At 43.5% G+C, this 68,653-nt stretch overlaps 1 protein-coding gene, 1 long non-coding RNA gene and 1 pseudogene across 2 annotated transcripts; all 3 read right to left on the bottom strand.

The window, feature by feature from the left end:
* Positions 1–40,878: 40,878 nt before the first annotated feature.
* On the bottom strand, positions 40,879–48,406 carry LOC129066379 (zinc finger protein 300-like). The gene is made up of 4 exons (XM_054567916.1): positions 48,360–48,406; positions 44,257–44,383; positions 43,925–44,020; positions 40,879–42,482 (listed from the first exon to the last, which is right to left on the bottom strand). Exons 1-4 carry the CDS (start codon positions 48,372–48,374, stop codon positions 40,924–40,926), a joined length of 1,797 nt encoding a protein of 598 aa, XP_054423891.1. The 5' UTR covers positions 48,375–48,406; the 3' UTR covers positions 40,879–40,923.
* An 8,626-nt stretch (positions 48,407–57,032) lies between these two features.
* Positions 57,033–61,399, bottom strand: LOC129066762 (zinc finger protein 300-like; annotated as a pseudogene).
* A 1,473-nt stretch (positions 61,400–62,872) lies between these two features.
* On the bottom strand, positions 62,873–64,107 carry LOC129066540 (uncharacterized). Its single transcript, XR_008528706.1, has 3 exons — positions 63,986–64,107; positions 63,289–63,406; positions 62,873–63,037 (listed from the first exon to the last, which is right to left on the bottom strand). It is a non-coding gene; the product is annotated as an uncharacterized LOC129066540 (long non-coding RNA).
* Between the last annotated feature and the right edge of the window lie 4,546 nt (positions 64,108–68,653).

Raw genomic sequence — 68,653 nt, 5'->3', positions numbered from 1 at the left:
CTTACAGGTCTGTAAGGAGGGAGCAGGTATCTCAGCCAGGACGTGTCCATGAGTGGAACAAGATGGCTCACCCCACACAAGATATGCTTTTAACTCAAAACGGTAATAATCTTAAGGTCCTTGAACCTTAGCTGTGAAAGCATTTTGGAAGTGCAATTGACTTCAAAGAATATCTACTCCAACTTCCTTCTTTCACTTTTGGGATCAAAAGACCTAGGGAGGAGGAAGGCCACGTGGCAAACTAGTGATAGAGCCAGGACAAGAAGCCACGGTTTAATGCTATTTGGTGCCAGCTTAGGGCCCTTTACATTGTCCCATGGCGCACCCACTCCTCTCTGTCTCTGCAGACCTCCACCTTTTCAAAAGAATCCTCTGCCACGTCTCTCTGCTTGTATACCTCCGTGTTAGGGAGGTCCCGACATCTAGGAAGGTCCACCCTCTTCCATTTTCTGGCAGCTCTCTTCAATGGTTTTTTAGAGCAAACTAAGACCTGCTTCTTCTCAACTGACACTCTGGTTCTAGATCGGCCTTCCACTTGGCTCCCTCTGCCCAAGAACATACCTCAGAGGTTTGCTTAGAGTCCCCACGGCTACCATGACTCCCCCCTCCCCCCCAATCTCTAGACCAAACAGCTTGGTTTCCTGCAATTCTGTCTTTTTCAGTCAGTTTCCGAAGCCGAGAGGATGTTTTTTTCATCTAGACCGACAATCACCTAGTTAAGGTTCTCTTCAGACTGCAGTGGCCAGGAGGGAACACAACTGTGACAGTTAATTTTATGTGTCAATTTGGCTGGGCCTTGGAACCCAGATACAAACATATCTTGGTGTTGCTGTGACGCTGCTTTTTAGATAAGACTGACATTTGAATAAGTAGACTTTGAGTAAAAGAGATTACTCTCTGTGTCGCTCCGCCTATCAGTTGAAGGCCTTAAGAGAAAAAGACGGACCACCCCTGAAGAGGTGGGAATTCTGCCAGCAGATGGCCTTGGGACTCAAGCGGCAATATCAACTGTTCCTGGGCCTCCTGCCTGCTGGCCTGTTTTGCAGATTTTGGAGTTGTCAGCCTCCATAATCGCGGGAGCCACTTCCTTAACGTCAATCTATCTCATCCTCAGTCTCTCTTTCACACACACTCCCAATCACACACACACATATACACATGGGCAATTGGTTGTGTTTCTTTGGAGAACCATGGCTAATACAGTAAGTTTCCAAGCCTACAACTGTCATTATGCACAACCTGAGAGCTCGAAAGAAAAGCCTTGGTTAACTTCTCATCTCCCTCTGAGCACTCATTCAACCTATGGAGCACTTCGTTTGTGCCAAGTGCTAGTGATAGAAAGGAGAATACTGTAACCAGATTTCTGAAATTTAGGCCTTGAAAAAAAATCAGACTCTGCCCGAAATCGTTAGTGCAGAGCAGCTAGAATTTTAGGCTCTGTAACCAGACAGTCCTACTCTGGCTTTGACAATTGCCAGCTGGTGACCTTGAGACGTCGCTCAACCTTCCGGGGCCTCAGTTTAGTTTTCCCATCTATAAAAGTAGGCGTTGGGATTAGATGATCTTTAATTCTCCCTTTTATTTTGGACGTGCTCAAGGCCTGAGCTCCTGCTTTTCAGAAGAGTAAGATTGAAGACGGCTTGACTACTGAATTGAAAGTCTGTGGGTGTCAAGATGGGACCTGCAGTCCTGGTCACTGGATCGCATGAGTGGGCAGGGGCTGACCGAGTTGGCTTTGTCCTGTGTGGAGGCTGGGTCAGGCCTGGCGGGGCACGGCAGGCCTCTCCGAGGCTAAGCTTTAACGGGCCGTTCCTCACCTTGCATTGGGCTGTTTCACTGGTGTCAGAAAATAAACAGGATGCTCAGAGGCATGTTACAGCAGACAACGAACCAGCTTCAAGCTGGTCCTCTAAGTCAGCGGTTTTCAACCAGCGTGCAGCAAGGATTTTTAAAACATGAAATACCTGACTACTTAGTCAGGGATACTGACATCTTTCCCCTTAGATGGTCAAATGAACAAATGACAACAGCCAACACAACAATAGCCATCCTGTGTGAATCGATCAAAATTATATATATTTTTTGTCACATTGGCAAGAAATATATATGTTTTTGCTGTGCCACAGAATTTTAGCAATTAGGTTATGTGTGCCATGAGATGAAAAAGGTTGAAAATCGCTGCTCTAAGTCAATCCTCACAACAGGGCTGGGAGGCAGGTGTCGGCATCCTCACTTTACAGAGACTGAAAGTCAACAAGGCAAAAAAGTCTTTTGTTAAGGATCCTACATTCAGTAAGTACATTGCAAAGCAGGAGCTCAGAACCGGGATCCTCCATCCAAACCCAGCTATGTAGACTACAGCTGGAAAGGCTCCTGGAGGACACGTTTTGGGTCGGCCCTCTCGGTTTACGACACAGAACGCGGAGCCCCCCGCCCCATGGGCGAAGTGACTATTCAGAGCCTTACCGCAAGAGCGAGATAAGGCTGCGAGGGGAACCCGAGACTCCTCGGTCTCGGCTCCCCCTTGCTAGCTCATTTCTCACCCGCAGCCGCGGGGAGCTGGGGGAGGAGCTGAGCCGGGCGGCGTCGGCCGGCCCGGGCTTTCTGGGGGCGGTCCCTGGCGGCCTTGAATTCCTGAGCCACCGGGTCGGAGCGCCCGGTTCCCAGCCGCACGTCCCAGCCGCTGCTGCGCGCTCCCGCCTCCCGGGGCTCTGAGGACCCGGGCGCGTTCTAGGCCGAAGATTCCAGGACTGGGGGCCGCTTCCCGCTCCGGGGACCCGAAGAAGCGCTCGAACCGTCCCTGTCCCAGAAACTTTCCGCAGACCTGGAGCGATACAGCTGCAGCGAGGGCCGTGCGTTTTAAAAGCAGCGGCGCGGGATCACGGTGAGTGGAGCCATCGGGTGTCGTGCGGGGGCCTCGGGTCTTGTGTTGCCCGCTCTCCTAGGAGGGTGCCCTGCCAACTCTCCTCTTTTATCCCTTCTTCTCCCTCTTTTCCCCGCTTCATCACTTTTGCACTTCCCATTTTTTGTTCCAGCAGCCCGTAAGTTTCAACCGCCGTCTACACACGCTCTTGGGCCTCGGGAGAGGCTGGAGCTCGGCTGGGGGAGCCCCCGGCCGCACAGGAGGCAGGCTTCTCTGTCCAGTTGTCGGTCCAGATTGTGTCAAAGCCCGGCGTAGAGGGCGCCAGGAGTTTGGAGTCAGGGGTGGTGGTGGTTTGCAGCCCTGGTCTGCCCCTGATCTTTTCGCCGCCCTATCTCCGAGTCCCGTTTTTCCATCTGCGAAATGGAGAGGATAGCCTTTGCATACATACAGAAATCACATGAGAAAGGGGCGTGCAAAGTATCTTGGAGAGAAGCTTTCCTTGTCGGCTCCCTCTTCTCCTCCTCTGCCTCTTTATTGAGGACTTAGTTGTTCCGGTTACGGGTTCTCTTGCACCCCTTCCACAAATTCCTTGAGGGTAGGGACTATCCCTCTAGGATCATCTCTGAGGCATCCTCAGCACTTGGAGCAGTGCCTGGCAAATAGGTGCTCAACACTGTTTGCTGAGTGAAAGAATGAGAGATGGGAACCGTACAAGCCTGTACCGCCATCAGAGGTTCTTATTTTCATTGAGTGGCCAGGCTGGGCTCCTATTCCTGCAGCTCCAGCTTCCTGACCACACTAATCCCATTGGCCCCTGGGGCTCGTGTATCCCCGCTTTGTCTGTAGAGTCTTCAAAGCTCTAGGCTGTAGCTGTGAAAGTTGCTCAGCCATTCAAGGATCTAAGATTCCTTTCACACCTGCTACAATCTGTGCCACCGCAGCACTACCAGGAAGGGCTGTGAATGCCTGGATGGGGTCAGGGCTCGGTGGAGGGGGAAAGAACGGTTCCCTTGGAGTCAGGAGACTGTGAGTTACTTTGGAGGGGCATTTCCACTGTTCCGACTCCGTCTTCCCATCTGTGAAATGAGGAAGTGGGGGCTAAACAGATGGGTGTGTGTGGTTGAGCACCGTGTGCTCTCTGGGTTATGAAGGCCACTCAGCAATCTTCTGAGCACATTGGAGACAGCCCAGCTCAGTGAGCTCAGGACATCGCACACGGTTGCAGTAAGTGCTTCTCTGCTCCAGCAGGGACCTGCCGTTTCCAGCTGTCCTGGGGCTTTGAATGATGCTGTGGAAGTCATACGTCATGCTCCATCAAATCTCCCAAACAGTGACGTCTTGGGGTGTCAGGACCGCGGGCCCTATTATGTAAATGGTGTGAGGAATTCCCCTTTTCCGTCACAGCCTGAGAATCACTGAGCTGTGTCGAGGTGTTTGAGACACAAACCACACTAGGGACTAGGAGGGGTATGATGTGGCAGGGTCACATTCTGAGCCCAGGGTAACAGACACAGAGGTAGAGAGGCAGTCACAGCCTCAGATATATTCCCAGCCATATTCTGATCCTCCTTTGAAAAAAAAAAAATGCACTTCTATTTCTTCTCTATGGATTAAACATACAAGGGAAATATCTCCAAGGACAGAGGATCTTTATCTGAGTTGCTCTTACACTGCCACTCTTGGCTGTGGTCTTAAAGATAGACACGTGTACTCACACTCACAGTTCGTAGGAGAAAATGTTGGTGTTACCACCAACATTGCAGACCCCCACCGTGACTGGCTATGTAAGATGAACAATGTAAGCATCATTCAACATATATTGAGTGCTATGAGCCAGACGTTATTCTAAGCATTTTATGTGTATTAACTCATTTAGTCTGTGTTAAACCTATGAGGTGAGGACCATCATCATATCCACTTTATAGCTGAGGCAACTGAGGTCCATAGAGTATGTGACTCACCTGTCGTCACCCAGGATCTACGTGGCAGAGCTGAACTTGAGAAACAGGCAATGCGGCTCCAGGGACTATGTTCTGAACTGCATTGGAATTGAGGGCCTCTGGGTTCTGACGTGGCTTCTGTCGCATATTTGCAGGGTAACCTGAGGGAGTTAAATGAGAATTTGACAGCCAGTGCACTAATAAATTACTAGGGACCCTAGTGCCCTTCTAACTCACTGAGGAAACAGACAGTGAATGTCAGGTGAGAACCCTGTATTCCCAGGAGTTAGGTGGCCAGGAAGGGCAACAGGTCAGGTTTATAATTGCCTTACACGTTAGACAACAGCAAACCAGACTCAGTACGACACTGGATAGTTTAAATTGCCTAGTTGTGTATAAGTAGAGCTTCCTTATTTTATTTTTTTTAATTTGTTTTATTGTATTTTTTTCCATGGCCATTTATCCCCCTTAGATCCCTCCTCCCCTCCGCAGTCACCACGCTGTTGTCCGTTGGCTGATTGGGCATGCGAATTGCTGGTGACCCACTATGTAGGGTCACGGGAAATGGAAGAGAGAGAAGGAAAGACAAAGAAAACTAAAGTGTGTTTCAATTGATGACACATAGCTGACACACATGTCCCTATTCCCTACTCCCATGCCTCAGGCAGACATTGCTAGGCAGGACCGTGTCTATAATCTCCACGGGGCCAGGGAATCCTTGCTTAACGCGGTGCTCTACCGGCCATTGACCGGTGGAGCTTTTATCTTGCACTCGCAGACTTCCCACTTCATCCCCCGGGGGCTGTGGTCAAGGAAGTACCAAATGACAAAACAGGAGACCTTTCTAAGTGCTTTGGTGGTAGGAAATGATGCCTAAGGCTTTCCTTGAGGCTTTCTGAAGATTAATCTTCTCTTCCTCTCACTCCTTTCTATTTTTTTTCTTTAATGATTTTCAACTGAAGACCATGCTGGACCTGGGACAGGGCTCCAGGGGAGGTGGGATGTCAGATCAGAGAGCCTTTGAAAGCCGGCCAGACCCTTAGAGATCTCTTTGCCCATCCTTTCCAATTGATTGACAGGAAACACAGACCCAGTTTGAAAGAAGAATTTGTTCAGAATCATCCAGTGTATTGGTTTTCTAATGCTGTCGCAAGTTACCACAAATTTAATGGCTTAAAAAAATTAAATGTATTACTACATTACAGTTCTCTTGGTCAGAAGTCTCTCTAGGATAAATCAAGCCGTCATTAGGCTGTGTTTCTTTCTGGAGTCTTGAAGGGAGCATTGGTTTGCTACTTATCTGAGTTGTTGGCAGAATTCAGCTCCCACGGTTGTAGGACCAACGTCACTGTTTTCTTGCTGGCTGTAAGCTGTGGGCCAGTCTTTGCTTCTCGAGGCCACTGCATTCCTTGGCTTGTAGCCGCCTTCCACCATCGTCCAAGCAAGCAACAGAGAGTCATGTCCTTCTCATGGTGACTCTTGTGCCTTCCTCTTCACATTTTTAAGGACTCGTGATGAGATTACATCCTGAATAATCCAGATCATCTCCCCATCCCAAAGTCCTTGACTTTGATCACATCTGCAAACTTCCTTTTCCTCTGTTCTCATGACTCCACCTTCTGAGTCATGTTTCCTTTTTTATATTCAAGGTTCTGAGGACCAAGACATGGACACCTCTGAGGGGCAATTATTCCTCCTACCGTGCACAGCAAGGCAGGGGATTAGCGCCACTCTGATGCCCTTGCAGCTGTCACTGAGCCCACCTGACAGCCCACCCTGGGGACAGTCTCCTTCGTCAGGCCAGCACGCAGCAAGCACGTAGTCACTGGCAAATCACAATGATGGAGATAGAGGTTTAAACAGGATGCCATCGGTTTGGCCTGGGTTTCTCCTCTGCTGGCTCCCTGTTGGTTCTTAAGACTCTGTGATTGGCTGGGTCAGATGGTACGTGCAGTCTTGAACAGCTCTGGCTGCTTTCTGATCTCTGAAATATCCTGGTGTTTTTCCATTTTCCAGCCACAGAGAAGCAGATAGAAACTCAGACAGAGACCAAGTCTTTAGAGAATTTTGGAGGAGACAAGCCAATTGGGGTAAAATGAAAACAAAATGCTCCTCAGGGACATTGGGTCATCGAAGAAATGCCTCTGATTTGATCCAGTTCACATTGTTGACAGTTGTGTGTCCTTTCCATTCCTTCCTCCAGCCCTTTTCATTGGAACAAAAGTCCCTGGTGAAATGGACTCTGTGCTGGGTTGGTAAATGCTTGAAGCTCACTCTTATATAATGGGAGGGGAACTGTTTTACAGAGTAAATGTGAGCTAGGATGGCCTTTTCACCCTGAACTTGGCATGGGAAATCCCCTTCCCTTTTATCAGACTTGCTGTGCCCTTCTAGGAACAAAGAAAGGGTTATACCCTGGGAAGCAACTCCCACACCTCTACACCCACCTCAACGCCCAGCTGCTGAGCACAGGGAATCAAAACCCAAATCTGAGCTCACTAGCCCAAGCCAATCAGCAAGAGCAGATCCTAGAGGACGTTATCCTGAAAGTCCAGTCCTCTTCTGCCTGGTACGTTCTTTCCCTGTGCTGGGAAAGAAAGAGGTCTCCATAATCCTTCCTGGCTCCACCGAGGGCCCAGAAAATGATCAAATCAAGGATGTTATTTTATTTTAGAGATAGGGTTCTGACTTTTAGGGTCATTGGACTTTCTGCAGGAGTGAGGATCCTTTCTGGACCTCCACCCCCTAAATTCCAGGAATTGAGCTCAAATCTGAAGTTCCCAAGTCTGCCCATATTCAGTCCTTCGCTAGTCTCAAGTTTCTCGGGCACTTACCGTGTGCCAGGACCTGCGATAGGCGCTGAGGGTACAGCAGCAAACAGGAGCCAAGGCTTCTGCTCTCCTTAGGCTCGCATTTGAGCAGGCAAAGACGGCCAATAGAGACAAACAAGCAAAGAAACGAGCTGACTTTATTTATTTTTAAAAAGATTTTATGTATTTATTTTTAGAGAGAGGAGAAGGGAGGGAGAAAGAGAGGGAGAGAAACACTGTGTGAGAGAAACGTTGAACGGTTGCCTCTCGCAGGCTCTCAAGCAAGGACCTGGTCAGCAACCCAGGCACGTGCCCCAATCGGGATTTGAACCCATGACCTTTCAGTTCACAGGCCGGCTCTCAATCCACTGAATCGCACCAGCCAGGGCAACAGGCTAATTTTAGATGCTGAAAAGTAGATGAAGAAAATAAAACAAGGTCTGAGATAGAGAATGGCTGGTGGATGAGGGTGGGTCTGGAAAGATTTTTCCAAAGAGGTGACATTTAGGTTGAGATCATGGACATTGAGGCACTGGATGTTGAAAAGGAAGATCTGGGGGGAAGAGCATTCGAAGAAGGGGGAACATCAAGAACAGCCGTCTCAACGGGGGACCAGCACTTGGGACGCAGGTTGTTAGGTTACCCCGGCTACTAGGTGGTCAGTGGGCCCCATTCTTGGTATGTGAGTTGTCCACTCGCTCTGCCAGCCTCTCTTCTCCCCTGCCAGTCTCACCAGCTCCCGAGGGTAGAGCTCTACAGGGGTCCCGTAAGCTGCGTGAAGCTGGTCAACTCCCAAGTCTACTGCCCTGGGAGCCACCAGCCTCCTTGTCCGCATTCTGCAAGATGCCTGAAGAGACACCCCCAGTATTGGTGACTTGGAGCTGGTCGGAGCTGCCCCTTCGCTGGCCCCTGTGTCTGGTGGGAATGAAGCAGCCACGAGCTCTGGCAGTGACACCTGTAGGAAGCCACCTGCCTCTCTCTGCCTTTTCTCCCACTTTGGGATAATTAAGCTTGCCTACCAGCAGGAAGTCATTTCTTTTATTGCCTTCTTCCTCAGTGAACTCCTTGGTAATAAAACCGGTTGGATAACCACTGGCAAAGCGAACTGTTAGCAGCCGTTCCAATTGTGGAGGGTGTGCATTTCTGATGGAAGATCAAAGCTGGAACAGACGATCAAAGGCTATTTGTTTATGAAACTATTACTGTGGTTTCCTAGTTCAGAGTCAGAGCAGTCACCACACCTAGACAAAGAGTGGGACCTCTGAGCTCTTTAAATTTAGCAGCTAAGTTGTGTTCACTAGCTGAGCTGAACATATATGAAACCCTTACTCTGTACCAGGCATTGTCCTGAGTGCTTTGGGTGCGTTAGCTTTTCAACTTCCCTGGTGTCACAATGAAGTAATTACCGTCCTTAGTTATTATTCCCATTTTACAAGTGAAACTGAGGCTGAAAGAGGTGAGGCTCTTACCAAAGCCACAAGGACCACACGTGCTCCCAACACACCACATAGCTCATCACTTCTGGGCTTCGTTGATGTTGTCTCCTCTGCTTTTCCTGCCTGTCCTCTTATTTCTTCCTTTTGAACTCCTACCTATCTTCAAAGCCCATATTCAAAGGCCCCCTTCTTTGTAAAGCCTTCTATTTTACTTAGACAAAAACAAGGGAGTGAGGATTCATATTTTTTGAGCATCTATTGTGTTATAGGACTGTATATCTTTGCCCCACTTCATCTACACAATAGGATGACACAATGTAGCCCTTTCATTGTCCCTATGTTACAGATCAGAAGACTGAGGTTTGGAGATTTAAAATAACTTGTCCAAAGTCCCACCTCCAATAAGGGTGGAAAGCTGGGTTCACATGAAGATCCTCTTACCCCCGGAGTCCATGTCTTTCTACCTCTTTCCTCTTCTCCAGCAGCATGTGGTTTGTATCTTCAGAGTAGCACTTCTTTGCCTTATATCACAGTTAGCAATTGTGATTAATGTCTTTTTTCCTCCATAAGACAGTGAACTTAAGGACAAACGTTATTTTATTTATCTCTGTCTCTACACCACTCCTTGATTCCCGGTGTTAGTCACAGTGCCGTAAATGTTTTCTGAATTAGATTGAATTGCTACTCTACCAGTTTCATACTTGGACTGAAGGGATAGGTCAGGGAAATCAAGCATGCAGTTGGTTGATTTTTAAAAAATCGTTAATATTGATTAATCATCTATCATCGTTGTTGATAAAGACCTGGTTCAAGTTAGGGATGCTAGCAAACTAGGTGTAGGAGGGGAGGATATTTGCTTAGGTCATTAAGTCCGTACGTAAGGGCAAGAATTATTAATCATAGAACAAACAATCATAGAGCGCTTATTTTGTCTTGGAACACTACTCAGTGCTATGTGTGATTATCCTGAACCCTGTGGGGCAGATACTACTATTGTCCCATTTTTGTTTTTGTTTTCAGCTGAGGAAATGAAAGCATTAGCAAGTTTAAGTAAGTCCTTCGAGGTTGGTCAACTAGAAAGTGGTGGAACCAGATTTAAGTCCAAGGCACCCGGCCTCCAAGCCTGCATTTTTAACACCACCCTGTAGTGTGAATGTGAAGAAAAGATTTCCCTGCCATTTCCCAGGATTCCCTCCGCCCAGAAGAGCGTCCGTTGCCCTCCCAGAATACCGGAGCTTGGGGATTTGTCGAGTAAGAGCTGTTAGTTCAACACCCGTACCACTGGGGACAGGGAAGGCATTTGGTGAGGGGAAGCAAGCTGGGCCGGATGAAGTCAGTGATGGGGCAGAGTGGAACCCAGACGAAGTTACCCATTCCTCTTCCAATCCTTCATCCCGTATTTGTGTGAGCTTTTTTCCCCAATTTGGTGGAATCTCCCACTGCACGTGGGATTCCAGTGTCTCCCTCTCTCTTCTCTGATGATTTTACCCAGAGTGAGGAATAAGTAAGTTACAAAGCTTAGCCTTCCCTTCTTCACTAGATATAATTGCATTTTGGCCTTGAGTCAAAGAGATGGAATGCAGTTCTGACAGCACATTGCCTTGTTTTTGTATTTGTGTATGTGTGTGTTTTCCTGGTAAAGCTGCGTAGGGATCTGGGCCTCAAGGTCCTCAGTAACCTTTTACAAGTAAAAAGGTATAACTAAGAAGCCTGGCTGGCTCTCACTGTTTACGTCAGTTTATTCTCTGCCACCATGTTCTCCAGCCTGACTCCCCATGTTCTCCTCCCCCCTCCCGTCTCAGACAGGGTAGTGATGGAGATGAAAAGAGCACCGAACATCAGGGGGCCTGAGTGCTCCCCTCTGTCCTGCCATTAACTTGCTATGTGACCTTGGGCAAGTCATTGCCTTCAATCCGTAAAATGGGAGGTAGGTTATGCAGTTTAAACTAGATAATGTCTGTTCTGTGTAGATTTCTAGAATACCATTAATTTATAGGAATTTCATCTGTACAGAACAACGCTGGTATTGTAGTATTCGTTTTCTTTTCTTTTTTTTATCTTTTTTAAAAAATATTTTATTTATTTATTTTTAGAGAAAAGGGAAGGGAGGGAGAAAGAGAGGGAGAGAAACATCAATGTGTGGTTGCCTTTCCTGTGCTCCCTACTGGGGACCTGGCCCGCAACCCGGGCATGTGCCCTGACTGGGAATTGAACCAGCAACCCTTTGGTTTGCAGGCCAGCACTCAATCCACTGAGCCACACCAGCCAGGGCTGTAATATTAGTGTTCTATTGCCACAGATGGAGTGGTTTAAAACATAGTTTCATGATATCACGAAATTTCCATTATTTTTATTATTTTATTTTCCAGTTCTAGAATTTCTATTTGGTCCTGAAAAATATCTGGCCCTGGCTGGGTGGCTCAGTTGGTTGGAGTGTCATTCCATACACCAAAAGGTTGCAGGTTTGATTCCCAGTCAGGGCACATGCAGGAATCAACCAATGAATGCATAAATAGGTGGAGCAACAAATCAATGTCTCTCTTCCTCTAAAATCAATAAATATATCCTCAGGTAAGGATTAAATATACATATTTATTTATTTATATGTCTATGTGTGTGTATACATTTATATACACACACCTGTTGTGTTCTTTCTTATAGAAATTCTTCCCAGTTCTCTGTCAAAATTCTTAATCTTGGATTTTTTTTCCTACTTGAACATAGTTGGCAAGGTTATTTAAAGTCTGACAGTCCCAGTGTCCGGAGCTCTATAGATCTTTTTCTATTGTCTATTGTTTCTGATGGTTCTGTTCTTGTCATCCTACTTTTTTTCATTCCTGCTGATTTTTCCTTATGTGCTGAACATCATGTGTGAATTAAAAGGTTTGAAGCCTATTGTGCCATCGACACCCCTAGAGAGGATAGAGGTTTGCTCCTGCCAGGCACCTGCAATCTGGAACAGTCTTAATTCAACTTCTGGGACTGTAATGATTGGAAGCTTCTTGTTTCTCTGGGATTGGTACACTTCTAGTTCATTGAAGTCCACCCTCAAAGTGCGAAGTGCAGTCTGCCGTACTCGGTGCTCCCACTCCGGGTCCCTGTGGATGCCTTGGAGGTGGCTGGAGGTGGTGGTGAAAGCAGGGTCGGCTGACCTGCGTTAAGAAGCCCATTTACTTAGCTTTGTGATCACTAGCCAGTTAGCCTCTCTCAGCTTTAGTCACTACATCTGTACAATAGTATATCCCGCACAGGACTATTGTGCAGTTTGAATAAGGTAACTTATGGGACAAGGACTAGCACAGCACTTAGCACTTGGTCTTTGTTACAGAAATGCTGGCTTGTGTGAGTCCGTGCTCGAGGAAATAAGAGAGAGGGGCACTTAACTTCTCTGTGCTCCTAGGAAGTAAAAGAGCTATGCCTTCTGGGTAAATAATGGTAATTCCTGAAAGAGTATCTTGTGTACAGCAAGTACTTGACGAATGAACGATCGAACAAATATCCTGGGCAGAGTTACTCTTTCTGATAGTGCCCAACCAAAAACAACTTTGCTCTGTCAGAGAGGCAAAAGTTGCTGCTGGGGAATGAGCCTCATAATTAAAAGGTGGATAGATAGCACAGATTAGTCACTTTGAATTCAGTTATTCTAAAATCCAGACTTGTAGGAAATTTTAATTTATGAAATGTATTTTTTTTTTCCAGAACTAGAAAATTTGCCATAGGATGGAATTGGCTGGAACAATGACTTTTCTTTTTTCAAAAGGACTTTCAGTTGCTTAGAAAAAAATGGCCTCAGAATAAAACTTGATGTTGCCCCAAGCAAGCAGCAAGCTCCCCTACCCCCGCCCTGGCTTCCTTCCTGGATTGGACCAAGTACAGTACTTGATAGATGGGATGAATTTTCCCCTTTAGAGAAGGTACAATGTTTTCTTCTTTTGGAGGACTTACAATTGTGTATCCTTACACTTAGTTTTGTTTTGTTAATGGACAAAAAAATACTCATTTTGGGACTATTAACTATTCCATCGAATTGTGTATATTGCTTCAACTCAGGGCTGGTGGCGCAGGGACCTGATGGTATCAGTGACTGATGATACCAGTGGCTTCCTTGCTTGTCTGCTCAGGGTGGTGGTAACGCAGTTTCTTAGACAAACTTATATTGAACATATGTTGAGGTTTATTATTCATTAATGAGGCCAGCAGATAAAGCATGCCAGTTTCAAATGACAGGAGTTTAGGGCTGACTGCTGTTTTACCTGCCATGGTCATAAAAATATCATATTTTTATTTATCAGTGATAAGGTAAAATTTGCAACATGAACGGTTTGAGCTATTTTCTGACATGACCATCGTTCAGAAATAACAAGTAATATATCTGCAAAGCAAACGATAAGCAGATCGATCTTGGGTTATTAATTAAATGTGCCAAGGAGCAGGGTTTTATGCATTCACAGGGAGCCAGCACAGCTGGGTGCCAAGCAGAGGTCAAACAGAAGGCGACTGGCAGCAGCAGCTTAGAGGCCTGCTTTTTCTCAAGCGAATGTTTTGCAGCATGCCATTAAAGATGCTGAACACATGGTTTGCGGAGCTCTTATTTGGGGGACTAAATTTTTCTTTCACAGTGGTGGGAGGTGGAAGTAACTGGAATCCCTATTACGTGGGACGGAACAACCCACTAGAGGACACAAGGTCGAGGACTGGGAGGGTTGAAACAGGGAGAGAGAGCTCCCTGTGCCCTCTGCCTCCTGGCCACGTGGACGGCCAGCCTTGGAGCCCTGGAACCTACGGGCTGAGGGGAAGCTAAACAGCTGAGCTGCACCAGGTGAGCATTTTTGCCTTGTGGTTTAGTAGTATTCTTAGTTTGAGTCGTATATGTGAAGGGGGTGAGCACCCTAATCTCTCGTGCTTGGGGCCTCTAAGGATATTGGTCCAGCCCTGTTGACTGAGCAGGACCCCCCGCACCCCTCCCTTGTCCCTTCTCCGGCCTCTAGAGCAGCTGTGCTTCTATCCATTTTTTGTGATAGGGGTTTTAAACAACTTTATGCACAAAAGAGTAATATTGGTACAGTCGAAAATACATTTTACAGAAAAGCGTTTCATTTCTTCATCTCCTTGTTCTGTTTTCTTTTAGATAGGGGCAGGGACTTGATCATATTTCTGTCTTTGAATGTTTACTCTGGAAGCGGTGGGTTTGAACTGGGGGACCATTGCTCTCTGATTCTGGTTGGGGATGAGTCCTGAAGCCTGAGTTCCTGTAAGTGACAGGTTTTGCTCATGAAAAGCAGCCAAGGAGATTATGTGTTCCTGGCACTTGCAGTCACAGCGACTCATGTTAATGGGCTTACCGGAAAGGGCTTTTGTGGGGCTCCTTTGGCCCAAAGCAAGCTGGCTGTTGATGTAATCAGGAGACCACAAAAAATAAATTTTCCCGCCCCCGTACCTCCGTAGCAGTGTTCTTGAGTCTCCTGTGACTCATGCTTTCGTGGCTTTGAACTTGGAGAACGTGACCACATTTCCAAGGCTGAAGCAGGGCCAGCCTGTGCATCAGCCCCCAGCCTGATACTCCGGCGGCCTTAGGCAGCCCCGTCAGAGGCTTCTCCTTCATCCCAGACTTGCCCAGATCTGGCCAGACTGGCAATGGGGCACCTAGGAATCAATTCTCAAATCACAGGGCTGGGAAGGGTTAGAGATCATTGAGCCCAGGGCCTCCCAGGCCTGGCCACACATTCAAATCACCTGGGAAATGGGGGAGAAAGGCTCTTTCTATCTCCTTGTGGGTCTAATTCACTAAGTCAGAAATAGGACCCAGAAATCAGTGTTTTTTTTTAATACTGTCCAGAGGTGGTTCTCCACACTCTTGCTACACAGCACTTGGTGACTGACCACTAATCTAGCCTCATAGTTGAACATTATTTGACTTAAAAATTATATATTTAAACTAACTATGGGACATTTACACAATGGAATTCTGTTTGGCTGTAAAAAAGATGAAAATTTTACCCTTTGCAACAGTGTGGATGGATCTGGAGAACATGATGCTAAATGAAATAAGCCAATCAGAGAAAAACAAATACCATATGATTTCACTCATATGCGGAAGCTAATGAACAAACTGAACTAATAAGCAAAACAGAGACAGACTCACAGATGACAATTAGTTGAGGGGGAATAGATTAGGGGGTGGAGGGATTGAGCAAAAAAGGCAAAAAGACTCATGGACATGGACAACCGTGTGGTGACTGTGGGGAGAAAGGGATATAAGGAAACTAAATGGTAATGGAAAAAAATATAATAAAGATTAAATTTAAAAAGTATACATGTATGTATTTACTCTTTTTAAAACAGAGAATTATAAAGACCCCCCCACCCCAAGTGCCATTTTCCCCTCAATCCAGTTGATGTAAAAAATTAAAAGTAAAGAAGATATACATATGGCCAACAGGTACATAAAAAGATGCTCAACATCACTAATCAGAAAAATGCAAGTCAAAACCACAGCGAGATAGCATCTCATACCTGTTAGGATGGTGATCGTCAAAAAGAAATAACAAGTGTTGGTGAGGATACAGCGAAAAGGGAACTTTTGTGCACTCTTGGGAATGTAAATTGGTGCAGCCACAGGAGAAAACAGCGTGAAGCTTCCTCAAATATTAAAAAAAAAGAACTGCCATATAACTCAGCAATTCCACTTTTAGGTATTTATTCGAAGAAAATGAAAACACTGGTCTGAAAAGATTTATACACCCCCATGTTCATTGCAGCATTCATTACAATAGCCAGGATGTGGAAACAACCCAAGTGGCCATCAATGGTGAATGGCTAAAGAAAATGTGGTATAGAAATAGTGGAATATTATTCCACCATAATAAATAACAAAATCCTGCCATTTGCTACAATGCGGACAGACCTTTAGAGCATGACGCTAAGTGAAACGAGGCAGAGGAAGAGGAGTACCATATAATCTCACTTATATACAGAATATGACACAAAACAAACAAACAAAAAAAGCCCCACACTCAGGTCCACAGAACAGATTGGTGGTTGCCAGAGGCAAGCGGTAGCAGGTGGGCGAAATGAGTGAAAGGGTCAAAAGGTACAAACTTCCAGTTGGAGAGTAAATAAGGCGTGCGGTTGGAAGGTGCCGCGTGGTGACTGCAGTCCACAGCATTGTAGTGCGTGTTCGAAAGCTGCGAAGAGGGTACATCTTAAAAGTTCTCACCACCACAACAACAAAAAATGTGTAACTGTGTAATGATGTTAACTAGGCTTATTGTGGTGATCATTTTGCCAACATACAAATATCGAATCATTACATTGTACACTTAAAGGTAACATAATGTTACATGTCAAATTATAACTCAATTTTTTTTAAAAAACGAACAAAAAATCCAGAAAAGAAGAAAAGAAAGAAAGAAAATGGGGTTGTTTCCTTGACAGTATTAAATTTTTAGGCCCCAAGGATTCCTCATCTATGCTGCTTCCCGTGAACAGAACACCTGTGCCCATTCCTGTGAATCTGGGAATAGTAAAAGCAATTAGCAGATGTTCTAGAAACACCAATGAAAATAACAACAGCAGTAAGTTTTCATATATGGACAGTAACTTAAAGAAATACATGCTCATGTTTAGAAAATTCAAACACTATAAAGACATGAAGAATGAAAAGCAAAAACTTCCACTCCTAGTCTAACACTCCAAAGGTAGTCACTATTAGCACTCTTGGGAGACCACTCATAAAGGATTTTTCAGGGGAGAGGCAGTAGGGTTGGAGGGGGAACAGGCTGATTAAATAATTGTTTATGCTTCAATTCTATTGTAGGGTGTCTTATGGTATCCATTATGTTCATAAATAAACAAAGAAATATATTGCAAGATGTGGAGGTTATGAATTTGTAAAGAAAATCAGAAATATACACAAATTATACGTAGCGGAATACTTATTAATGCAAAAAAAGATTTTTCATTTTTATACCCTTATTTGTCTATTTACTTAATTCTATAAAATCTGAACCAAGGGAGTTGTCCTATCCATATTATCCTGCCCTTCATTTTTTCCCACATAAAATATTTTGGAGCTCACCACAGATTATCATTCTTTTTGATAACTATTAAATAAGTTACTGTTTGTAATGCATTGGAGCAATGCTTGGTGTGTGACAGGCATTACATATTTGTTAAATGAATGAATGAAAATTGCTATGTGGGATTCCATTCTATGAATATACCCTCCTTTTACCATTTATGGACACTTCTGTTATGCCAGCTGCTATAACAGACAATGCAGAAATGAACATCCTCGTGTACATCTTGGGGACTCGTCTCTGGCAACCAGTACCGGAGTACGGTCATCAGTACCCAGATCAGTACCATCAGTATGGTAATCAGTACCTTACTTAGAATGGCAACAATGGGCATGGGGCCAAAGGGATTAGAAAGAAGAAGTTACTGATTAGGTAAAAGCAGGAAATAGGACTAGAACTGGGAATTTTGCTTAGATCTAGAATCACAGGATTTCAGATCTTAGGTGTAGGAGGAACCTCAGGAGGGAGGCTGTTCTAGTCTCTGGGCAAGGACTGAATTACATCTGTGGTTCTAACATTGTGCACCAAGCCCTGGGCAGCCACAGGGAACTCACTGGAAAAGTGAGTGTGGGGACTGCAGGATCCTTAACATTTTTTAAAAAAATATTTGTATTGATTTTTAGAGAGAGAGGGAGGGAGAGAAAGAAACATCGATGTGAGAGAGAAACTCAGTTGCTCCCCATATGCACCCCAACTGGGGATTGAACCCACAACCTTAGGTATGTGCCCTGAGCAGGAATCAAAACCCCCAACCTTTTGGCGTATGGGTTGACACTCCAACCAACTGAGCCACATTGGCCAGAGCAAGATCTTTCACATTTTTGACAAGAATAGTAATATTTGACATCTCTCAGGCACTGTATAAACTACTGGCTCAAAACCAGTTACAGTTTAACATTAACCTTACTACATTCCTTTTTATGATGTTATAATTTGTGGAGCTGAGTTTTTGGTGGTTACCATGATACCGCAAGCTCTGTGCACCGGCGCAGGTGGCATGGGAAGTGAGCACGACACCGTCCCATCTGACTCTGAAGTTTCAAAAGTCGTACCGCGCCCGATCACTGCACGCATCCCATTTGTCAGTGACTGGTTAGGAATGAAAAACATTTTTCCTTTGACTTTTGTCTATTCTATTTTTCAAATAGCTACTAATTAGGACACAAATGCTTACTAAGTTGTTTGAACCTAGCTATGTAATAAATGGAACTGCTAGGTATTTCTTTTGGCCTGGAGTGCTGTCAAGAAATTACTAAGACACGAAGGGTACGATGCATGGAAGGAGTTTGGGAACAACTGAATTATATACTTCATCCATCAGAACTCTTTCAGCTGCAAGTGAGAGAAGCCAGACTGGCCCTGCTTAGGCAAAATCGGATATTATTGGCTTATCATCTGGGACGTCCTGGATTGCAGATGGCGTCAGACTGGGCCCGGTCCAAGTGCCCAAATGAAGTAACAAGGCTCCAGTTCTCTTTGATCTCTAGGACAGGCTCTCCACATATGGGCAGGACAATCCCACACCTGCCTTTTGTAGACTCACGCCCTTCCGTTTAGCATCCCAGCACAAGGAACCATCTTTCCCAGTGGTTTGTGCATAGAAGCCGTGGGAAGACTTTGGTCCATCTAGCCGGGGTGGCTCACCTGTCCCTGAATCGAGGCTACGAAGATTTGTCACAGACAAGCCTAAGTGACATAGCCATCCCTGCACTCAGGAGAGTGCCCTAAGACATGGAGCATGTAGGTTCTTCACAGAAAAGAAGGGGCATTGTTACCAGGAGAATGGGAGAAGGGGTACAGGTGAGCACCCCTTCCTTTTATAGGAAAGGCCATAGATGGTAATATGGTAGTTAGACGTGGAGGCTCTGGAGTCCTACCCACCTGGCTTCACTTCCTTGGGCAGACTCACTACATCCACATCTTTTAAGGCTTTAGAGCCCTCATCTTAAAAATGGGAGTAACTGAAGATAAAGGCCAAGAAATAAAAAAGTCCCCAAAATAGTACCTACCTCCTCGGGCTGGTAGTCGAAGTGAGTTTAGTGCATGTGAGTGCCTGGCACCGCGCCTGCCGCATCGGAAGCCCTCAGTAAGTGAGGCCATTGTTATTATTGATCAAGCGACCTTAAAGGCCACACAGCTGGTAAGTGGCCCAGGCTTCCGACTCCTGGAGCAGGTTTCCTTCCAAAGAGGGAGGCAGGGAGAGGGTACAACACAGTGATTTCCTCTTTCCTGTCTGTTACAGGGTGAAACAGCATGGATGCAGTCAGCCAGGTCCCCATGGAAGTCGAGCTCCCCAAGCACATCCTGGACATCTGGGTCATTGTCCTCATCATCCTGGCCACCATTGTCATCATGACCTCCTTGTTGCTGTGCCCGGCCACTGCCGTCATCATCTACCGCATGCGGGCTCATCCTACCCTCAATGGGGCCGTCTGAGAACTTCCCAAGAGGGGCAGGGGAGGGGGGAGGGCAGCGTCCCCTCCCCCAGACTCTTCCCTTCTCAGAAGAGCAGCGGGAGGGACTTTGGAGGGTAGACTCTGGAGCTTGATATGTGAGGGGAGACCCGAGTCCTGTGTTGGCTCTGCCACTGGCCAGCTGTGTGAGTTCCATCGGCGGACCTAACTCCATGAGCTCCAGGTCCCTCACCTTTCAGATGGGCATTGCGACCCCGCCCCTTCCTACCTCATAGGGTTGTGAGAACCAAGGACTTGGTGGAGGTTAGAGCTCTTTGGGAGCAGCGCAGCCACCACAGATAACCCGGAGGTCATTGCTGAGTGCTGAGAAGCTCCGAAGAGCCAAAGACCCCACCTGCTGGCGCTGGCCTTCAAGGTGGCGAGGGGGCCACTGCGGGCAGGGCAGCCTTTGTCAGCGCCCCTCCGGTCAAACCAAGCAAAGGCACCCTGTCCTCGCCCCCAGGGGCCATCCGCACCCTGGCCCAAAGTTCTTTTCTTTGAGGTGCCACTCCCTCAAGTTCTTTAATGTGGGAGGGAATTGATTATGGCAGGGGGAGGGAGATGGGTGGAACTTTCCCGGACCTTCTCTGTGCCAGAGTCTGCCCCTGGGCAACCTGGAGGAGCGCTGTGCCATTTCTTGGCAGTGCCAAGGGAGCTGGGGCAACTCCTCCTGCTCTGGACTTGCCTAGCTGTGACACTCCAGCAGTGTTGGGAAATGCAGGGTGGCTGGGCTCCCCGGCCAGCTTGCAGGACCTCCAGCCGCCTCCCCTGGTGTGCCCCAGACCAGGGGAGCCCTGTCCCTCTGCCCCAGCTCCTGCTGTAGTTCGCTCCACGGGATCATGTGGACCCCCTTCACTGCCTCCCGCCAGCACTGCGGCCAAGCCGAGGTACAAGCTTACAGCGTAAGGGATGTTCCCAGGGCTTCGGAAACTAACTCAAAATGATGGCTCTTTTAGATGCTATGACTTATATTTACAGAGAGATTTCTGGGCCACTCAAGCTCTTTGACCCAAATCAGGAGCATCCCAGGATCTATTAAATTATATAAAAAGATTGCACAGAAATCAGGGCATCATTGTGTGGAAATGATGCTTTTACTTTGATCTCCTTGCTGTCCACAACCAATTAACAATAAAGTGCTGGAAGAAGCATGTCTGAGGCCTTTCCTTAAAGAGTACAGTACAGAGTTCCTATGGCCAGGAACTCAGGTCATAGGGCTGCACTGAATTGATGGGTCTTAGAGATTCTGTTTGAATGTAGAAGCAGAAAGGGAAAGAGAAGAATCAAATAGACCTCCAGGGTTCTAGCTTCGGCAAGTGGGTGAATAGCTGCGCAATTTACATGGGCACAGAATGCAGGGAGAACAGGTTTTGGAAGCAGAAATGAAGTTAGTATTGGACATGTTGAGTTTTGAGTGCTCGTGATATTCAGGGGGACACTTTCAGGGTGCGGTGGAAACCTGGATCTGTTTGTTGGGAGGTATCTTATGGCTGGAGTTATGTTTTGGGGGGGTCATCTGCGTATGGCAGACGTGGCACAAAAGTGGACAGCGTCAACCAGGCAGAGTGCAAGACTGAGCAGAGTGAGGTGCTAAAAGCAGAATTTGGAGGACACTCAGTAGGAGTGGGAGGGGAAGAGAAGAAAGCAAAGCAGGGAGACTGAGCAGGCCATGTGGTAAGAGGTGCTCTGAGAGGGGAGCAGTCATGCTTTGGGGAGTGAGGGGGGTCTAGGAGGTGGACACAGGGCACCAGGCAACTCCTCCCAGGGATGGGACTGTCATGTGGGGGTGGCAGTTAGAGGAGCGTACCGGGAAGGCGGCCACGGGTAAATACGGAATGTGTGCAGCTGCCGCCGGCCTAATGCGGTGTATACTAAGTTACAGCAAACTTTTTGTTACGAGTAGAGAGTGACTCGAAAGGATCCAGACCCCTCGTCCTCTTCATGGACGCAGCAATTCAACAACACACAGGCCAGTTCCATTTCTGAGAAACCCTAAGGTCAATTCTGAGGCTCTGGTACCCGGTGCAAGCGCAAACCCGGCTGTCCTGGGGCCGGTTGGCACACCTGTGGCAGCCTCTTGCCTTAACCGCTCCCCCAACACATGATCAAAAGGCAACCCCTCAGCTCCCAGCTTCTCCCTGCGGAGGGAGGGAGAGGACTGGACTGTCCGCCCCATGTCTGACTTGCTCAGGGGTCTGCCTGAGGGTCTGGTTTCTGTCTTGCTTGACTCTAAGCACGTACAGAAAAGGACTCCAGGGTGGGAGGTCACTGAGAACTAAAGCACCAGTTTGGATTAATACACACCCATTTTTTGACTAAGCATACATTTTGGCCTTACTTTAATTTTGTTTAATTAAAGTAAGTTCTGAATGCACTGATAACCTTTGCCAGTTTTCCAGCAGTCAGCATGTTTGTATGAAGGAAAAGGGCATCCACATAGCCCAGTGGCCGGCTAATGGGGTGGGTGTAGCTAAAGAACTGCATTGTGTTGTCGTTCTTTGGACAGTTTAACCTTGATTTTTTTTTTTCACACAATAACACAATATAAAAGATCATAAAAGCACCAGAACCAGTAATGGAGACCAGTCAGTTCAGACCTTAAGTCATATTGCTGGTGACACCCAGCAGAGGCACCTGCCTAACATATTGAGAAGCTATGACAGTCTCTGGGAATTAAGATAATGTCACTAGATATGTTTTTAAAAATATAATGCATGTAATTTCTCCAATGTGCATTTTTCAATTGATTTTTAGAGAAAGAGAGGAACATCAAGAACATCAATTTATTGTTCCACCCATCTACACATCCATTGGTTGACTCCTGTATGTGCCCTGATCGGGGATCAAACTTGTAACCTCAGCGTGCGGGGATGATGCTCCAACCAACTGAGCTACCTGGCCAGGGCTATAATGTGCATTTTGCAGGCAATGGTGAAACTGGTCTGTGGTTATTAGTGTACTCTGTTGTTAAGTTCGAAGAGAACTTGTTGAAGTTTATTTATTTAATCTCTTCAGAGTGTCTTGAACTTAAATTTTTTATGACAATGCAAAAAAATAAATAAGTTCTGGAGGGGTCTGCTCTGTGTGGCACTGGAGAGCAGAGCTGGCCAGGGTCACTGGGGGGTACATTTCATTTAAAGAAGAACTCTCAGGTCCACAGCCACCTAACATCTGCATGGTCACCTTCCACAGGGGGTGTTCTGGTGGGCTGGGGTTAAGCATAGTGCGTGATGCACTAAAGGAGGTTCCTGCAAGTCAGGCATGGAAAGGTTGTGAGGAGCCAGAACTAGGGAAGTCCTGAGTTTTGATTCCAGGACTCTCATGCTACACACCTTGATTTACTGAGTTGTAAACCTCTGGGGTGATAGTCTGGAGCAAAAGGTAAAGTGCTTCATTTGACATAAAGAGCCATACCGCCATCTGGTGGTCACAACAATTATTCTTTCTAAAATTTTTTAAAATTTAACCTTCATTATTTTTTCCTTTTTATTGACTATTGGGATGGCACTGGTTAACAAAAGTATACAGACTTCGGGTGCACGCTTCTACAACATATCATCTGTACACTGTAGTGTGTGTTCACCGCCTGCAAGTCAAGCCTCTGTCCTATCATTCTTTTTTATTCATTGGTTTTCAATTACTGGGGGAAAACTCATTAATATCCATCAGTAATTAATAAAAATTAATAGGAGCTCCCTTAACTTGACCTTTTTTTCCCTCCGGTGTATTTTTGCTTTGCAGGATGACACCCAACCAACCGAGCCACAGTGCTCAGGGCTCCTCCACTGTATTTTCTTTGTATCATCCCCTCCTGAAAAAGATCTATTTTGTTCTACTTTTTACTTTGGTAAATAACAAATTTTTGCATCTATATCCCTGTTTGGCTGTCTGATAATTTCTTGGCAATAATTTCCTAAGAAAGAGTCAAAGATTATTGCTTAATTTTAAAGCTTTTGAAATGCATTTTCCGGTTGTCCTTCCAGGGAATAGAAAAAGATGATACCCCCCCCCCCACCTTGTTTTATAAGGGCAGCATAACTGTGATGCCTGAACCTGATGAGGACATTAGAATAAATGAAAATTATAGGGTACCATGTTAGCAGGCAGAATCAATGTCTCTCTGCCTCTCTCTCCATCTATCATTTTATTGGTATATTATATTACAATCATACTAAGTTTATTTTCATAACGCAAGATTCATTAATGTGTAAAAATAAACTGTTGACAACCACCACACCATGAGACACAAAGGAGGAAAAGCATATAACAATCTCAATGGGTGCAGAAAATGCATTTTCAAAGGACTTGGGTGCAAGTGTGTATTTGGAAGATGATCCCAGGAAACACAAGTGAGGAAACCGGGGAAGTGAGACAAAGGTAAAGAAAAGCTAGAAAATGTGTCAATGAGAAATTGGACGAGCTTGCCAGGGACTCTCAATGACTGTGAGAAAAATGCCTTAGAATCACTCTAGCAGATGACAAAGGCGTTGGGCCTTTTTTTTTTTTTTTAATCTAATGATTGTCTCTGCACTTCTGGGTCCTCCTCCTAGCAGCTGCATGAGCTCCCCTGGCGCTTGAGGAGGCAGGCAGGCAAGAGAAAGCCAGGCTCCTGATGTGAAAAGCTGCCGGGAAAATCTCTCTTGTGATCACTGCTGACCAGATGGGCCAAGGGGACACAGGACAGCGCGCCGACAGATGTGCTACAGCGTCCAAGAGGGTAGTTAAAGAGATGAGAAAAAGTCACGCACAAAAGGGTGATAACATTTTTAAGAGCTAGTTCATTTTTCTTTGTCAAAAATAAATACAAATGTTGATCTAAATTATTAGGAAACATTGATACAGAAGGTGGTGGGGGTAGCAGATGCAGCTTCTATTCTTTTTGGTCAGGGTAGCTATGGAAATGCATTAGCTTTAGAAATTATGCTTATTGTTTACTAATGGGTAAGATTCATAGGAAGCATATTATACAATCATTACTATTAAGTGCTTTTCATCATGATTTAAAAAAAAAATTCTCAGAACAACCTATCAGATAGTTATAATAATTGCTAACATTGTCCCATCTGACAGTGAAGAAAATGAAGCTTATAGGGATCCGGGAACATGCCCAGGGTCACGGCTAACATGTAATGAACCAGGAAATGCTCCCACGCAGCCCGACTCCAAAGCCCATGTTTCTCTCCATAGTGCTATACTATGACTTGAGGTGTAAAAAATTAAGTGTAACTACACAACAGATAGGTGACATAGACAATAAATACTAAGATGAGAGAGCTAATCCAACATAAATGCATGTTAATCTGGATGAGTAACAAATTTGTACATCTACATCCCCATGTAGTTGTAAACTGAGTGCAAACAGACTATTCCAATTAAAAGATAAAGATTGTTAGAGTGGGTAAAATACTGAACAACATGCTCCTTATATGAGACACAGCTTAAACATAAAGACAGCTGAGAGCTGAAATGAAAACTGGAAGGAAAGCACTATATAAAATCTACCAAAAGGAAGGCTTGGGTGGCTGTGCTTAATTAGTCAAAGTAGGCATAGCTAGACAGAGGAAGGGTTACACTTCAGTACTGTAAACAGTTAACTTCGCCAGGAATATATAGTAAATATTTTAACCTAAATATCAACAACCAATAATAGTGGCATGTTTCTCATGCCAATACACTATACAATAGTGACAATACACTCATGCTCACTATAGCACACTGTATGTGCTATATGAACACTATAAAGGAGACAAAATAGACCCCCGGATCAGGAAGAGGCCTTTGTGTCTTGAGGTCAAGGCAAGACATTGCACCCTGCGGGCTCTGTTCCCAGCTAAGTTCTCTGGCTCTGTGATTCAGAGTTTCCACAGTGTCTGCGTCCCTGAGTCTAATTCACAACAAGTCAGTTGTTGCGGCAGCTAACGTCATCCCCACTGTCTGGAAATGCCTGTGGCAGGCATGGACTCCTATGGGTCCCAGTGCTGGAGAATTCATCGTTCTAACCGGGTGCCAGGATGACCGAGTGGGGAGAAGAGCATTACCAGCATGTTTCCTCCAGAGCACTGGAATGTCCTGATTTAAGACAAAAGACATTTTTGAGAAGTGTTAGGAGGTCCAAGCATGTCCCTGTGGCTTGACTCAGGAAACATCACAGTAAGGGATGCAATTATGGATGAACCAGATGACGTTAAACGTTGAAGACAGGGCACAGTGACTGTCTTTTTGTTAACCAAATATGATTTTTTTAAAGTCTTGACAAAGATAGCGCTGGTAAACCAATGAAAACTTTACACAGCTCTCTACAGCTCCCCTGGCAGGAAAGACTGCAGTTAGGGCTGGCCGACTTGAAAGATCCAGGGCTTTGGCTGAGCAATGCTGTTTACACTTGAGACCTGGCTCCTTGTGCTGCCCCTTCCTGCCCTCCCAAGCCTCCCTTTTGAGTTCCCTCTGTTTCCCTTCTGCTCCCTTATCTCCCTCTTTCCACTTTTACATCCCTGTCTCTTTACCTCTCTATTCACCCCCCTCTCTCTGCCACTAAGTTTAGGCCAACTTGTAAGGGGACCTGCAGGGAGGCCCCAGGAGGGAGGCCACGGCCAGGAGTTCAGGTCTTGTTGACCCAGCCTGTCCGGCTTCTCCTATAGCCCCGAGTGGGAGGCCTTGAGAGCTTTGCGTCAGGGTGGGAGGCTCTGGCCCTGGCTCTGCCGCTCACTGGCTGTTTGACCATATCACTGAGGAGCCTCATTTCTCCATGTATGGAACCATAAGAAACCTAGACTGGCCAAAGCAATCTTGAAGGAGAACAAAGCTGGAGGCATCATCCCTGATTTCAAACTATATTACAACATCTTCAAAACATTATGCATAAAAATAGACACATTGATTAATGGAAGAGAGTAGAGAGCCCACAAATAAAAACAAAACTGGACCACTATCTCACACCACACACAAAAGTGAATTCAAAATGGATCAAAGAGTTGAATGCTAGACCTGAAACCATAAAACTCCTAGAAGAAAACATAGGTGGTAAGTTCCTTGACATTGGTCTTGGCCATGATTTTTTGGATCTGACACCTAAGCAAAATGCAACAAAAGCAAAAATGAACAAGTGGGATGGCATCAAACTAAAAAGCTCCTGCACAGCATAGGAAACCACCAACAAAGTGAAAAGACAACCAACCCAATGGGAGAAGATATTTGCCAATTATATATCTGATACGGGGTTAAGATCCAATTTTCTCTTTTATCCACAGTTTTTACTGTGACCCTACAGAAACTTTTGTCCACAGCTTCTAGTGTGACCCTACAGAAAATTCTCTTCATGTAATGGTGCATCTAATTTGCATCATAGGAAGGATAATGCAGAGGGAACATAAATTCTGGAGCCACACTGTTCACTCTGGAACACTGTCACTGCCACTAATTGTGTGGCCCCTGTAAGTAATGATCCCTTCTGGGCCTCTGTCCTGGTGGTGGGCAGGCTCTAAGGGGACCCCAGTGATCACTACCACCTACTCTTCAGTCTTATGTAATCCCTTCCTTTGGAGTAACTTGTTCTCAAAATTGTGTGGCTTTTATCTTGCTGGAAAACTCTTTTTCTGGCTTTGATAAAGCAAGTTGACATGTTGAAGAGGCCCATGTGGCAAGTAACCAAGGGTGGCACCCAGCCAACAGCCAACAAGGAATGGAGGCCCACAGCCCAACAGCCCCTGAGAGACTGACTCCCCCGGCTGCACATGTGAACTTGAAAGCAGACCCTTTCCAGTCAAAGCTTCAGATGAGCTTTTGTAATGGGCTGACACTTTGGTGGCCGCCCTGTGAGACACTGTGAGCCAGAGGACATGGGGGAGCCATGCCCAGATTCCTGAGGCCCCAGACCGTGAGATCATGTGTACTGCCTACATCTGGTGAGTTTTTTGGATCACTTGCTACGCAGCCATAGATTGCTAATATATTTCTGTCTTATATGAAAAAGAGAGCAGTAGTTACCTACCTCATAGACTCATTAAGAAGATCAAAGACTATTTTAAAGTGTATAGAACAGTGACTGAAACATACTAAGCATTATATAAGTGCTTTCAAATAAATATTTACAACCAAAAGAGAAAATCAAAATGTAATTTTTCCCCACTCAATTCCATTAACTGCCTGAATTCTATCCACGGACCCCAAGGGCCCTATGGACCCAGGTTACAAATTCATGCCTAGAACACATGGAGACCATTAGGTAAATTCTTCTTCCCTTGTTACCTCCCAATTGTTCCTGCCTGCACAATCCTTGCCTCCCATATCAGAAGAGAACGGTCCTTTTCAGACCTCACTTTCCCTCTGTTCTGGATCCCAGGCTGTCCCACTTCCCTGGGGACTTGGTGCAGGACAGCAGCCCCATTCCTTGTACACAGCTGTGTGGCAAGGCACAGAATCTTTGTCCAGAACAAACACTCATCAGTTTGTATGCCAGCATCATGGGGCCACCGGGACCAAAGGTGAGCAAAGGGGCAATGGCAGGGGTAAACCACCATAACAACGCATGATGCCAAGATGGGCATTGAAAGGAAAACACAGGTGGTCCCAAACCCTGGGAAGCAAAGCCTGAAGCAAGACAACCCATGTGCACACGCAGACGCCTGCTTCTACCCCTGCAAGGGCCTGGGCTGACTCTGCGGGGACAGCGGCAAATAGAAAGGGCGCTGAGTGATGACCATGAGTGACACGCATTGTGCATCACCTATGCGTTCAGAGCCAATCCAGAGCACCAGCAAATAAAATGGTTTAAACTTTGAGGGAAGGCGGGAGGCCCGAGAACAACTGTGGGTAATCACCCAAAGGTAAGCCATCTGAATAAAAGGGGTTGGCATCTGGGTGATGCTTCGGGGTATCACTGGGGGTATCGGACGAGGGTCACTGTAACTTGGGCATTAAGTCCTTCTTTTTCAGCCTTTCTTGCTGTATTTAATGGGGCTGATCACTTCCTCCTACTAGGAACTCCTCCTCAGCACCCACGATAATGTACTCTCCTGGTTTCCGTAGTTCCTTGACTGTTCCTTCTCTTGTTTCCTTCCTGGGGTCCATTTCTTCTCCCCTGTCTCTGGTGAACCCACCCATCTCCTGGTTGACAACTTCCCAACTCTACCACCGCCAACAGCAACTTCTCCGTAGAGCTTCAGGTTCATAGCCAAATGTCTGGACAGTTGGCCACCTTCGGCTGATGACCCTCAGCACCTCCCAATCAACATGTCCTGAACTGAACTCAGGCATTGCCCTACACACCTGCTCTTCCCCACTGTCTGGCTTGATTGGTTGTAATACCATCTCCCAAGAGCCCAAGATCCATACTCACATCACCCCGTCTGATCCATCCTCATGCCTCGTTGATTTAAATCCTTCACGATTCTTGAATATGGCGTCTTTTCTATCTCCCAACAATCACCAACCCACATCAGGTCACACCGTCTCTTGCCCAGACTGTGGCAACGGCCTCCTGGCTGGTCACATTGCACAGGTGTTCCTCTAAATTCATCTCCCAAGATGCTACTGAAACCCTTTCTGTAAAACCTAAATGTCATTTGTCACCACCTTGCTTTAAACCTCTTGCCTCTAAAAGTCCTCTCTGGCTTGACACCTACTGACTCCACTCTCAGCCTGCGTAGCATGGTTGTTTCTAGCAACATTACACAACTTCAGCCTCCTGCTCATAGCCCCAGGGTTGCGAGGGTTCCCCACCCCCTCAGGCCCCCAGCTGTGTGCACACGCCCACCAACCCTGAACTTACTGAGAGGTGACTGGCAATAGGCCTGCTTCTTGTGGCAGGCTTGAACGTTGAAGGGGGCACACTTTGGTAGTTCCATTTATACCTACATCCTTTCACAGCCTTGGGAGACTTGCCTTGGGTTCCCATATCCCTCCGCAGGGTCACTGGTTCTGCAGCAGGGCAGTGCTGTGTTGGGGGGGTTGGGGGGAAGACAGCGCCCCTGCCCTGGAGGGAGGCTGTTGGGGGATGAGGACAAAGAAGTGGTTGATCTGGCAGGTCCCAATGGGCTGGAGCGGATTAAAAGCAGCCAGTTGGCAGGGCTTAAGCACAGGTGGAGGCCCCTGAGCTGAGCAGTTGCAAGAATGCAGTCAGCTGTCACATTGCAGCGTCAAAGGCAGAGGCTGCAGGGTCCTGGTGTGTCAGGCTCCAGAAGGCCCCTCTGGACCACGATGGACTTCTCCACGCACTCCACGGGAAAGGCCTTGGTACCAGGCCATCTCAGGGACCTGGGGCTGAGCGGCTGGCAATCGGTGACTCCGCCCCATCCCCTGTTGTTCTGGGCCTGTCCCTCCCTCCTAGGGTTCTGAGGCAAAAAGGGGCCTATAGAGGACGGCCAGTGCCCCCCTGTTAGCAGGGGATGGGACACCCAGTGAGGTGTGTCTAGAAAGGTGCTCAGGAGCCAGGAGGTGAATGCAAAACAGGTGGCGTGGAAGGACCCGACTCAGACAGGGAGGAGTGGAACGGTGTGGGGGGTGGGGGAGTTCCCGCTCCCTGTGCCCCTGGGGTGGATCCAGGGACACTCAGGGACCTCTGGGGAGACTGGGGATATATAGTGGGCCTGGCATGAGTGAGTGAGGAAGGGATTTGATGTACCTCTTTGGGTAGGCGGGAGGGGGCCATTAAAGACTTTTGAACTGAGGCACAATGAAATCACTGATGCACTTTATCAATACGAATTAGGGGCAGGACCTGTCAAGAAAAGGGGGTGGATGTGAGACGCGAGGTCAGATGCACAGCTCTCGGTAAGTCTTTTAACAGAGGGGGTGGAATGCAGGTAGGCCAAGGGTCTACCAGCCCTTTTCCTTCATATTTCTTTCCACCTAACCACCCACTCCTAGCTAGACTCCCTGCAGGCTGCTGCCCTTGAACTTAAGATAACAATCCTTAGTTATGGAAAAGCATCTCCATCGGAAGCTTGCTGCTTTTTACCTTCAGCGGTGTTCCTTTAGGCGCTAGATGTTTCTGTTTATTGGATAAACCCCATTCCCCCTCCCCCTGCCGAAGACCAGCAGGGGAGAGTTCCAGTGGTGCTCTGACTGTCCCAGCTGGGACAGAATGAACAAGAACTCTACTTGATCTTTGAGGCAGAGGACAAACAGAGTCCAGAGGGAAGACCTATCAGAAATACCAAAAAAAGGGGCCAGGTGTTTTGGCGGCGTCTGCAAAGCAGTTAGTGCCCTGAGGCTCACTGGAAAATGAAGTGCATTCGGAGGGGCTCAGGGCTAAAAGGGCCACCACTGGGAGGCCTTGCCTCAAGGAGGAGGTTCCCAGGGCTCCCGGAGTGCTTCCTGTGGGTGATTTCGGAGATTTCTTAGGTGCCAGCTCATCCTAACGTTGCAAGGCCTTTGAAGGCACCCTGACCATCCCATCTATTTGTGAACACTTATGATCCCAATACAGGCAGTCCGGTCTGCTGTGGAACATTTTTAACGATTAGAAAGGCCTTCCTTTTTCTGAGCCGTGACCTCTCTCCCTAATTTCTGCACACATCACAGGCAGTGCAATACGTTGTGTGCATGTGCGTGATTTGTTAGTAGCTGTCAAAATGTGGAATGTGCCCTCTTCTTGGCAGTACTTTCACTTCTAGGAATCTATTCTGAAGATATATGGACAAAAGGGTGTGAAATAAAGGGTATGAAGTGCGCTCTCTGATGCCGAAACGGGCCAAGCAAAACCTGAACCACCATCATGTAGATGCTACCGAGGGGGTTCCTGCATTAAACAGGAGACTGGACTCAATAACTTTGAAGGGTCTTCCCATTATAAGTTTATGAGCAATTCATCTGGAAGAAGGGGGAAGCAGATCTTTCTGGGCTCACTCTCTTTCTTCTCCATTTGTTTCTTTTTCCCTTGAGCACACGTCATGAACACCCATGGAGAAGGGCATCGAGATGAGGTCAGATTCAGGAGGCTTTACATCATCCCCAGATATTTAAGGTCATCTCTTCTGAGTCTGCCTTGGGGGGATATGGGAGGCGAGGAGGAATCCAACAGTCCTCCCGGTGTGTACTGAAGCGCACCCTCTCGCAACCATGAAAACTAAGGAGTCAGCGTCGGACAAAGGAGCAGCGGTGGGGCGGCAGCAGTAACACTAGAATCAATGGCAGATGCTGAGGACACGGCGACCACCAGGGCTTCATATCAGGAAAGATCCACACAGCCCTGGCAGGAGCAGCCTCCATGGATTTAGGAGGAAGCAGAGCCAGCACGACCAGGGGAGGTGCTTTTGACACATCTCCGCCTACGAGGTGAGGCCTTACCATGTTTGCAGTAAGTGCGGCGAGCATCTCTTTGTCCTTAGAAGACAATTCCACTGTGCCAGAAATTATCTGGGAGCCGCCAGTCTCTCAGCAGAGGAAAGCATGAGTGTGATTCTTGAAGGAACAGAGACGACCTGCAAGCCTGCTCCTGAAACACTCAAGATGCCGCAGCGGGACTCTGCATCGCAGCTTGCAGACTGAAAGGAATGTCTAAACAGGATGGAAGCCAGACGGTCTCCCAGGCAATGCTGCCACCTAGAGGGAGAGAAGGGAAAATGACAGCACTCCTGATAAAAGGCATTGCCATCTCCTTAGCGCTGGAGAGGACAACGCAGCCTAACGTCACTCTGATGGGGGACTCAAAAGTTGGAAAATTGAACTTCAGGAAATTGATAAGCCTAAGTAGTAAATGCATGTGAAAAAGCTGTTGTTTCAGGAGCTGCAGACACCACCCACCCTGACGCAGGAAATCACAGCGATTGATCTTTGCGCTCCTTGAGAGACCGTAAGCAATCAAGGTGATGTTCAGCCATTGTGCTCCAGGGAGAGACAGACGGCCACTTGGGCTAAAGCTAAGGCAACTAAAGACGACCGACCGACAGACAGACTGCCCAGGGCACAGCTGGAGTTGGCCGCGACTTTGTGTTCCAGGGAGGGACAACCGCCCAGGGCGAGAATGCTGCAGCTTTTTTCTTTATCTAATTTTCCCTGAATTCCAACCCCCTCACCACACTTTGTTCTCAGTTATAAAAAGGCTGGCTTGCAAGGAAATGCAGACGGTTTGTTAGGGTACAGACCCGCCGTCCTCTCAGATCGCTGGCCATCTGAATAAAGCACACATAAAGATTCAATCCCTGTCTCTGCTTATTGGGTCTGGTAAGCGCCAGGCAGCCCGAACGCCGGCTTTTCCGGTTTCAATTCTCCTGGTCCTTCGCCTGCCATGGAACCGTTGCGGGTGGAAAAGGAGGTGCCGGCCAGAGCAGCCCAGGAGGCGGGGAACCCAGCTCCTCCTCCCGTGGGAAAAAATAATAATAAATAATGATAATCATCAGACTCAGCTTCACCGCAAAGGTGCGTGGGTGCGCTGGGGGTGGGGGGTCAGATTTCTCTTCCCTCCTTTCTCTTGTGCAAATTAAGTAGTTGGTATGCAGGAGCATTACCCATCCATCTTTGTCTTTGCTTATAGATTAAATGTTGTGCATTGTATTGAGTGCTAAAATTTTTTTGAACAAATTCTGGCTGAAAATTTCCCCAACTTGATGAATGGTACAAACTCATAGATCTATGAAGCTCAGTGAACCCGAAGCATAGGGTCAGGAACAACAGAGAGGGCGGGGGAAACAAATGCTGGCTCCCCAAACACGTTCAGCCTGGGGCCAGGCACGCCCCCTCCAGAGCAGACATTCCCGTCCTCCAAAACTGAGGACAAAGAACGAGGGCAAAGCCAGAGAGGTTTGCCATAAAGGTTCCAGAAATCAAGCTTCGGAAAGATGCAGCAGAATCTATGCTTTGATGCAACAGTGATAAAAGAAATTCTAAAGCAGCCAGGGGACAGAGAAATATTACCTATAGAGGAGCAAAGAGAAGAATCACTGCGAACCTCTTGTTCCAAACTAGCGAGGTCATTAGGAAGACAATTTTAAAGCGTTAAAATGTGAAAAATTTCTACCTAAGTTCTATACCCAGCAAAAACAATGTTGCAAGACACTTAGATACAGTTTTAAATGAATTCTTTCAAGTTCAAACCTTTTTATGATCCAATTGAAAATGGGTACAACCACGCGGAATTGTTTTTTATATTCAAAATCAGCTATCACACACAGGAACGTTTTAGCTTCTTTAATTCCATGAATACAAAAACATTAAACATTTTTTTGACTGTTTGAGTCTCTTTTTTTGGTTAAATATCATAGGTTCCTGGAGTGAAAATATGAATTTTGTGTGCACTACAACTGAAATTTTCTCCATAGGTTTCTTAATTTAGCAAGAATATAGCTTTAACCATAACACCAATATTTTTATTCATATTACCATCCACAAAACATCATTTTATATTCAATGTTAAACTTTTGAACTGAATTTCTACTTCCAACTCTGTCATTTGTTTCATCTTCTACAAAATGAAATTCCAAAATAATTTCTTTTACTATGTGAAATGAATAAAAGAATCAAATTGTTATTAGAATTAACTAATTTTCTGGTAGATACATCTAATGACACTGATACAAACTGGTCTGATTTCAACTCTTGGCAAAGTTTTCCCAAAGAAACAACATAGTGGCACCAGAAACTTGCTCGAGAAAACCTGAAGTACAAAAATGAGCATTCTCTCTTGTAGAAGAGTGACTCGGCCTAAATCAAAGGACGTGTGCCACAAAGTGATAGGCCCCCCCCTTCTGCTGCTGCATAGATGAATGTATCCTGTTTGACCACAGTCTCATTAATATGCTTCCCAACATTTTAAAAATGCAGATGCTTCTTTAGCGAATTCCTATTGTCTCATTTTCATGGGGACAAGTGATATCATTGCTACCCCCAAAGGAGGTGAAAAATATCAACAAACGTGTCCTGTAAAACGGATGTACATAATCAAAACCCTCTTTAAAAGGAACAGAATTAATTATATAATATTAAATGTAAGCTTTTCAGGGTTTGTATTTTTTTGTTTTGTTTTTTGCTCATTGTTGCCAAATGAAAAAAACAATGTTTAAACCATTAACTAGCTGAAGATTTATACCATACATTTAGTAGCAGTTGTTATATCTAGTGCTCAGACTACTCTTCACAACTTTGCACACAGTAGGACCACTTGGCCTCTATTCACCACACCTGTCGCCTTACAATTCACACTTATCAGTGTAATTGCCCACTGCAAGTCAGGAGCAGCCTGAATGCATTGTCAGCTGTACAAAGGCCCAGGCCTGTGCTTCAATCTGACCCCGCTGTGCCAGGCCTTCCCAGCTTCAGAGCTCCACGCGGGAGGGTTCCAGCCTGCCTGCTGCAGCCTCAGCTCTCCCCACTGCCTCCCTGATTACCTTCCTCCTGCACTCCAACATCCACCTCTGAATCTGCCTTCCAGAGAACTTGACCCAAGACCCAAGAGCCTATGTGACCCAGCATGCTACATTTCTTAAAGGCTAAGAAGAAACTGTGCAGGTGAAGGCTTGCCTGAGAGCTGAAAGGATCATCTGGGGGAAGGTGTTCCTGCTGAAGCAGCCACACGGGACCCCCGGGGACAGAGAGAAGCTTGGGCTGGTCAAGGCTGCCGTGACCACAAGGACGCACGGGTGATGGGAGCTCCGAGACGTGGGTACCACAGAGCAGGAGAGGCCTGGGGGCGGTGGAAGGAGTACTTACTTTCCACCCTGACTTCTATTTCAGCTTGCTGATGGCTAGCTATACAAAGGACCTAGCAATCTGTTCTGTGGACAGGGACAAGAATACCCACAGGTAATATAAGCTTACAGAAAGAGTAATAGTAGCCAAAGGATTTCTTGTTTTGGTTGTAACCCATTAAAGCAAGGGTGATTTTCTTTAAGCCATGTGATGCCACTGTTAGAGATGTAATGGTTAGCATGAGAGAGTGTTTTGTGTTCTAAGAAGCTGTATTTGTCAGGGAAGAGGTATTTAGTTTGTGATCTTTGTCATTCAATAAAGGCCCCTCCATTGCAACTACCACAGGAATGGCACCAAGGCATATTATGCTTAATCCAGACACATCCCCACGCACAGCTTAGGGGCTTTCACAGATCTACAAAGGGAAGGTTCAGAATTGCTCTGAACAGTGATCTGTGTGTGCTCCTGTTTCAGTGATCTTTCGCTCTATAGCAGATCGCCCTCTGATTAATGGGTGTTATAATCAGTAACAATGATTAGCGTGGCTCATGAGTCTGAGGGTTAGCGGGGCTCACCCTGATAGTTTTTGTCCACACAGGGTGCGCTGTGTCTGCCCTCATCTGAAGGCTCAACCGGCCTCGAGTGGCCAGCATGGCTCAGCAGGGGCTCAAATAGTTTGGAATGTCCAGGATGGTGGCTGTTGGTGCTGGCGGAAAGCTGGGATTTCATGTGGGGCTGTCAATCAAAGCCCTTTTATCCTCCCTTATGTGACATCTTCAAGTGGCTCACTTAGGCACCCTTAAAAGTTTAGTGGTCTCAGGATAATCAGACTTCTTCTATGGAGGCTGGACCCTAAGAGTGCAAAATTGAAATGGTCACGTCCCTTAAGTGGGAGGCCAGGGATGACATACCACCACCCACGTCACAGTCTACTGTTTAAAGGGGGCCATGGGGCCAGATCAGATTCAAGGGGAGGTGTTCACTGGCGTAAGAGGTTACTGCAGACTTCTGATCTTTCTTTGTCCAAACAGCAGTGTTCATAGTAGTTATCCTATCCCTGTTCGTTCCTTCAGCAAATGTTAGTTGTGCATGAGTTTTAGTTCACATGTCTCTGGATTGAGAGAAGGCGCATCTGAAACTTACACAGAAACTGTCATGAGACTGAACTTTTGAGCTTTAGGACAAATGACGGAAACCTTGATCCCCCCCCATAGGGAGGGAATGAGGATATTTTTTACATTAAAGGAAGGGAAATGAATTATTTATACAATATTACATCTTATATTAATATTAAATATATATTGTTGATATCTAACAGAATATTTTAGAAAGCCTCTCTAAAATGACTGTCTGAATTCTGAAGAGGCTGTTTAAGACCGAACTTTGTGAAGGGATGTCAATAGGAATCTACCTCATTGACTTGTTTTGAAGACCAAACAAGTTACTATTTCTAAAGGATTTAGCACTGTGACTGGCACACAGCAGATACTGTGTAAAGCCTTGCTAAATAAATCCTTTACATTTACATCAAAGTAGGAAATAAATACTTAACTCCCCATTTAAGTCCCTGAAGTCCCTGAATTCTAACCACGCCCAAGGGCCCAATGGACCCCGTTAAGATCATTTGGTCTAGAACTACTGGAGGCGTTAGGTGAATGCCTCCTCCCTTGTTACTTCCCGATTGTTTCTGCCCACACCACTTGCTGGGGTCTGAATGTTTGTGTGTATCCCTTCAAAGTTCATGTGGCAATCCTAACCCTCCAGGTGACAATGTTAGGGGGTGGAGTCTTGCCATGTGACTAGGTCATGAGGACAGAGCCCTCAGGAATGGTATGAGTCGCTTACAGAAGAGTGTTCTCCCCAGGATGGGACCATGCTGGCATCCTGACCTTCAGCCTCCAGAACTGAGAGATAAATGTATGTTGCAATAAGTCACCCTGTGTAACTTGTTACAGCAGCCCAGATGCACTGACATGCCATCCTCGTCTCCCATGTCAGAGGAGATAGGTCCTCTTCAGACCTCCCTTTCCCCCTGTTCAGGATCCCAGGCCGTCCCACTGCACTGGGACTTGGGGCAGGACAGCAGCCCCATTCCTTGCAGACAGCTGTGTGCCAAGACACAGAGCCATTACATCCTTTGCACACATCAGATACTCATCAGTTCATGCACAATCACACCAGGACCAAATCTGGGCAAAGGAGCAATGGCAGAGGCACCATCCCAGTTACAACATTACCTCACAATGCCAAGAAAGGTGCTGGCTTTACCTAGAGATGAAAGGAAAACAACTGTCCCCAACTCTGGGAGGTAAACCCTGCGGTGAGATAATCTGTTTTGCTGGTGGATGCCATGACCTCCTGTTTCACTGGCCTGGGCTGGCTCTGAGGTGGCTGTAGCCAAGAGAAAGGGCGCTGAGTGAAAAATACAGAAAGACATCCACAGGGTTTCCATAATTGCAGAGTCAGGCAGAGCTCCATTAAAAAAATGGTTTAAACTTTGAAGGGGAAATGGGGAGACACGAGACTTTCTGTGGCTGAGCATCTGGGGGAGGGTTTGAGTGTGAGTCGCTTAAACCAATGAGGCTCACCCCTGGCTGCTGCTGTGCGGTATCAGCCTAGGGACTCAGTGATTGTGGCATTGCTCACACGGAGCCATTTTTTCCCCCCAGCTTTTGTATCATGTGGCTGATCATGTCTTCCTACTAGAAACTCCTTCTTGGCACCACGGACATGCTCTCCTTGAGCTTTTCTACCATGAGAAAGCAACTGCGTAATGTCAAAATGACCTGGCTGTTCTCCTCCTGGATTGTGATCTCCATGGGGCACTAGGTCAACTCCGCCATGCAGTGAACAGATATCTCCTGTGGGAAGAAAAACCTGCTGCTTACCTACTCCGTGCTAGCTGCGGCACTTGACCATCACATCTAGTTGCCCCTAACAATTCTACGATTAAGGCACTGTCATCTCCGTTCTCAATGAAGGAAATGGAAGGTCAGAGGATTGAAGTGACCTGTGTATGTCATCAGTTAGGATTTCAAGCTATGTCTGACTACAAAACTTGTGCTCTTTGCCAGATATTGGTAAAAGTTTTTTAAATTATTAATAAGCAAAAATGGATTTTTTTAAAAAAGAACATATTTTAGATTACAGAAAAGTTGCAAATAGTGTCCTGATGTCCCTCACCCAGGTTCCTCTCACGTTAATATCTTACATAAACATAGTACAATGATGAAAACCAGGAAATTAACATGGGTACAATATTATTAATATAAAAATCATATTTGAATTTCATCAGTTTTCCACTTCTTTTTAGGAAGAATTTTTTTTTCTTAAAGATTTTATTTATTTACTTTTTGAGAGGGTAAGGGAGGGAGAAAGAAAGGGAGAGAAATATCAGTGCATGGTTGCCTCTTGCACTCTGCCAACTGAGGACCTGGCCCGCAACCCAGGCACGTGCCCTGACTGGGAATGGAACCGGCGACTCTTTTGTTCACAGGCCGGCATTCAATCTACTGAGCCACACCAGCCAGGGCTCCACTGTTTTTAAAAGCCCTTTTTCTGTTCCAAGCTCCTATCCAGGATCTCAGACTGCATTTTGTTATTTCTATGTAGAGGTCCTATACTTAATGATTAGATTTATATTAGGTGTTTTATATTTTTGATGCTAATGTAAATGGCATCTTTAAATTTTCACCGTTGGTGGTTTGTTGAATTAGTTTATTTAATATTAAAATTGCTTAAAGCAACTAACCTTTAATTCTAAAACTTAATCAGTATGTTCCTTTTCTTTATACACAATTGTATCATCCACAAATATGTTCATTTTATTTTCTCCTTTCCAATCTTTCTATCGTTTCTTTTTCTTACCCCACTGCACTGGGTAGCTCTTCTAGCACAATGCTGAAGGGAAGTGTTAAACCAGTAGATGCTAATTCTGAAGTGGGATTTATATAGAAACCCATTATCAGATCAACGAGGTTGCCTGGGGGCTGATAGTGAAAAGATCAAATGGGAGGTCTTTGAGGTAGGAATTGAGTTTGTAATTCTACCTAAGTTGCTCTTCACTAACTTTGTGTGTTCCCAATAGAATCCCTTGTCCTTCTCTTGCCCTCATAAGGTCCAACTGGGACATCTTCCATGAGGAACCCTCTGAGTGGCTCAACCCATGAAATGTACCCCTAGGCCTTCTTCCCCACGCCTGATCGGCCAGTTATATCTGATGGTAGGGTTCTCAGCTCACTCTTTATGATGAGACCAGGACTGGCCCACACAGGTTCCCACATCCTGGTCAGGTGCACCCTCTCCCCTGCAGAGGTTCACCTAGAGGGGTCCTGTCTTTTCAAGACAGACACTTCAGGCATGCTACAAGGGGACTGGGTGAGCAGGATATGTGAAGGAATCAATGGGAACTAGGAGAACATGGGTAAACTGTGTTTATCCACACAGACACCCTCACCCTTGCCAAGCATGCTCCCCTGGGGTGCACCTCCAGCATGGGTCCTCATCTACAGCTGCCCATGGACAAACAGGTAAAAGCACAGGAAGGAGGGCGGGAAACAGTTTAGAGATGCCAACTTCTCAAATCTATGGCAGGCATGATTTCTCAGCCCAAGTTTTCCCTGTAAGTGCCCTTGCTTCTCAAGGAAAACAGCTGAGGCTGCAGGGCAGGGGTCTAAAGGGAACTGAAGAGACATTAGTCAAGGGTCATTATGTGCAATCACCACAGTTTATATAAATAAGTGTAGGTAAACATCCAAGTAAGTATAATAGATGTCATTTTGCCATACCGGTAATCAAGGCCACCAGGACCAAAGACAGTAAAATGAACCAGTTATAGGACAGAGATATCAAAAGCAAGGGTGTCTGCAATACAAAGCAAGTTCAGATGTGTCTTGTAAACATTAGTCTTAGCACCCTGTTTCAGCAGGGTAGAGAGTAAAAATTAAAAAGAACTAATATTAATTTAAAAATGTGCCCTGCATTGCTCTTTTATTTACCAATAAGAAAAAATACTCAGACGGGTGAAGCAGGCTGGCCTGAAGTCACATTACTTGTGAATCACTGAGCCTGGATTTAACCCAATACCATTCGGTTCTGTCCCAAAGTCTTTCCACCATTCCAAATCCCCAGTGAGGGAGAGGAGAGCGGGACCTGGTCTAGAAGCAACAATTTCAAGGTCTAGGTAGTTTCCAGATATAGAGGCCAACTTACATGCCTGAGATGGGAAAACATATAAACAGCACCTTTATTAAATTTGGTTAACCTACCTTTCCATCTTTATGTAAGAATTTTACATGTATCTTTAGGGGTCAAGCTAAGTCCCTCCTTATAATGCAATTTCTAGGAATTGACTTTTTTTTTTACTCAGGCTTTCTTCACATCCTTTATAGAGTATGGCTGTATGGTCAAAATTAGGGTAAGCTAATATTAGCAATTTCACAATGTCTGCTTATTGTTATGTGGTATAATAAAGAATATGTAACTTGACAACATTCTGTATACAAAATTTTGTTCTACTGACCATTTAGATCATAGGTTTAAAAGTTTTACATACCATGTTGATTTAATTTTCCATCATCTTTGCTGAAAGAATTAGGTATCATCACATTACAGACATGAATTCTAAAATGTTATGTATAATATGTCTTTCACAAATGTATCAAATTACTCAGGGTTCTAGTATTTATTAAGGCTTGAACTAACACTGAAGGCTTCTCTGTGCTCAGTCCATTACAGCTTTCACGCTGTTGTGAATTCTCTGGTGTACGGTGAGTTGGGACTTCTGGATGAAGCCTTTCCCACAAGTAGCACAACGATAGGGTCTTTCCCCGGTATGAATTCTCTGATGTAAAACAAGGTCTGACTTCTGGGAAAAGGCCTTTCCACACTCAGCACATATGTAAGGCTTCTCTCCTGTATGAATGCGCCGATGCCCTGGGAGGTGGGACTTCTGAGAGAAGGCTTTCCCGCATTCAGTGCATATATAAGGTTTTTCCCCTGTGTGAATCCTCTGATGTCCAATGAGATGTGATTTCTGACAGAAGGCCTTTCCACACTCACTGCATTTGTAGGGTTTCTCTCCAGTATGTGTTCTCTGATGTATGATGAGCTGTGACTTCCGGGAAAAGGTCTTCCCACATTCACTACATTCGTAAGGTTTCTCCCCAGTATGAACTAACTGATGTGTGATGAGTTCTGTCTTCCTGCTGAAGGCTTCTGCACATTGAGCACATTTGTAGGGTTTCTCTCCAGTGTGAATTCTTTTGTGTATAATGAGGTGGGACTTCTCACAGAAGGCTTTCCCGCATTCAGTGCACTCGTATGGCTTCTCTCCAGTGTGAGTCCTGTGATGTATAATCAGTTGTGACTTCTGGGAAAAGGCCTTACCACACTCTCTGCACTCATAAGGTTTCTCTCCTGTGTGAATTCTCTGATGTATAATGAGAGGTGACTTCTGGGAGAAGGCTTTCCCACAGTCGCTACATGCATACGGTTTTTCCCCAGTGTGAACTCGCTGGTGTATAATGAGGGATGATTTTTGAGAGAAGGCTTTTCTACATTCAGAACATTCATAAGGTTTCTCTCCAGTATGAGTTCTCTGATGTACAATGAGATGAAACTTCTCACTGAAGGCTTTCCCACACGCACTGCAATCATAAGGTTTCTCTCCACTATGAATTCGTTGATGTACAATAAGCTGTAACTTCTTAGCAAAGCCTTTTCCACATGTAATACATATGCAGGTCTTCTCTTTAGTTTCAGCATTCTTATACTGAATAAGGGGTCGTTTATTGCTGAAAATGTTTCTACATTGATTATCATCACGGGGTATTACTCCATTTTGAATTTTCTCAAGATTAGAACTAGACACATCATGGCTAAATGATTTTCCACATCCAAAACTCTCCTCAGGGCTTTTTCTTGAACTAGTCTTATTACAACTAGGTAGGTCAACATTAGATTTCAAGTACTTTTTAAATGCATCATAGTTATGGGGTCTTTGTCTTGAGGTATCTGGCTCTATGAACTCTTGAAAAATTTCCCCCAATGCATCACATTTATGGCCTGACTCCACAGTCCCTGTTTTGTTATTGATAACTGTAACTTGACGGAAAAGTCTGTCTTGGTTTTCTGGACATCGCTGCAGTTGGCCATCACCTGGACATACTTTTAAAATGGAGTACAATGACCCATCCTTTGTGACACCTTTCAGTGTCTTATTATGGAAGGAAAAAGACCCCAAAATACATGGTTGGGGGTTGTCAAGGTTATGCTTCCTGTCTAAAGAAAAGAAAGATAAATAAAACAATCATAAAGAACAGTTAACAGAACACAGAGGGGTGAAACAAATAATTGATCCAATGTAGATGATGAACTCAGAAAACAGGGATGGAGAAAGGCCATCCTGTAAGGTATGGTATACCTAGCATAGCATCTGGTATGACCAGGTGAATGGAGAGACAAGGATGTCAAAGAGATATTTTCATGGAAAAGTGAGACTTTAAGGAGAGAGAAAAGTTTCTGAGATATTATCACTCTAACCTTGGATTATTATTCTAGAATCTTCCTAATTCTCCTGCTTTCTGAAGGGAAACACTTTTCACCTTTTCAATTCATTTATTTTATAAACCATTTGCTATATATACTTAACTCCTATTACCCTGCCACTACGATCCGAAGAAACAAGTTCTCTCCTCAAACAAAGTACTCAAAATATTTTAACTCTCATCAGTCTACATTCCTAATTAACAACTAACACAAACAACAGAGAAAAAAAAAAAATCCAAGATCCTGTTTTGGATTCAGGATCAGATTCACACCAGAAATCCAACCTTGAACTCCACTATTCCTCATAAATATCTTCCCCACATTCAGTACATTTATCTTCTATACATGTCAAATAAAACTAGCAGAGTTCACCCAGCAGAGTCATGCTTTCCTAACTCATACACCCCCCACCACCATCACCACACAAGTTTGCCTTCATGCTCCTACTTCGGCATCATTAACACTTAACGTCTTTCAAAGCAACTACTAATGCATGCTCTGAAAAAGGCCTTTCCAAATTCTGTTGCATCTCTCTCTCTTTCTCTCTCTCTCTCTCTTTTAAAGATTTTATTTATTTATTTTTAGAGAGAGGGGGAGAAACAGAGGGAGAGAAACATCAATGTGTGGTTGCCTCTCACATGCTCCTTACTGGGGACCTGGCCTGCAACCCAGGCATATGCCCTGACTGGGAATCAAACCAACAACCTTTTGGTTCGCAGGCCGGCACTCAATCCACTGAACCACAACAGCTAGGGCTGTTGCATCTCTTTAGATTCTAATTTTCTCCAAACTTTTAAAAACACTAACTGTATTTGGTATTTAATTTTGTACAGCCATATACCAGGAAATCTTATCTTCTAAAGTACAACCTATGCGCCTTCTATTGCCTAGTAAGCCTTTCCATAAAATACACACACACACACACACACACACACACACACACACACACACACACACACGAAGGAATGAGAACCAATAAGAAATAGCTCCCCCTATAAAGATTCACAAAGATTTAATGGATTATTAGGTGAATGCCTACTAAATTCTCAGCACAGGAGCAAGAAGATATTTCAATTAAGAACAGACACATAAGCTTCAGGCACCAATTAATTACACAAAACAAAACAAACAAACTGAATTTCAATTCCCTTGTCTCCCATCTGTCTGATTTTTACCTGTAAAAAGCCAATTTGATATGTCTCTCTTTATGATCCATGGATCTTCTCCTTGTTCCAACTTGGAGATGACGTCTGGTTTGGAAACTGGATGCCCTAGTAAATGGAAATCACAGAGGAACTGGGATACACTGCACTGAAGGAAGAAGAGAAGGTGAGGTTTAAATCTAAAGTGAAGCAGTCCAGTTGGCCCTCCACAGAATAATGATCTCCATTTGAGAAGGTATGAAGATCATAAAAGTCATTATATATGTCAGGAACCACCTAACCACAGCTACTGACAGGGAAAGGTATTTGTATGAGTCTGGGTTATGCAGGGAAGCCACCCTTACCCATTGAGACCAGGTGGCTGTAGTTCTCCAGCATCACGTCCCTGTACAGGGTCCTCTGAGCAGGGTCCAGTTGCTGCCACTCCTCCTGGGTGAAATCCACAGCCACATCCTTGAACGATACTAACCCCTGTAACGGTATATTCGTGTTCAATCTAAAGTGATCATTCTTATTTCTACTACAGCATGCAATACTACATCTACCCCTAGTTGTGCATCATATTTGGGGGAAACAATGAGAAATCCTGTCATTAGCAAGAAGAGCCAGACAGATCAGGAAAACAGAAGAGGTAAATCACAAAATGCCCACGTAATACAAGTGGTAATTTAACATGTGATAAGGGCAGCATTCAAACAACCAGGAGGAAAATAGATTATTCAATGAATAGGACTGAAAAAAACGGGATAATCAACAGGAAAAGAATCATGTTGAATCCATGTGTTGTATATAGGCTAAACTGTATCCCTTGAAAACTCCTGTGTTGAAATCCTAACCCCCAGTGACTCAGAATGTCACCTTATTTGGAAATAGGTCATTGCAGATGGCATTACTTGTATGAGGTCATTAGGGTGGATTCTAATCCAATAGGACTGATGTCCGTATCAACAGGAGAAATTTGAACAGAGACAGATAGGCATTGAAAGGAGGTGATATGAAGAGACATGGGGAGAACATGGTCATCTACAATCCCAGGAGAGAGGCCTGGAACAGACCCTCGATCACAGCCCTTTGAAGGAACCAATCCTACTGACACCTTGAGTTTTGACTTCTGGCCTCCAGAGCTGTGAGAGAATCAATTTCTGTTCTTAATCCACCCAGTCTGTCGTACTTTGTTATGGCAGTCCCAGCAAACTAAAGCACCGTATCTTATGTCTTAGGAAGTAGAAAAAATATAGTCTAGATGGAGCAAGTATTTTAACTGTAAAAAAAAAAAAAATCCCAAAACCATAAAAGTAACAAAAATTTTTATTAGTAATTACAGAGAGAAGGCCTTTTTAAGTACATTTAGAGAATCACAGAATATCAAAGTTCTTGAAGATTATAATCTAATCCACTCATTTTATAGAAAAAATAATCTTAGCTTCCCTTAAATCTATCAGTTCTATTACACCTATCTATCTACACTCAATAGCTAGTAATATGAAATATGTTGATTGAAATAGCAATACCAAAGAATGAACTTAAGAAACGTGCAGGAAACATTCATGAAAAAAACCAAAAACCAAACCCACAACAAATTATTGACATGGCATTAAAATAAAGGCCTTGGGTAAGTGTAGAGCCAAAAGATGTTTCTGAAGGGGAAACTGACTGCATTAATTATGTCATCATTATGTTCACAGTAGTTGTCATCTAATAGAATTTGAGTGATCCATATTATTTTAAACTATTTTTCAGATTTTCTCCTAAATATTCCATTAAAAAAATATTGCTTTCAGGATGAAAACAAATTAAATATTGTTTAAATATCAACAGTCCCCTGCTTACACAGCCTCCTTTGGACCCACCCCTGAATATACAAATAGCCTCATTTCAATCTTTCGGTTTCCCTCATCCCACACCAAGTCCCATAATCACATCATCAAGCTACCAAACATTTAGTTTATCCTCGTAACAATTTGATTAATTTTCCCATTTTACTTTTGAGAAAACTGAGAATGACAGTGCTTAACTAACTGCCAGCCAGAAGTTACACACTGAATATATGATTGGTTCAAACTCAGATTTAAAAGTGAGTGTTCTGATTCAATACCCTGGGTTCTTGAACACTGCCTCCTTGAGATTGTAAACAAGATCTTTATGTTTTATGACTTTAATACCACCTTTAGCCAAACTGTCCATGAAACCCCTCCACTTCAGTTTCCCTCTAATTCTCAGCCTTCCTAAAATCATTCTGTTCTTTTTACTTTTGCAAATGCTGTTTCCCATCCTCACCCTACTTCCCTCATGATCCAAAATTCAATAATTTTTGAGTCCTATTCCCAACTGCCTTATAAAGCTAGTTGCTCCCTCCCCCGACCCCCGCAGCTGTACCGGTTCCTTGATCAAATGTCTATATGTCAATGTTGATTTCCACATTTTAAACCGTATTTTTCTCCATCATTCCTCCCAGAAATGAACAATGCCTAAATGTCCTTGAGCTATTCTACAGGTAGCCAGTGCATATGACATATATTTGTTTCCTACAAGGGAATGAGTGAAGATTATAGAGAATAAAATAAAGTTCATGTTAAGTTAAACATATTTTTGTGCATTAGTGAATTACATTCTTTTGATCTGAAGAACAATAACATGAAAAAGATAATAAATACTGAATGTAGAGGAAATCCATTCTGACAGGAAAATTTATATGAGCAGATGTAATTCTAACATTACGGTTTTGCTTTATTATTTATATTTGTTTCAGTTTACTAAATATATATAAGTCTTGTTACTTTTGAGAAAAATATCATGCATAACCAGTGGGAAATTGTACTTTTGTCATCTATAAATAATTTTTACAGCTTGGATGACTGGGAGAATGGAAGATACGGGGCAAATGAAAGCAAAATGTTGGAATAGCCAAGTTCAAAAAATGGTTTTCAATAATACATATTTATCTCAAGATATCCAAAACATGATTTTAACATATAATCAATCTTTAAAATTACTAGTGAATTAAAATTGTATCTTCAAAATCCAGCATGCATTTCATACTTATAGCACATTTCAGACTAGCTGGTGTCAAGTGCTCAATAACTACATGTGGCTGATGGCTTTGTATGAGACACATGGCTCTAAAGTTACTGACATCCAAGAAAGAAAAAAACTCTGTCTTTTCACAAGAGAACTCAGTTGTTAAACTCTACTATAAAATATATATAAGGACTTCTAATACAAAAGCTGATTTCAAGATTGACAATAATAATGATGATATAATAACAACAGCTAACACTTAAATATAGAACAAACCATCCCCAGTCATATAGTTATAAACATGGTTGCTTTCTTTCCCAACTTAATTCTCCTATCAACCCTATGAGGATTATGATCTCCATTTTACAGATGAGGAAACAACTCCAGTCAACCAGGCCACAAGGAAATAGACATCTGCTAAAATAATAAAGGAGAATGCTATGTACTGGCATGGGAAGCTACTGAAAATGTACACAGAAATCTTTATATTGGGCAGTGAAGTTAAAAAACAAGTTGCAGAACAGAATGTTTAATAGAAGATTATTTTTCCAAAAGAAAAGCGCAAGAATATTTGTACTTGCATTATTTATACTTTCACATATATACACCTGCAGTTATACCATAAAACGTGTAGAAAGTTAAAAACAAATGATTAACACTGCTTTCTCAGGAGGAGGCTAGTTTAAAGGTTAAAAGTCTCTCAGCTTTTAATTTTTATCTTTTTATACAGTTTAAAATTTATGTACCATGTAGATAGCAAATGTTGACAAGGAAAAAAATATAATACAGACTGTTAAAAGTGGAAAAGCAGAGAAGAAACTGGCCTTGAGTTGAACAGTAATCCTACAAACTCACCAAATCACAGGAAAGAAAATGAAGCATTGCGCGGCCCTTGCTCTCCAGACTTTTGACAGATGATTATAACTCAAGAACTGCCTTTTGAGAGAAATAGATTTTTTGGAAGACCATTCAGAATGTCCCCATCCTAAGTTATCTAGATTTTACCTTGGATGAAGCTGACAATAGGAAGCCTCTGCAGCCAGTCTGGTCCTCTACAGCAGAGGCCAGCAAACCTTTTCAGTCAAGTGTGCATTTTCATCAGCGCAGGCCACGTGACCCAGCTCCACCACTGCAGCACCGAAACAGCCATAGGCAACCAGCAAACAAAAGGCATGGCTGTGCTGCCAGTAAAACTTGGCTTCTAGAAAGTTGGATTTGGCCCACAGGCGATAGTTTGATGACCCTAGCTCCAAAAGATCAAGTTCAAGGATTTTGGCTCTGACACTGATGCCTTTCCCTCTAGAAGAGATCCTTGTATGATACAGCTACAAGGAATCTACTATTGCATTTACCGCAGGAAGGACTGCTGGTGAGAACACTGCATTTCATCACCTAAACAAAGACCTGAAAAAGGAAGTTTTAGTCTTACGTGGCTCGAAATCATTTCTTCCCATGGGAAATTTATCTTCTTTTTCTTAAGAGGATTGCAAATCTGGTAACTGATATTTGCAAGAAAGATGGGAAAAAAATGGGACATCAATTTTTAAAAATGGTTCAGGCCAGGTTATCTACATATTACAACTAAAAACTCTTTCTAGGTCTTGATTTTTTTTTTTTTTTTTTTTTTTTGCTATTGTACCTTTTCCCTAATCCAAATTTTAGGTCTTTTTACTTTTCCCTTTGATTGTATGGAAAACAAATGAAGTGATTTAAAAAATTAGAAATAAAAGCAACTCACCTGGGACTTCATCATTTTCTGCCGTCTTCCAAAAGAGCAGATGCCTGAAAAAGCAAAACAAGTAGTCAGAAGGACATTTTTAGGGACCAGACCCAGACTGCAGCTTCCATGTTTGCCAGTCCAGTCTAGAAGCAACGGCCACCAGAAGTTGGGTGGATGACAGGCCAACCTGTGGGAGAAGGTTGCTTGGTCCTTACAGGATGGCCAACAAGCACATGGGAAGGAAGTCCTCTTGTAACTATACTACGGTCACACAGAACTCACAAGTTTTTTTAATTGTATGGATGTAAAGATGTTACATGTTGATTTACTAGCAACTTACCTTTCCTCCTATGAACCAGCCATTATATTTGTAAACTGTTGTCATAAGGCAATAAACATGGAGAGATCTGCATAAAGATTTAACTGTAGATGGAGTTCCCTAGCAACTGGAATGGCAATGACCAGATGGAAAAGTAAGGAATGCATTCCTTTATTCCTCAGAAAGAACCAGCAGCTGAATTCACATATTCTATTCTATTTCCCTCAACTCAGAAAACTCTCCTGCCAATCAGTATTCATGGATCTAAATGTTAGTTTTGAGATGTCTTCTGTTTAAATTTGTCTTGCTCAATGCAGAAAAAGTACATACCTGGTAAATTTTTCTCAGTCCCAGGAGTCATGCAGACAGGACTGAACTGGTTCAGAGGAAGTGAGCCCTCCCATGACAGGGAGATTTTATCGAAACAGATCTGGAAGGGAACAATCAGAAAACATAATCGTACTGATCTCTGGGCACCCAGCAGGTTCTCAATAAATGTTTCTGCAATGAAATGTAAAATGATTTCAACAAGCTTAGAAAGAGGTAGGACTAAAATCACACTTTTCATAATAATCCTATCGTTTTTGTTGGGTCTTGTTTTAAAATGGTCGTTTCTTCAGGGATAGCCAGATTAAGGATGAAATGATGGCTTGAGAGGGGGTTTGACCTTTAAAAACCCGAGAGTTGCCTATGACCTGTGGAAGTTTTAATGTATGTAAAAAACCGTCCCCAGTAAATTGGGGCTGATCACCATGATGCCCTGATACCATTGCTGCTCTAGCCAAGTCGCTGAATCCTCGAGCCTGGCGATCACACACCCGACCGAACTCCCCTATGCCCATCTCCTGATTGACCACTACGTGGACGCACCCCCCACCCTCCTCCCCGTAATTTAATCTTCAGCACCAGCGTGAATCACCGACCCCAGTCATCCCCACCAGTGTGTCCCCCTACGCGCCATTTCTGATCCCACAGACAGCCCCACCACTGGCACATCACTCCTCAATTCCTAATCTCATAGCTCACACCATCCCTGACTCCCCAAATAAACGCAGCACCAATCCCACATTCCTTCTCCACTACGACTTCTTAAACCTCCAATCACTGACCCCCACGGACTCCTCCCTTCCCACTGCCAACCCAAGGCACTCTCACCGCACGAATCAGCTTTCTGACCTGCGGCTCCGTTATCAGGTCCCAAAACGCTGGTCAAGGCTTAACCCGAGAGAGCTGTCACATCCACATTAATGAACTCTTGTGCTTCCTGTCTGGGTGAGCAGAGTGCGAGGCTTCTGAGTTTGCGCTGATTCCTTCTGGGCGGTTCTGCCCACTTCGCATCCACCGCGGCTTTGTTCAGGAGACAATGTGGCCGCCGCCACGTACTGTGCTCCAATGGGAGCCGCCATGTTGAGGGCCCGTGCAGTTCCGTACACGCAGGAACCCTTTCACCACGAGCCTCTGGTTGAGCTGCACCACCGGCGGCGATGGGAGGGGAGAAGGTGACGGAAAGGAGGATTATACCAACTAGTAAGGTGCAAGCTTTGCAGAGAGATTTTCACAAAAGCACTGGGGGAGAAGTTTGAGTGCTATGTCTTCAATTAGAAGACTGCGTTCTGTGAAAGAGAAAGGAAGAGTTTGGAATAGTAAAATATTCTCGTGTATGTATTTTAGATGTTTGTAGATGGTACAGCCCGATACCGGGAGGTTCTACTTTCTGAGAGGGGTGGAAAGGCGAAATGGTACAGTCCCCTTGGGGGCGTTTCCACTGTGGGAAAAGGGTCCGAGGGACGGCAGGGGGCACGGGGAAGAAGGCGGAATAGTAATGAGCTTTATGCTAAAAACGATTATAAAGAATTCTCTAGGGAAAATTACTACTGCAGTAGTAAGTTGCAGAGGCCAACTAAGGAAAAAGGAAAACAGAGATAAGGAAGAGAAGATAGGCACAGAAAGGGATGAGAAGTGGAGAATGAGAGACCAAGAGAAAGCAGGGATAATAGGGGCAAAGGACAGGCGGAGATATGGGAGAAAGAAGGGCACAATTGGGAGGCTTAGGAACAGAAGTGGGAAGCTAAGGGACAACCCAGGAGGCTCAGACAGAGAGGGAGACTGACACAAGGAAAACGGAGAGTAAAATAATAATAATAATACTAATAATAATAAGGAAGAGAGTGATGATCTTAGATTTCAGAAAAAAAAGAAAACACTTGATTTAAAAAATGAACCAATAAGACATCATTGTTATTCTAACCTCTAGACCTTACATCAAACTTTTATACTTTACAAAAATGAATGTTAAACTGAAGTTTTATGTGCATAGATACAATTTTGTATCACCAGTTTTCACAGGAGCCATGATTTTGGGCTTATGTAATTAAATGAACAGCAGTTTTACATTTAGAAGCTTTATGCTCATGTCAAAAACAAATCTGAACTTAGATAAGAAGTGGTTTTATTCAGAAAGATTATTTTAATACGGAGAACACTCCAATTTCAGAAATCTGTAAGCATCTCAAAATCAAACAGAAAAAGACTTTTATAGGAAGGACTAAGAAGGGTTAGCAGGAGCTTTTAAGAGGTGTGGGTGTTCAAGTGGCAAAACCAGGGCACATCAACAAGCAATGTTCCTGGAGTCCTAAGATTCTGAGAATAAGCTGTGAAGGGATGCTGTTCACACATACGTACTGCTTTAGTGTGTGTTTAAACCTGTGGACAAGCTACAGTTTAGGGACCTGTGAGGAGGAAAGAGGTCTAATGTTTGGTCAAGACAAAGAAGAGGGTAAGAAATGGGCAGCTGTGATCACTCACTCCCATTTAAATTTCTGGTTACATCAATATTTGTGGCATGCCCTGTGCTTAAGATAGTATGTACAGCCACAGTGTTAGGCGCTAAGGGTATAGTCAGGATTAATTCAGAATCCTTGAGGAGTGATGCCAATGGAAAATACAGACTTGGCATGTGGTCAGACTGCAGAGAGCCTTGTAGGAATCGTGAAACTTTAGCTCTTAATCCTAAGAGTGATGAGAATCTATCTTTATGTAGTATCTCATTAAAAAATAAATTGAAGGCGAGATCTCATAATGAAATAAAAATTAGAGCCACAATAAGATACTATTTCTCATTTATTAGCTTATAAAGAACAGTATTCTAAATTTGGAAACAGTTTCAGTAAGGCTGTAGGACTCAGGAATTCTCATATATTACCAGTAGGGCAGAAAAATGGTGTAGCCCCTCTGTAGAAAGTTTGACAATAGCTAACAAAACTACATGTATTAATATTAGTTATTGCTGTGTAGTGGAGTTCCTGAAACTTAGCACTTTTAAATTACAAACATTCAATCTACAAACTACACTTTGTGGTTTCTATGGGGTGGCTCTGGGAACAGCCCCAATGGGGTGATTCAGGTTTAGTCTCTGATGAGGTTCAGCCACGCTGTCAGCCATCACTGCAGCTATTCCAAGGCTCAGTTGGAGAAGTACATGCTTCCAAACTCAAACAAGGGGCTGATGACAAGCCTCAGAATACCAGTGGCCAAGCTCAGCTCCTCACCGCGGGGGCCTTTCCTTAGGCCATCCAGTTATCCTCATGACGCAGTAGCGGCCTTCGCTGTCCTCAAGCCCGCCTTGCGATACGGTAGCTGGCTTCTCCCAAGACCAAGTTAGTCAAGGAAGGGAGAGAGAGAGCACACACAAGGCAGAAGCCACAGTCTTTTTATAACTGAAATCGGAAGTGATGATTCATTTCTTCTTCTCTACTGTTTGCTAAAAGTGAATGGGGATTGAACTGCACCTCTTAAGAGGAGGATTATCAAATATACGCACATATCTCTAAAACCTACTATGTAGCTTTTACCCTTTGATTCAGAAACTCCATTTCCAGAAATATAGCTAAAGATACATTGGCAAAAAAAAAATACATAGTCAAAGGTTATCCATTGCAGTTCTATTTTTAGTACCAAAAGATAGTAGTCAACATAAACATCTATTAACAGAGGCCTGGTTGTATAAATTATGGTATATTCACAAAACAGTAAAACAATGCTATTTAGCTGTAAGAAGGGGACATAAAGAAATACTTCTATAAACTATAGAGAGTGAACTTCAGGACATAATGTTACGTGAAAAGAAACAAAGTGGAAGACAAAGAAAATAGTTCATTACCATTTAGTTTTTTGAAATGTGAAAATGAATGAATATATACAGTCAATTCTCATTATTCATGATAGTTATATTCTGTAAAGTTGCTGTAAAAACAGAATTAATAAATATTGAACAATTGCTCCTGGGGAAATGTGAGAAGAAAATACACACACACACACACACAAGCATACACACATATATGTATATATACATAATATATATCACATAGATTATAATCCTAAATTACAATAATTTGTGAATTTTACAACTTTGTGTAATTAAGATTATAATCTTAAAATCAACCTGTCCTGGTAGATTCTATTTTCTTTATTTTACAAAAGAGAAAATGGGGGGTCACAGCATTAAGTGACTTGCCCGAGGTCACTCCACTAAGAGGTGCCGGAGTTGAAGTCAGACTCCGACCTTTGTTCCCAGAGCCGGACTTTCTTGCACTGCACTGCCCTGCCGATGCTGTCTCCATCCTCGGGTCCTCTCTGCTTGAGAGCTGGAGTACAGGGAGACCGTCCCCTTGTTCAACCTCAGTTCAAAATGTGTGCGTGGGGCAACCAAATATTTCACTGCTCTGTGTGTGTCTGCTAATGACTGTAAGAGCACTGTAAGTATTGATTTGGGGGATTACAAATACATTTTAGCAAGTAGATAACTTTGCAGATACAGAATCTGTGAATAATGAAGATCAAATATATATATGTTTACTTTAAAAATAAAAAGCAAATAATGGAAGAATAAACCATTGAGTAAAATATTACCTATAAAGGGTACTGAGATGTAACCACTTACCCCAAAACTTAGTGGCTTAAAACAACACACATTTATTGTCTCAGTTTCTGTGGGTCAGAAACTGGGACATGAATTACCTGGGTCCTCTGCTTCAGCGTCTGCCACAAACGTACCGTCAAGGCACTGGCCCAGGCTGGGGTTTCACTGAAGGCTCGACTGGGGAAAGATCCAATTCCAAGCTCAACTGTTGGCAGAATTCAATGCCTCAAGGACTGTTGGACCAAGGGCTTTCGTGTCCTTGCGGGCTCTTGGACAGAGCCACTCACAATACCTTTCCATGCAGGACTCTCAGACTTGCAACTTGCTTATTTAAGGAGCCAAGAAAAGAGTCTCTAAGCAAGATGGAAGGCACAATCTTTTATAACCTAATCACAGAAGTGACGTCGCATCAGGGTTGCCATTTTGTATATATTAGAAACTACTTACTCATGTGGAGCGTATTACAATGGCCATGAATACCAAGAGGTAAGAATCATTGGTGGCCATATTAGACACTTTCTACCACAGCTAAATATCCTTGCCCCAGTCATACTTAAATGCTACCAAAGTGGCTAGACCATAAAAAAAAACCAAAATGCATTACAATATGACATAGAAGTCATTCTACCTGAACTAGAGAATAGTAAAAAGAAGAGAAAGAAGGAAAAGAAAAATAGAATAAAGACAAGAAAAAGAGTCAGAAACATCTAGAGATGAATACAAACAAAAGTATTCTAGAACACATGATGAGACTTAGTGTTACAGATCAGAATCAACTTCAAGATCAACCACTTCGGTGGGGGCAGGGGGTATAAGGTGGATAGAAGGTGATGGGGAAATATACAATTAAAAAATTAAAAATATAAAGATTACCCCATCCTCTTGATTTTCTACCTACCGTGAATAGTTCATTCTATGCTTCAACTCAACTAAACAGGCCAGGTAGTCTTGTAGGTATAACTTCTGTTTACTCCAGAATAGTAACAGAAAAAAATGAGAAGAGGAAAAAAGAGAACAGGAAAAAGAAGGTAAATCACAACTTAAATCAATCAGAGAATAATGGTGACCAAGAGAGAAAAGATCTACAGAATTTCATATTGGGAACAAGATAATGATGAAAATGAAAAAACAACAGTCAGCCCCCGGTCAGGTGGTTCAGTTGGCTGGAGCATTGTGCCGAACGCCAAAAAACCAGGTTCTATTCCCAGTCAGGGCACATATCTAGCTTGCAGGTTCAATTCCCAGTCAGGGCACATATGGTAGGCAACTGATTGACTCTCTCTCTATCTCTCTCTCTCTCTCTGCCCCCCCCGCCAAGCCTTCCTCTCTATCTAAAAGCAATAAGAAAGACCCAATAAAATTTTTTTTTTTAAAAAAGAAGTCATACAGAAGAGGAATCAAATAAGAAAGAAACAGCCAGAATCCGTTGCTAGATGGAAAGAGAGTTTCACAGCAGCTAGTGGCCGGTATGGTTTCTTGCTGGGTCACTCTATGTCACACAGCTACTTAGACTAAAGAAAACCTTACAGTTGCAGTCTAGTAAAGGACTGTTTGACTGACTTTATAAAGCTTTATGAACCAATTCTAGCTGAAAGTGAAAAACCAAAAACACAGCTCATGATACAAATATGGAACTGACAGATCATAAATTGCCATTGGAAATGGCCACTCAGAGATAAAGATTTGCTGAGCGGTCACTATTGGAAATGGCGGGGGGAGGGAATGAAGAACTCTAGAAAGAAGAATATCTGAGAAGAGGAAGAGCTCAAATGTTACCAGGCCTAAAAGCAGACAACCAGGAGCTAAAGAATAAAAATGGGGCCTTGATCAGAGGTGTAAACAAACTTACCAAAATTTTTTTTTAAAACGCAGCAAATAATGAAGTTGCAGAGATTAGTAACGCAGTAGACCATAATTGACAGTCACTAGGAGCCTGGGAAGAATCCTTGGAGACTGTCATTTTCAGATATTCTGCCAAATGCACACTTACCTAGGATTTTTGTTCCTTTTTTTTCTTGTATCAATACCATTGTCTTATTGTTTTATGCTAATGCAGCTGCTGAGAAGTTTTTGAAATACTTTTATCAAACTTATTGAGCTGACATTGGTTAATAAAAGTATATAGGTGTCAGGAGTACAATTCTATAATACATCACCAGTATATTGTATTGTGTGTTCACCATCCAAGCCATGTCTCCTTCTGTCACCATTTATCCGCCCATGACCCTCATCTACCTCCCTCCACCCTCTTCTGCCTCCAGGAACCACCATACTGTTGTCTGGGGGGCTTCTGGAGTGGGGTGACTGAGAAAACTGTTCTAGCTCCAGTTTATAAAGATGTTCAAAGCCAAATATGCCTTAGGTATTTAACTAGTAAGGCTTAGTTGTACATAAATATTTTTGCACCAACAAAAACTTTCAGCTCTCAAAGAAAAGTTATTAAACATTTTTTTGATGTGCCACAGTTTCCAGTTTGTGATCTTTCTCTCTCTTCCTTCCTTCCTTTCTTCCTTCCTTCCTTCCTTCCTTCCTTCCTTCCTTCCTTCCTTCCTTCCTTCCTTCCTTCCTTCCTTCCTTTATTGTGTTAGGCCACCAGACATAAGAGCAATGAAATAAGGGCACATAAGGGCACCGAGGACAGGATAGAAAATCTGGGAAACCAGGAGCAATCATGTCTGGAATGCAAATCAAGTTTACATGTCTACACATTGGTATTAGCAATCTGCTGTAAGAGAATAGAGAGTGACAGTAAAGAGGACAGGTAAATGGGCAAGAACATGCTCTCTGCCAGGATTTCATATACAGATTAGGCAGCAGGCACTGAGGGTTAAAGGGGGCTTTCCTCAAGTCACACAATCTGTGAGTAACAGAACAAGGATTAAAACCCAGGACAATTTGACTTTAAAACAGTATCTTTCCACCTCAACACAGTCCTAGAGGTGCAGGGTGAAGGGGAGCAATGAGTGAGAACTGTTCATTCCAAGATCCTGGGTCCATCCACAGACACAGATCCACTCATATTCTTGAAATGGAAAAACATGAAGACAACATTTATTGGTCCTTTCATAATAAGAATTTTACATATACACTTAGGTGGTGACAGTCAAGTCCCCTCCCCCAAGTACAGTTTCTATATCTTGGCATTTTTAATTCAGTCTTTCTTCATGCCCTCTATGGTGAATTACCGCATGGCCATAATTATGCTAAGCTAACATTAACAATATTATCACATCTGATTATTGTTATGTAGTACAATCAGGAACATGTAACTTCAAAATAGACTATATATGGAATTTGTTCTATTATACTGATCATTCAGTTAGCAATATTAAAAGTTTTACATGCCATTATGAAAATGCCCATCATTTATACCACTAAGATTTTTTGTATTTGGTAAAAAAATTAAACACTACATTAGGAACTTGCTGTCACTGGTAAAATTTTCTCAACCAGGATGTAAACTCATTGAATCTGTGGAGTTTCTAGTATTTTTTAAGGTCTGAGCTAACACTGAAGGCTTCTCTGTGCTCAGTCCATTACAGTTTTCACGCTGTTGTGAATTCTCTGTTATGCAGGCTGGTACCACAGTGAGTTGGGACTTCTGGATGAAGCCTTTCCCACAAGTAGCACAACGATAGGGTCTTTCCCCGGTATGAATTCTCTGATGTAAAACAAGGTCTGACTTCTGGGAAAAGGCCTTTCCACACTCAGCACATATGTAAGGCTTCTCTCCTGTATGAATGCGCCGATGTCCTGGGAGGTGGGACTTCTGAGAGAAGGCTTTCCCGCATTCAGTGCATATATAAGGTTTTTCCCCTGTGTGAATCCTCTGATGTCCAATGAGATGTGATTTCTGACAGAAGGCCTTTCCACACTCACTGCATTTGTAGTGTTTCTCTCCAGTGTGAATTCTTTTTGTATAATGAGGTGGGACTTCTCACAGAAGACTTTCTCACATTCAGTGCATTCGTACAGCTTCTCTCAGTGTGAGTCCTGTGATGTATAATCAGTTGTGACTTTTGGGAGAAGGTCTTACCACACTCTCTGCACTCATAAGGTTTTTCTCCTGTGTGAATTCTCTGATGTCTAATGAGAGGTGACTTCTGGGAGAAGGCTTTCCCACAGTCGCTACATGCATACGGTTTTTCCCCAGTGTGAACTCTCTGATGTATAATGAGGGATGATTTTTGAGAGAAGGCTTTTCCACATTCAGAACAGTCGTAAGGTTTCCCCCCCAGTATGAGTTCTCTGATGTACAACGAGATGAAACTTCTCACTGAAGGCTTTCCCACATGACTGCAATTTTGAATAGATTTTCCACATTCAATACATACGCTCTTCTCCCCAGTTTCAACATTGACATATTGAACGAGACGTTTATTGTAGATGATCTTTTCACACTGACTATCTTCACAGTGAGTCACTTCACTGTGAAATTTTTTATGCTTAGAATAGGAAACACTAGGTGTTCTCCCACACCCAAAATTCTTATTAGTGCTTTTTCTTGCATAACCCCTATTACACCAGAATAGGTTTACATTAGGTTTTTAGCTCCTTTCAAGTGAATCTCATTTATACAGTGTTTGTCTTGAAGCTTCTAGGTCTGTGCAGTCATAAAACATTTTTCCAAATGCATTATATGTATGGCCTGGCTCTTCAATAACTGCTTTGTTGTTGACTGTGACTTGCTTAAGAAGTTTGTCTTAATTTTCCTGTTTTCTCTCCAGCTGATCATCCCCTTGCCAGCCCTTTAAAATGGAGTAAGGGGACTAAGGTATAGAAAACAGGCTCCCTCAGTATCATAAGCTATACAATGATAAGAAGGGATAGACTGTTCAAGCTGTTCAACATGGGGTTTTTGAAAAGAAGTAAAACATTTTCAGTGTTTAAAATTGGAGGGTAGTAAATACTTTTACTGTATTTTCATTTCTCTATACAGTTATAACCAATCGTAAGACAGTGTTTAATGTTTTGACAAAAAAGTTTAAAGGTCACAAAATAATTATATTTTTCCCATTGATTATGAAGATTATTTTGCAAATCTTTGGCTTCCATGGTAATTTGTATTGTCCCTCACTACCATACAAAGTGAGGACCTATATTTAAATGCTTGTATTAGAAAACAAAAGAAGCCTCACATCAACAGTCAAGTTTCTCACTTAATAAGCTGAAAAATGAACGAATTAAACCTCAAATAAGTAGAAGACAAGAAAAAGGAAGATCAGAGTGGAAATCAATGAAATACAAAATGGACAAACTACAAAGGAAAATCAATAAAATCAAAACTTGATTATTTAAAAATTAATTAAATCAGTCTGTTTTAGCTAGTGATGAGGAAAAAAGAAGACATAAGGTGTCAATATCACAAATGAAAGTTGGACATAAAAAGTGAGGGAATATTATGAAAAATTGTATACCAATGAATTTGACAATTTAGATGAAGTAGAAAAAACTCCTTGAAAGACATGAATTACCAAAACTGACAAAAGAAAACCTAGATAATCTAAATAAATGTACATTAAGGAAAGAAAGCTCAGACCTGCACTGATAAGTTCTATCACTGTAATAAACCATAACCATGAGTATAATAGCTGTTCTAAGTCTGTGGGTCCTTCTGGTGAATCATTAGACCTTAGGGTGGTCTTGCAGACCTGCCCCTATGGACAGATACACAGATCAATAGAACACTATACGCAGACCAGAAATAAATCCTTTTGTTTTGGGCCAATTAATTTTCTTTTTTGCAAGGGTACAAGACCATTCAATGGGACAAGAATAGTCTTTTCAATAAATGGTGCTGGAACAACTGAATAGGCAATTACAAAAGAGTAAAATTAAACCTTACTTCACACCATATGTAAAAATTAACTCAAAATGGATCAAAAGCCTATATACAAAAACTTAAAGTTTAAAACTCCTAGGGAAAAAATGGGGTGAATTTTTATGACCATGAATTTGCTATGGGCCCCTAGCACATGGCACCAAAAGTATGAACTACAAGAGAAAAATAGATAAAATGGGCTTCATCAAAATTAAACTTTTGTGCTTCAAAGGACACTATCAAGATCATGAAAAGATAACCCACAGAATGGAAGTATTTGCAAATCCTGTATCTGATAAAGAGACATATCAAATAAGAAATTTATATCTTTACAACTCAACAATAAAAAGACAAATAATTCCAAAGTAGACAAAGGATCTGAATAGACTGTTTTCCAAAGAAGATACATAAATGGCCAATAAGCACATGAAAAGATGCTCAACATAATTAGTTATCAGGGACTCTTTTGGTTATAAAGTTGCTATATGACCCAGCAAGTCCAGTCCTAGTTTCATACCAAAGAAAAATATAAAACATGTCTACATAAGAACTTGTACATGAATGTTTATAGCCGCATTATTCATGTAGCCAAAAGCTGGGAATAAGCCAAGTGTCCATCAACTGATGAATGGATAGACAGAATGTTTTACATCCACACGTGGAATGTTATTCAGCCAAAAAAAAAATAATGAAGTACAGGTATGTGCTATAGTGTAGATGAATCTTGAAAACATTATGCTAAGTCGGGAAGGCAGAGACAAATGTATTTAAAAAGTAAATAAATTAATTTAATTAAAATAAATAAATAAATAAAAATTAGAGAAAAAAGAAAAAAGAAAAGAAAACATTATGCTAAGTGAAATAAGCCAGGCACAAAAGACCGCATTATATGCTTACATTTAAATGAAATATCAAGAATAGGCAAATCAACAGAAACAGAGTATGGTTACTTAGATCTGGAAAGAAGGGGACTAGGGCTATGATAGCTGAAGGAGACAGGGCTCCTTTCAGAGGTGATTAAAAAACATTCAAAGTTGACTGTGACAATAGTTGCACATATCTGTGAAAATACTAAAAACCACTTAATTGTTTACTTTCAATGGGTCAATTGTATGGCATGTGAGTTATATCTCAAAGCTATTAAAAATAATAACAGAAAATTTCTGGGTATAGCTAATTAAACATTAACTTTATACTAACACTGTGTATTCAAGCTTATATTCCACTATTCCACAATAAATATGTTTTATTGAAGTCACGTAAGCCTAGTAAATTTCTGCCAGAGAAGCTACATTGATTCCTAATTCCAAGAATTTGTGCATGTCCTCTCCTAGAGCTGGCCCTCTCCCTCCTCCTCCACCTATCCACACTTTAGATACACTTCAAAGTCACTGGGCCATACTTTGAAAAATGCCTTCTTAAATTATGCTCAAACTTTGCCGAGTATAATTTTCAATGAACTCCTAAAGAAGTAACTATCCTGGAAACATGCAATTTCATACAGTCATGAATTTTGATGTCGTGTCTTTCCATGTACGACCTATGTTACTGAAGAACATTTGCCTTCTATTGCCTTTCAATTTCTTTTAGAAAGGCACAAGAAATGATTTTTGACTGCATCCATAAGAAATTTCTCTTTTGTACATAACTCATTAATACTTCATTAACTAGTTGTTGAGTACCCACTCCATGCACAGTACAGGAGCAAGAAGAAGCAGAAGCTACTGATCTGGGTGGAAATAGAAGTCTCAGCCACCAGCTAATTAAAAATGAAAACAAAGATTTTATTTTCATGAAACTAATGTTTCTCTTGCCCTGTCTTCCATCTGCCTAATTTTTACCTAAACAGATCCAGTTTGATATGTTTTCGTTATGATCCATGGATCTTCTCCTTAGTCCAACTTGGGGGTGATGCCTGGTTTGGAAATTGGATGCCCTAGTAAATGGAAATCACAGAGGAGTTGGAATACACTGCACTGAAGGCAGATGAAAGGGTGCTGTTCAAGAGTCTCACAATGAAGTTTCTCACTGGCCCTAGCAAAGAAATGACCCTCCACTGGAGAGAGAAAAGAGCAGGAAGTCATTGAGCATCCAACTCAAACACAGGAAAAACGAGAGGCACTGGATTGGATAACACTGTTATGCAGGAAAGCCATCCTTACTTATTGAGCCCCAGTGGCTGCAGTTCTCCAGCGTCACGTCCCTGTACAGGGCCCTCTGAGCAGGGTCCAGTTGCTGCCACTCCTCCTGATGAAATCCACAGCCACACCCCCAAACGCCACTGGACCCTAAAATAGCATGCTCCTGATCCATGTGAAATGATCTTCCTTGTCATTTTTTACCATAACATACAAAACTAACTATATGCCCAGTTCTACATCATTCCTATTGAGAAAAATGATGTAAAATTCTGTCTTTAGCAAAGAATCAAACACGTCAGGAGAACAGAAGAGCAAAAGAGACCTAATCACAAGGGGAATTCAATAAGGGCAGCATTTCAAATAAGCAAATTATTCAGCAAATAGTATTGGGAGAACTGGATAGTCAATCAGTTAAATAATAAAGCTAAGATTTTACATTTAAAAAAAATAGACTCAGTAAGTTCTAGATGGAGATAAAAATCTAAATATCACAAGTTATTGGTATGTACTGGCTGTCCCAGGAAGAAGGGGATGTCAAATTAAAGACATTTTTACTTTTTGTATTTTCAAAAATATTTATACCAAACAGAGATAATTCAGGTGAGCCAGGAAAAAAAATCATCAAATGACTCTATAAAATGAAACACACACACACACACACACACACACACACACACACACACACACACACACCCACCCACCCACCCACAGCAAAAACTGGCATAGAGTTGGGGAGTAACCTCATAAACCCTGAGATCACAGCCAAGGTTACGGAGACTCAGAGAGCCCTGCTCTCCAAGCGTTTGCCACTGGATTATAACTCTAGAACTGCCTACTTGAGAGAACATTTACTATGGAAAAAAATAGACACTCATCATTCCATCTTATCGAGGTTTTATCCCTGGATAAACCGCCATAGTTTCCTAATAATAATGCTTATGGAGTTCAGCTCTAATATTATAACTGCCCTCTTAAAGAAATATTTTAAGACACAACTACAAAAAAACTTACCAATACAATTATAAAGGTCAGGACATCATCTATAAATTTTTAAAAATCCTAATGGCAAGAAATATTTCTCTTGAAACTTCAGATGATTCCTCTTTGTGGAGAATGCAAATTATGTATATCATGTCCTCTACCTTTCCACTGTGGCTGCTAGAAGAGATGGGACGAATCTGCACATAACTGACACATTCATATAGATATAAGATAAATATGCCAAGTATATTATATTTTATATAATTTATATATAACATACACATGTATAATTTGAATTATAATAGTTTGAAACTATAGGATCTGCATGTTACACACCAACTCCTTTCATTTCTTTATCTTTTGTCTGCTCTTCATTGTCAACAGTCCTAATTTTTAACTTTCTGCACTTTTTCACTTGATTGTGTGGAAACCAAGCACAAAATAAGGAAGCAACTCACCCGGGCCTTGGTAATTTTCTGTTTTTTCTTCCAAAAGAGCGGAGATCTGAGGAATCAGGACTGGGAGACAGACTGGAGTCTCGAGGGCCAGAGCTGACACTCACCATTCTAGAAGCAACTACCACAAGAAGTCAGGGGGACAACAGCCCACCTTGAAGGAGAAGGTCATTTGCTTCTTCAGAAGGGTCAGCAGGCACCATGTGGAGAAAGTCCTCTTGTGATTAGAATATGATCAAGAGAACTTGGTCAGGGTGTATTTTTAATTGGGTGAAAGCAGATATGTTTCCCATTGATTTACCGACACCTTATTGTTCCCCTTGAACAAGAAATTCTATTTGTAGGACTTTACCATAAGACAATAATCACAGACATACATATGTAAAGATTTAACTTTAGACGATGCAGTTCCCTGGCAATAAGAATGGGAATAAACAAATACAAAAGCGAGGAATGAGCCCATATTTCCTAGGCAGAAGCAACCAGCAAAATCCTAAGAACTCTTGCATATTTTCCCCGAATCCAGAGAATTTTCTTGCCATTGAATCCAATATTCATGGATTGAGGCTGTTGATTTTAAGATTTTTTTTGTTTAAAATTTTATTGCTGATTTTCAATAGTGCAGTTATCTATATAAGAAAATAGTGATGGGTTGGACATTGATAAGTGGGAATAGACCACAACACAAGAAGATACTTACCTGGAAAATTCTTCTCGGTCCCAGGAAGGGTCATGCAGGTAGGGCTGAAGTCACTCACAAGAAGTGAGCGTTCCCATGAGAGGTAGACTGTTTCACATGGGGTATCCCAGGCTTTGTCAAAATAAACCTAGAACAAAGCAATCAAATAGTCATGGTTGTCTCTGGACACTGAACTCTGCAACAAGTGAATAGCAGGTGTTTAATAAATGTTTGTTGAACGGAATGTACAACAATTTCAATAAGCTTAGAAAGAGGCAGGGCTGAAATCACATGAGAACGTGAAAAAGCAGCCCCTCACGTTTGAGAGCTGGCCTAGCACTTGTAACTCCTATTTACCATAATTACACACAACATCAATATCAGAGAAGGCCACTCCGTGACCATGACAGAATAAGACAAAAAGAGACCTCTGAAATCATGTCTAAACAGAGATCAAACATCAACACTGTCTAATCTACAAAATACCAAACACCCTCTGCTCCCAGGTAACATGAGTAACTGTAACTCTTTACCTATTACAGTTTTAGCTTCATTCTAGTCTTTCCTCTCTCTAGATAAGATTTATTGAAATTCCCAGTTACTGAATAACCTCACTTCCTAATAACATCCAATTCAGCAAAAGGCCCTTAAGCCCTCCTCAAAATCACCCAACCCAAGGCCAAATCTCCTCAGTCCTTTCTAGCCCCCTCTTCCTGAGACAGCCCACACTGCCCATGGCGTGCATATCCCTACATGCTACAGGAAGAAACCCACCTTAGTCAATGAGAGGGCATTCCTGTTGGTCTTTGACTAGAGGGAACTGACAATAACAATCCTATCCTTTTAGATTTGTTTGGTCCTATGTGCAAAGGATGTTTTCCTCCGTGAGGACTGAGTGATGGAGTGAGATGGTGGTTTGAGAAAACATGCGAGAGGCTTCAGCTTGTGGGTGGCCTCTGAGCTGCAGAAACTGTAAAGTGAGGCCTTGCCCAGTGCACTGAGATGGACCGTTAGCAGCCCCTGGTCCCCATCCATGACCCCTACAAAGCAGTGAATCAGCAGGTGCAGAAATCACAAATCCCAAACAGCCCCTCCACCCACACCCCCATCACGGCCCTGGCCCTGCAGGTCCACAGATCACTGGCCGGGCCACATGATACCCCGCCGTCCCTGATGCACAGATCATACACTCTCCCTCTACAGGTCCCCATGTGTACTCAACACTCATCCCATCCCTGACCCCAGACCCTCATAGAACTTCCCCACCCCGCACCACCACCCAACACCAATCCCAGACATCCTCACGACTCAACCCACAACTCCCCACTCTGACCCGCAGTCCCACCATCAGGCCCTGAAACGGCCATCACAGTTTAACCCGGGACAGCTGTCACATCCGCCTCGAGGAACTCTCCCGCTTCCGGACTGGGTGAGCAAGGCGTGGGGCTCTGGAGCCTGCACTGTTCGGGGCAGGGTTTGGCCCACTTCACATCCTCAGCGGCTTTGTTCGGAAGGCAGTGTGGCCACTCCCAGGTACTGTGTCTGAGTAGGAGCCGCCAGGCATCGGTTCCATACAAGCAGAGGAACTGGGTTTATTCAGAGCAGAAAATGATGAAAAGGATTGGAAGAGGAAGAGGAAATTAAGCTGCAAACTTTCCCAGAGAGATCTGACAGGAGATTGGGGAGGAAGTTGCTGTAGTACTGTACTTTACAGAAGATGACTAACCAGTGAGACAGGAATTTGGAATGGTGCTATCCTCCCATAGAGCGTTCTACTTAAAAGTGCTAGTGAGTGGTACAGGGCTGTTACATCAAAAGACAGTAATGCCGGGAAAGACAAGAGGCAGCAGGAAAAGAGGAAGACCAAGTATCAGATGGATTGACTCCATACACGCAGCTATAGGCATGAGTCTACAAATGCTGAACGGGGCTATTGAGGACAGGATATGGTGGACGCCAGTCAATCATTGGGTCACCAGGAATGAGAGCCAGCTCGGTAGCAAGTGACACAAATGGTAGAGCCCTTTACTGGAGGACTGCACTGTGGGAGAGGGCCAAAGTGATGGCAGGGTTCCTCGGGGCCACGCGGGGGCATACACATTCGATGACGCCCATAGGTGCAATAAGGAATCCTCCCGAGGAAATTACAACTACAGGACTACGGTGCAGGGGCTGATTGATGGCAAAAGGATATTGAAACGGGGAGAGGAGACTGAGGCACAAGATTGTTGAAAAATAAAATTCAACTGAGTAAATTTGACCTGATTGGCTTTATTTCATGATTCATAATTTGGGCAGCATCCCAGCCTAGCAGATAGAAAGGAACTCTGAGAAGCTGTACAAAATGGAAGACTTTCATAGACAGAAGCAGGTGGCAAAAAGGAAGAGTGGATGATTTCAGGCAAGGCTCCCCTGCCTTTGGGGAAGGGCGGTGTCCACCAGGCAGGTGATCTCACTAGGGCTGACCAGGCAATTCCAGGTTGACTGGTTGAAGGTCACATTCCTGGGTAATACGGATCCTTCAGCCGACAAGCAAGAGCCCTGGATCGATGATTGGAGATCTGGGTTCAAATCCTGCTTTAGTTAGCACTAATTTAATTTTTACTGTCAAATGGATAAGGTATAGATTTTGTGCCTTTCCTAGTTGCTATTACTATTTTTCCCCTGGCTGCTGATGTTTGCAACCATGATTTGTAGTTTGCAATCATGGATTATCTATTGTTGCATCACTCCAAAGTGATGTGATTAATCTGTGCAATTTAAGTGTATTGCAATGATAAGCATTAACAATCAGTCTTTGGCTTTGGCTTTGGGTTAACTGTTGTGCTTTGTACCAATATAGTGCTAGTTTAATTTTTAACCTAGAGAATATTTTTCCTAAGAGTTCAGATAATGAAAACAATTATGCTACCAATGACAGTATGACCCAGACATCACCAAAAAAAGACTCTTATTTTAAAGACACACCCATACTTGGATTAGGGAGATGAATAACTAACACAGAGCAAACTGCACAATATGCAATCTAGAATTTGGGGTTGGGCGTGGTGGAGAAGGGGTTGTGGAAGCACATATAGAGACGAAACTGACAAGTCTAGGGAGAGACAGGCAAGTATTTAAATAAAATGGGTTTTTTTTGTCTCCGCAAAAGATACCAATGTTGAGTTGAAAATAGTGGTTGCTGAATTAGATTGGCAGACCACACAAGCATCTATTATTTTTTTAAGCATTGACATAATTTATTTGTTGAAATATGTATAATACCTATCTAAAAAATTTAAACAAATGTTTAATATCCCTTTTCATGAACAGCAGGAAGAGGAGACGGCAAATGTTTGAAAGTCTTGTCAATCCATGTTATTCTGATGACTCTCTGAAGGAGGAACTCAGAAAAACACTTTCCTTCGGTTTACCATTTTATTGTAAAGGGTACAATTCAGGAATAGCCCAATGAAAGAGATGCACAGGGTAAGGTAAGGGGTTGGGGGGGTGGCAGCTTGTACATCCCACCTGGGTGTGCCCCTCACCAGCACTCTGATGTGTTCATCAACCTGAAAGCCCCCTAAATCTCACTGTTGAAGAGTTTTTTTTCACCAAATCACCAGCCCCGCTTCCGTCTCTGGCGGTCAAAGTTCCCACCTTCTGATCATGTGTGTGGTCTTCCATGGTGACCAGCCCTCGTCCTGAAGCTGTCTATGGGCCCCACTCTGATCACCTCATTAGTATGAACCCAGGGTGCTTTTCCCACGTCCCCTCTCCTCACTGGAACCTGCCTGTCTCATGGAGCCTGGGGGTGGTTTTCGTGGTTGTCTTCCCTTTATCAGGTGGTTCACCTACAGGTGAGCTGCGTTTACCTTCTGTAAGAAGACACCACCTGGCTCAGGAATGACAGCCCTGTCTGAAGTCCCAGACACGGGAGACCTAGAGAAGAGAGTCAGGTTGCCTATCACTGCCTTGTCAACTAAACCACCGATGTATTAGAATCTTAAAGTCACAGCACCATCGAAACAGAATCATAGAATGTTGTATCTGGATGGCACCAGAGAACTCACATAATCTAACAGATCAACAACAACAAAATCCTGGGAACAAAGGGTCACATTCAAGTCTTCTGATCGGCATGGCCAAGGACAGTGGATACACAGCTCCCTCGGGCCCACCTCTGAGATGCACCCAGAACTCCAACCCAGGGCCCTTTGTTCTCCTTGGCTTGCTATTCCCACCTTCTCCTGCCCAGGGGTCTCTGAAGGGAGCAGGTCCAAGGAGCAGAAAAATGACTATGGGGCAGCCCTCAGCGAGGCCCGGGCACCTCTGGCTGAATTCTCCGCTCGTTGACTAGGTATGCGCACGTGCTGTACTGGGGCATGCAGTACTTGTAAAATCCCTGAGACAGAGCACTCTCTGACTCCAATCGGTCTGTCCCAACAGGTAACTAGTGGGGGTTTTGTTTTACTCATAGGCTCCCCATAATAAATTAAAATTTTCTAATAGCAATAATACTTGCTCATTGTTTAAAATTCAAACATCCAACTATCAAGCAGAAAGCGAAAAGCAACTGAATTTCACCTCCTCACATAAACACTATTAACACTAGATATTTACAAAAATGGAGCATACTTTATATGCTTATAACTAGGGTTTTACTTAGTACACCATAGACACCTATTTCATTATATTCAAATGGCTCAA

The sequence above is a fragment of the Pteronotus mesoamericanus genome, unplaced genomic scaffold, assembly GCF_021234165.1.
Source record: "Pteronotus mesoamericanus isolate MK-2021 breed Mesoamerican mustached bat unplaced genomic scaffold, CSHL_Meso_final contig_2, whole genome shotgun sequence".
Taxonomy (NCBI): domain Eukaryota; kingdom Metazoa; phylum Chordata; class Mammalia; order Chiroptera; family Mormoopidae; genus Pteronotus; species Pteronotus mesoamericanus.
The sequence above is the reverse complement of the archived record's forward strand: the minus strand, read 5'-3'. Positions and strand labels throughout refer to the sequence as shown.

Coding starts and splice junctions, on each gene's coding strand:
- LOC129066379 (XM_054567916.1), bottom strand. Junction 44,021..44,256: donor CAGCCACCTGGTCTCAATGG/GTAAGGGTGGCT, acceptor TCCATTTACTAG/GGCATCCAGTTTCCAAACCA. Junction 42,483..43,924: donor ATCAAATTGGCTTTTTACAG/GTAAAAATCAGA, acceptor TCTTTTCTTTAG/ACAGGAAGCATAACCTTGAC.